The 72,089-nt window shown below is 42.8% G+C and overlaps 1 protein-coding gene across 1 annotated transcript; it reads left to right on the forward strand.

The window, feature by feature from the left end:
* Positions 1-18,521: 18,521 nt before the first annotated feature.
* Positions 18,522-46,649, forward strand: LOC311128729 (filamin A-interacting protein 1-like; the record flags this gene model as incomplete). The annotated part of the gene is made up of 4 exons (XM_084160974.1): positions 18,522-18,680; positions 19,154-19,339; positions 19,550-19,728; positions 43,556-46,649. The coding sequence occupies 4 exons, from the start codon at positions 18,522-18,524 to the stop codon at positions 46,332-46,334; spliced, it is 3,303 nt and encodes a 1,100-aa protein (XP_084017100.1). The 3' UTR covers positions 46,335-46,649.
* Positions 46,650-72,089: the final 25,440 nt, after the last annotated feature.

The raw sequence follows: 72,089 nt of genomic DNA on the forward strand, positions 1-72,089 counted from the left end.
TATGGTGTTCTTTGAATGCAACTCAGCATTCTTTGTCCTCCAAACACGACAAGTTGAGTTTCTACCAAAAAGTTCTATTTTGGTTTCATCTGACCATATGACATTCTCCCAATCCTCTTCTGGATCATCCAAATGCACTCTAGCAAACTTCAGACGGGCCTGGACATGTACTGGCTTAAGCAGGGGGACACGTCTGGCACTGCAGTATTTGAGTCCCTGGCGGCGTAGTGTGTTACTGATGGTAGGCTTTGTTACTTTGGTCCCACTCTCTGCATGTCATTCACTAGGTCCCCCGTGTGGTTCTGGGATTTTTGCTCACCGTTCTTGTGATCATTTTGACCCCACGGGGTGAGTTCTTGCGTGGAGCCCCAGATCGAGGGAGATTATCAGTGGTCTTGTATGTCTTCCATTTCCTAATAATTGCTCCCACAGTTGATTTCTTCAAACCAAGCTGCTTACCTATTGCAGATTCAGTCTTCCCAGCCTGGTGCAGGTCTACAATTTTGTTCCTGGTGTCCTTTGACAGCTCTTTGGTCTTGGCCATAGTGGAGTTTGGAGTGTGACTGTTTGAGGTTGTGGACAGGTGTCTTTTATACTGATAACAAGTTCAAACAGGTGTCATTAATACAGGTAACGAGTGGAGGACAGAGGAGCCTCTTAAAGAAGAAGTTACAGGTCTGTGAGAGCCAGAAATCTTGCTTGTTTGTAGGTGACCAAATACTTATTTTCCACCATAATTTGCAAATAAATTCATAAAAAATCCTACAATGTGATTTTCTGGATTTCTTTTCTCAATTTGTCTGTCATAGTTGACGTGTACCTATGATGAAAATTACAGGCCTCTCTCATCTTTTTAAGTGGGAGAACTTGCACAATTGGTGGCTGACTAAATACTTTTTTTCCCCACTGTATATATATATGCAATAATTAAAAAAAACATATGGGGGATTGGAAGTGATGCAGACAATTACATTGATGGAATTTACAATCTATCTGCAATAGTAAAGCTGATCTACCCCCTAAAAAAAACAAAAACAAAAACAGAAAAAAAACAATGAAAGGATATACTTACATGTCTACTATTCACACCCTTGCTTCATTCCAGCTAGTTAGATGTGCAACAACTGACTAACTATAGCTAGGAGCATATCTCTAGTCTAGCAATAGATACTGTTGTTTTGGCTGTATGGCATTATTGAATAAGATTACATTTACATTTTTACATTTTAGTCATTTAGCAGACGCTCTTATCCAGAGCGACTTACAGGAGCAATTAGGGTTAAGTGCCTTGCTCAAGGGCACATTTACGTCATTTAGCAGACGCTCTTATCCAGAGCGACTCACCAATTGGTGCGTTCACCCTATAGCCAGTGGGATAACCACTTTACAATTTTGGGGGTAGAAGGATTACTTTATCCTATCCCAGGTATTCCTTAAAGAGGTGGGGTTTCAAATGCCTCCGGAAGGTGGTGAGTGACTCCGCTGTCCTGGCGTCGTGAGGGAGCTTGTTCCACCATTGGGGTGCCAGAGCAGCGAACAGTTTTGACTGGGCTGAGCAGGAACTATGCTTCCGCAGAGGAAGGGGAGCCAGCAGGCCAGAGGTGGATGAACGCAATGCCCTCGTTTGGGTGTAGGGACTGATCAGAGCCCGAAGGTACAGAGGTGCCGTTCCCCTCACTGCTCCATAGGCAAGCACCATGGTCTTGTAGCGGATGCGAGCTTCAACTGGAAGCCAGTGGAGTGTGCGGAGGAGGGGGGTGACGTGAGAGAACTTGGGAAGGTTGAACACCAGACGGGCTGCGGCATTCTGGATGAGTTGTAGGGGTTTAATGGCACAGGCAGGGAGGCCAGCCAACAGCGAGTTGCAGTAGTCCAGACGGGAGATGACAAGTGCCTGGATTAGGACCTGTGCCGCTTCCTGTGTAAGGCAGGGTCGTACTCTCCGAATGTTGTAGAGCATGAACCTGCAGGAGCGGGTCACCGCCTTGATGTTGGCGGAGAACGACAGGGTGTTGTCCAGGGTCACGCCTAGGCTCTTCGCACTCTGGGAGGAGGACACAGCGGAGTTGTCAACCGTGATGGCGAGATCATGGAACGGGCAGTCCTTCCCCGGGAGGAAGAGCAGCTCCGTCTTGCCAGGGTTCAGCTTGAGGTGGTGATCCGTCATCCATACTGATATGTCTGCCAGACATGCAGAGATGCGATTCGCCACCTGGTTATCAGAAGGGGGAAAGGAGAAGATTAGTTGTGTATCGTCAGCGTAGCAATGATAGGAGAGGCCATGTGAGGATATGACAGAGCCAAGTGACTTGGTGTATAGGGAGAAAAGGAGAGGGCCTAGGACTGAGCCCTGGGGGACACCAGTGGTGAGAGCACGTGGTGCGGAGACGGCTTCTCGCCACGCCACTTGGTAGGAGCGACCGGTCAGGTAGGACGCAATCCAGGAGTGAGCCGCGCCGGAGATGCCCAGCTCGGAGAGGGTGGAGAGGAGGATCTGATGGTTCACAGTATCAAAGGCAGCAGACAGGTCTAGAAGGACAAGAGCAGAGGAGAGAGAGTTAGCTTTAGCAGTGCGGAGAGCCTCCGTGACACAGAGAAGAGCAGTCTCAGTTGAATGACCAGTCCTGAAACCTGACTGGTTTGGATCAAGAAGGTCATTCTGAGAGAGATAGCAAGAGAGTTGGCTAAAGACGGCACGCTCAATAGTTTTGGAAAGAAAAGAAAGAAGGGATACTGGTCTGTAGTTGTTGACATCAGTGGGATCGAGTGTTGGTTTCTTGAGAAGGGGAGCAACTCTCGCTCTCTTGAAGACGGAAGGGACATGGCCAGCGGTCAAGGATGAGTTGATCAGCGAGGTGAGGTAGGGGAGAAGGTCACCGGAGATGGTCTGGAGAAGAGAGGAGGGGATGGGGTCAAGCGGGCAGGTTGTTGGGCGGCCTGCAGTCACAAGTCGCAGGATTTTATCTGGAGAGAGAGGGGAGAAAGAAGTCAAAGCATAGGGTAGGGCAGTGTGAGTAGGACCAGCAGTGTCATTAGACTTAACAAACGAGGATCGAATGTCGTCAACCTTCTTTTCAAAGTGGTTGACGAAGTCATCCACAGAGAGAGAGGAGGGGGGGGCGGGGGGGGGAGGATTCAGGAGGGAGGAAAATGTGGCAAAGAGCTTCCTAGGGTTAGAGGCAGATGCTTGGAATTTAGAGTGGTAGAAAGTGGCCTTAGCAGCAGAAACAGATGAAGAAAATGTAGAGAGGAGGGAGTGAAAAGATGCCAGGTCGGCAGGGAGTTTAGTTTTCTTCCATTTCCGCTCCGCTGCCCGGAGCTCTGTTCTGTGAGCTCGCAATGAGTCATCAAGCCACGGAGCTGGAGGGGAGGACCGAGCCGGCCGGGAGGATAGGGGACACAGAGAGTCAAAGGATGCAGAAAGGGAGGAGAGGAGGGTTGAGGAGGCAGAATCAGGAGATTGGAGGGAGAAGGATTGAGCAGAGGGAAGAGATGATAGGATGGAAGAGGAGAGAGTAGTGGGAGAGAGAGAGCGAAGGTTGCGGCGGCGCATTACCATCTGTGTAGGGGCAGAGTGAGTAGTGTGGGAGGAGAGCGAGAGAGAAAAGGAAACAAAGTAGTGGTCGGAGACATGGAGGGGAGTTGCAGTGAGATTAGTAGAAGAGCAGCATCTAGTAAAGATGAGGTCAAGCGTATTGCCTGCCTTGTGAGTAGGGGGGGACGGTGAGAGGGTGAGGTCAAAGGAGGAGAGAAGTGGAAAGAAGGAGGCAGAGAGAAATGAGTCAAATGTGGACATAGGGAGGTTGAAATCCCCCAAAACTGTGAGGGGTGAGCCATCCTCAGGAAAGGAACTTATCAAGGCGTCAAGCTCATTGATGAACTCTCCAAGGGAACCTGGAGGGCGATAGATGACAAGGATATTAAGCTTAAATGGGCTAGTGACTGTGACAGCATGGAATTCAAATGAGGAGATAGACAGATGGGTTAGGGGAAAAATTGAGAATGTCCACTTGGGAGAGATGAGGATTCCTGTGCCACCACCCCTCTGACCAGATGCTCTCGGGGTATGCGAGAACACATGGTCAGATGAGGAGAGAGCAGTAGGAGTAGCAGTGTTTTCAGTGGTAATCCATGTTTCCGTCAGCGCCAGGAAGTCGAGGGACTGGAGATTAGCATAGGCTGGGATGAAGTCAGCTTTGTTGGCAGCAGAACGGCAGTTCCAGAGGCTGCCTGAGACCTGGAACTCCAGGTGTGGGGTGCGTGCAGGGACCACCAGGTTAGAGAGGCAGCAGCCACGCGGTGTGGGGCGTTTGTGTAGCCTGTGCGGAGAGGAGAGAACAGGGATAGGCAGAGGCATAGTTGACAGGCTGCAACAGATGGCTACAATAATGCAGAGGAGATCGGGATGAAATGAACTGAACATCAGGGAAAGGAGAGAGCAGGCCTCCCTCACCAAAAAAAATAAATAAATATATAACTCTCCCAACTTCCACCTCAGAAACTATAATTGTTTCACTGAACCACCCGAATAAAACTCTCCCAACATCCACTTTAGAAATTAGAATTGTTGTAAGCTACAGCAGACTGTTATCAGTAGCTGTAATTAAGTACAGCAGCTACCAACCACCTAACGTTAATGCCTCGGATGAGGTTAGAAAAACAGCTGAATGGTAGCAGCTAGCTGGCTCAATCACAGGTACTCTCAAGCATGAAATAACATTGGAAACAGCTAACCACAGTTGCTAAAAGTTACCGGTAGCTACCCTCTAGCTAGCTAGCTTTGTTGGTCCAGGTAGTGGGTAAGCTAGCCTCGTGCTTCGCCTGGGCTCCGCCGAATAAAAATCCTTACCTACAATAATTACCTACAATAATAACCTACAATAACTACCGGAGTAAGCTACCTATAATACCAAACTACAATACCTACCTACAATCTGAATACATGGTTTAAGCTTAACTCAACACCATATAAGAAGCCAAGCTTACCTTTCATAACGCAGCAATGATTAAACGTTGGGTAGCTAGCACAAAGATATTGTATTTAGCTACCACAGCCTGCTGGTAGTGTTGGCTAGCTAGCAATGGCTACTGTGTTGACTTTGTTTGAAAAACGGCGTCGCTGTGAGCGAATGTAGCTGGCTAAAAGGATATTGTTTTTAGTTGCTACCGTTGCTAATAGCAACTCGCCAGCTAATCCAGGAGGTGAGTTAGCGAGCTAGCTTCGTGCTACATCCGGCACCGCCGAATACAAAAGTAACCTACAATAACTACACAACAGCTACCCGCAACAGCCCACGATGCCTACCTATACTACTTAATAATATACAGCCCACGATGCCTACCTATAGTACCTAACTACAATCTAAATACATAGTTTAAGCCTTACTCGACAAAGCCCAAGCTATGTATAAAGCCAAACTGGCAGACTGCAATCAGTAGCCGAAATTAGGTACAGCAGCTACCGACCACCTAACGTTAATGATAATGAGGTTAGAAAAAACAGCTGAAGGTGGCAGCTAGCTGGCTCAATTACAGGTACTCTCTTAAGCGTGAAATAACATTGGAAACAGCTAACCACCGTTGCTAAAAGTTACCGGTAGCTACCCTCTAGCTAGCTAGCTTTGTTGGTCCAGGTAGTGGGTAAGCTAGCCTCGTGCTTCGCCTGGGCTCCGCCGAATAAAATCCTTACCTACAATAATTACCTACAATAATAACCTACAATAACTACCGGAGTAAGCTACCTATAATACCAAACTACAATACCTACCTACAATCTGAATACATGGTTTAAGCTTAACTCAACACCATATAAGAAGCCAAGCTTACCTTTCATAACGCAGCAATGATTAAACGTTGGGTAGCTAGCACAAAGATATTGTATTTAGCTACCACAGCCTGCTGGTAGTGTTGGCTAGCTAGCAATGGCTACTGTGTTGACTTTGTTTGAAAAACGGCGTCGCTGTGAGCGAATGTAGCTGGCTAAAAGGATATTGTTTTTAGTTGCTACCGTTGCTAATAGCAACTCGCCAGCTAATCCAGGAGGTGAGTTAGCGAGCTAGCTTCGTGCTACATCCGGCACCGCCGAATACAAAAGTAACCTACAATAACTACACAACAGCTACCCACAACAGCCCACGATGCCTACCTATACTACAACAGCCCACGATGCCTACCTAGATTACCCATGGTTAGTTAGGTAGCTAGCATATATCAGTCAGATAACTATTTACAGTAACAGCAGTTAATTAATAAGTCAATACACACTAAATCTTATGCAGAAATTGAGAAATATTACTTTATCTTGGCACAGTGGCACAATATGGGCAGCTATTAATTGATTAATTAATAGATAATAGATTCATAGATTCATAGAATGGAGTTAGAAGGGTGAACTCCTACTTTGAAAGGATAGGAAATGTTGGCTGTGCACTTAACCAATGACAGGAATTCCAAATTTAACCCGACCCACACGAAAATCGAAATAAGGTGTTTTTTTGGTTTTATATGCAAAAACGAAAAACAACTTACTTTTTATTTTTTCTATTTCTATTAAAAAAAGAACAAACAAGCCATTTTTACGTTCCCAATTGCTCCATTTTAACTCGGAAAACAAATGGTCAAAATGTACACAGACTGTAATCTTACCTCAGGAATCTTGACATAATGTTGTCCACAACATAGGCTAATTATCTTGACCGCTGCAACAACATAGACATCAAAATGTTTTGTCAATTGTCCAGATCAACATGAATTCCTGCACTTTGGCTGTTGTTCATCACGTGCAGTATCACACCAGCTCTTCATCACTTGACTGTCATTCAAAAAGTCCTTTCCTGAATCAGCTGATGTTGTGTGATAATTTCTCCACTTAACTAAACAGATAGACATCAAATGCGCATCAAACAACTAAATTATTATGCATAATTATTGAAGAACTCCGTTAATGACAGTATCGATTTTTGACAGTATCGATTTTTTTTTCTTGTTAAAGTTACTCTTTTAGTTATAAGCATTCGATTTTGCAATCCATACATTATTTTGGATATCTGTGCCCATGAAAACTGTTTTCACACCATAACATAGGGAGATGCAACATTTTATGATGTTACAGTACACTTCCGAGATCTCCATACAAAAAAAAGTCAGAGAGCAATATCTAGGAATTTTACAGGATCAAGTTCAATGTGTAATTCAATTGTTAAATGCTTAGTATATGATATAACGACAAACAGCAGTATCACAAATGTAAGGAAAGAAAGGTAGTGATTTATGTCACAACATTTTTGCCAAATCTGTGAAGACTCCAAGCATGAGAAAGGGTTTAAATATAGGTTTTGATTCAACTCATGAATTATATTGAATGTTTCTATGTCCCCCCTTTATATCTTAATGTATTGACGTGAAAAAAAGGCTAATTATTATGAATGACTTTGTAACAGCTCCAAACAATTGTCCACCACAAGAAATGCTCACTGGTACCCTAGTTTGTAGACAGACCCATAAAGCCTAACTCATCAACACAATTCCATCTTCCACTCTCCTGGCTTACTTGGATACTAGCAGGGGAACAACTTTCACTAGGGACAGGGGGGACATGTCCCCTCCAGTTTTATCATTGGAATGTGATAGAAAACAAGGCAATGGTGTGCTTTAAGACCATGCGGACGCCTCCGAGCGGTCGGGTAGGCTGTTTGGAGTGTTTATCCAACTGGATAAAAATAATAATAATAAATATATATATATATGTCCCCCCACTTCTGAAACCAAAGTTGCGCCCCTGGATACTAGTATGTCAGTAGCTTAGTACAGGGATAGTTATGAAGGCTAAAACTGACCACTATGATGTCCCCTCAGGCCCATTTTGACCAGATAGAGTTTTCTAATCTCTTCTTTCATTATAGTTAATGTTCATTTTGACCTTCCGGGTCAGCAAAATAACATGTTTCTGTGTTTCAGAAATTCTAGCCGACTTTTTAATCAATTTGAAGTGGTACAAAAATCTATACTTCATCCCAGGTCAAGTAGCAATGGCCTATTTTGCAGTCCGAGGATATATTGGTGATGTTGAGGCCTGCTGTTTCTTCCTCCTAAAACCACTATTGAACATGTGTTATTGTTAAATCAATACTGAATTTAGCCTCCTATAAGCACAAAGTTAACGACCACTTTAGTGTCTGAGTCAGTGGAAGAAGTCAGATTGATGAAATGTGTCAGGGGAGATGTTCTGCTCATAGAATGAGGTCAAGAAACATTTTCGGCCCCCTTTCCGTAGAAAGGGGTAACACATTTGTTGATTGTTTTCCTTTGATTTAATGGTAGTAATACATTTTATGGGGGGTTAGGAAATCAAGCAGTTTCAGGAAAGGGGAGGGAGCACAGGTTGCACACTGTGACATGGATCAACCACTAGCCTATGGTCTATTTAGATCTGTGGATGATAGAGTTCTCCAGTCACTGGTGTCACCACGGCAGAATACTAGGCTAAATACTGCCGCCTATTGGATTGACCAACATATCTCAGCTTTCACATGCTAAGCAGAGAGGTGGTAATGAACTCAAGCAAGCCTTTTCATTCAGGCAAGTGTCAAAACACTCCAATGATTTATACTGAATAAGACTCTTTTGAGTTTAGAGTATTGACATTTATTTTGGCAGCCGAGTGTGCACTATTCAGGGCCACTAAGCCAGCACATATAATTCTAAATAAAGTTGACCCTCTCTCTCCATTGTGGTAGTGTGTGTGTGCTTGCCCCGGGGAGTGATTCGCTAATGTCTACATTTCCTGATCCAAAGCCACAAGCATGTCATGCAAGACCACAGTGCACTCTGGGGGTTTACAGTATTATAGTATAGAAAGTGTTCCATTAGGATCGTAGAGAAACAGTCTATATATAAACACAGCAAAAACATACAGGCCAGTCTAGTTCCCCTTGTACATCACCTCATGTAAATCCCAGACAGTGATGGCGAAATTAAAACTGAACGTACATATAAAACACTCCAGCTATTTGACAATTACAACTATCATTATCAATAATTATTCTTTATTTGTTTTAAGGGATGAAGATAAAAGGCATGAAGCTGATGTCCCATTAAAGGCTTTATATCCATCAACCCTGAGTGACTGTACTGTACTTGACACAATGTTCTCTAAACAAAGACAGAGGTTAATATCCACAGGGACAAGAACATCACATTCTCTCCTCACCCCTTCCTTCTGTGCATGTGAGTGTGTGTGTTGTGTAACTGCCAATATGTCTTACTTAAATGAAAATAAAGTATGTGTGTGTGTGTGTGTGTGTGTGGACTGTCATTTCCCAGCTGGTTCTCTTCCCCTCTCTTGTGGTAACATCCAGAATGAGAAGCTTTGGGTTTTTCACAATGCAGTGGTACAGAGTCATTAAACCATTGACCTGTGATGTCAGAACGGTTGCATGTGAGATCCATGTGTCTATGAGGGCCAAAGCGCATCTTTAAACTTTCCCTCTCTCCCCCTGACAGGTAGTGTGTGTCTGATGTTTAGGATCACTCCATCCTCTCTCTATCAATCATCTCTGTAGCACTCTGAAGCAATGCCAGAAGAATGTAGGATCTGATGGCTGTGGATGGATGGCAAACACAGGTGTGTGTGTGTGTGCATGCGTGAATGTGATATGTGCAAATTGCAAACTTCACTCTACCTTGCAAGCATACTGTATCCATCTCACAGAAATACACATCAGTCTCACATGTGAGTGTGCAAACACACAGGCACAAAGACACACCAGTGGAATTTCAAATGCTTCCCCTTTCCAGAGATTGACCTTCTGCCAAGAGAGCTTAGTACAATCTTAATTTTGCAGGAGAGGACACACACACCATCTTATATCGTCGCTCCACATTTCATTACATCACACTGACATCCACATGGACTCTGCTTTTCTTTCCACACTTGAGTCCATCTTACGCTGTTGTGATTGACAGGCATACTCTACTTGGAAAAAGAGAGGTCTACAGTCGGAAAGAGTGATTTTAAGTATGTTTAAAGCCAAGAGACTGCATCCAGCCAAGAAAATAACCAGTAAAATTATTGGGAATCATAAAAATATATATTACCCACTGACAGGGCAGTTTTGCCAAAATAATAACAATAAATAAGGTACATTTCATTTGTATCAGTAATATTATTATGTGAGAACGGAGCACTAGCCATGCATGTGTGAAACTCCAGAGGCCAGAAGTGGGAACGCTCCAAAGACAAGAAACAGAGAGAGACAAACTACACAAATAACTGTTTCATAAGCGGTAAAAAGCCTTTAGTGTGTCTAACCATTGTATCAAATGATCAATCTTACAGTATTAGACTATTAAAACCTACAAAGCAAACCTCTTGTGCAAGGTGACTCATCACAATGGCAGCCAGCTTGTTAAGTCCCATGAATTGTGATTTTCTAGCATACAGTTTCAAAGGTAGGAGAAGGTTCACAACATTCACCATAGACATTTCCTGGACTGTATCCCAATAGCTCCATTTCCTAATAACTTTTCCTTCATGCACACTAATTTGAAAGAATTGGAGAGGTGATAGAAATATGGTGGAGAAGAGTAGACCTATCTGGTACTTTCAGCTATCAGTGGCGATGAAGGCAGGGTGACGAGGATGGCCAACCTAAATATTTAACACTTTCTGACAGTAGTTCAAACAAATGCCTCAGAAGATCGAAGGGAAGTGAAGTAGAAAAGGGGATATTTAAAAAGGTTTTTAATTCTCGGTTAGGCGTGTCATTAATAACAAACAGCCGTCACAGGTGCAATGTTCAATGTTAAATATTTTTTTTTACTTTATTGTTCATGACTTTTTCCTCTGGTGCCATACCATGAACAGGATACTATAAAACTTCATATCTGTGAAAACTACCTCACCCCCAAGATTCCATAAAACCCTGCTTCTCTGAGGGCCGCTGAATCCTAACTTGATGTCAGCTAACTTGAGTGAATGTGCATAGAGTATTAGAGATCCAACCTAAGACTCCCATGGATCCGAATAATAAACCACATTAACATAGGCATAAAAAGCTCCACTACATATCAACATATGACTTCATTAGGGTCACGAGGGTGCAGCTAATTCCTTTGCTTTGTTTTCCCATCAGAGCTGACTCAGTAGTCCACAGCGTATAAAGCAGCGCTGAGATTTGCTTGAGCCTTTGATCTCTGTGGTAATGGTTCGCTGTCTGAAACGTAACTCTGACTCATGTCACTAATATAACTGTTTTACAATCAGCAGAAAACCTCATTAAGATAAGTTCTTGGCCTCAGATTTAACAAGTCCTGATGTAATATATATTGTGCTAGACTTATGGCATAGAAACTCGGCCTAAATAATTGTACACCGACTTATTTTAAGTTAATAGCCTTCATGATTCATACAATTTCATGTGAACAAATCATACAGGATGAACATTTCCTAATCTGCATGACTGCAGCAAGTGTTTACTAAATATGCAAGAATTATTGTAATTCCCAAACTGTGGGTCCCCCCCCCCCCCCCCCCCTTTTATTTTAAAGGAACTCAGTCCAGCTTTAAACTTACTCTTGAAAGTTTTAATAGTAGAATGCACAAGGTGCAATTTCAAAATTGGGTAGTGCATCATCAGTTCCTCTTGTCATGTTAGTCATTGCATACCTTAGAGAGCTATTTATAACTTGTCAGAAATGACCAGATCAACGAGCCCATGTCAGCTAACATTTTTTCATTTAGGTTTTTTAGCACATAGATATTGTTGTATTTTTTTTGTCACTGAAATATCACATGAATACACATTATACATGGCAAAATGTATAGAATTGCACAATATTTGCTTTAAAACTGCCACATTTTCTTGCCACGCCATGACAAAATGTGTAGAATTGCAGGAAATAAGCTTTAAACCTGCAAAATTCTCTCCACCAACAAGAGGGGTGTGAACAGTTTGTGCCTATAGAAATAGACGTGGCGCAGGGGGGGGGGGTGCGGGATGCTTCCCAATGCTGGAAGGGGGGCCCAAGTTAAAATGTTTGGGAACCCCTTCTCTACTGCACAACTGTTCCAATATGTCTGGCACATTTACTAGCCCTCCATAGAAGCAGAAAGAGAGAGCGAGGAGAGAAAAAAAGTGAAGAACTCTCATGCTGAGAAAGAGGTAACTGAGTCATTTTCTAACAGAGGAGAGGTTAAAGGAAGGGGTGGTGATGACAGTTTCCCCCCCCCCCCCCCATTTCAAATCAAATCAAATCAAATTGTATTTGTCACATGCGCCAAATACAACAGGTGTAGACCTTACAGTGAAATGCTTACTTACAAGCCCTTAACCAACAATGCAGTAAAAAATAGATATGTAAAAAGAAAAAAGAAGATAAATAGAAAAATAACAAATAATTAAAGAGCAGCAGTAAAATAACAGTAGCGAGGCTATATACAGGGGGTACTGGTACTGAGTCAATGTGCGGGGTTACAGGTTGGTCGAGGTAATTGAGGTAATATGTACATGTTGGTAGAGGTAAAGTGACTATGCATAGATAATAAACAGAGAGTAGCAGCAGCGTAAAAGAGGGGGTGGGGGGGCAATTCAAATAGTCTGGGTAGCCATTTGATTAGCTGTTCATGAGTCTTATGGCTTGGGGGTAGAAGCTGTTAAGAAGCCTTTTGGACCTAGACTTGGCGTTCTGGTACCGCTTGCCGTGCAGTAGCAGAGAGAACAGTCTATGACTAGGGTGAATGGAGTCTTTGGCAATTTTTAGGGCCTTCCTCTGACACCGCCTATAGAGGTCCTGGATGGCAGGAAGCTTGGCCCCAGTGATGTACTGGGCCGTACTCACTACCCTCTGTAGTGTCTTGCGGTCGGAGGACGAGCAGTTGCCATACCAGGCAGTGATGCAACCAGTCAGGATGCTCTCGATGGTGCAGCTGTAGAACTTTTTGAGGATCTGAGGACCCATGCCAAATCATTTCAGTCTCCTAAGGGGGAATAGGCTTTGTCGTGCCCTCTTCACGACTGTCTTGGTGTGTTTGGACCATGATCGTTTGTTGGTGATGTGGACACCAAGGAACTTGAAGCTCTCAACCTGCTCCACTACAGCCCTGTCGATGAGAATGGGGGCGTGCTCGGTCCTCCTTTTCCTGTAGTCCATTTAGTGAGGAGTTGAGGAGAAAACTGGCAGAGGGAACCTGGGTGATCCTCATGAAACCAGTTTTAACCATGGCAGTAGCAAATTGAATTTAAAAAACATGATGTATCTGCAACAATTAACTATCATTCTGAAGACTAACATACCTACTTTAGTTTATGGCACAGTGTCTTATTCTAAATAAATAAATAATAAATAAATAAATAAATTCTCCCCAAATTCTCATTACCGAAATGCGTCCGGATTCTCTGATAATTTTATACAATTTTACTTTAGAAAAACCTAACCTATTTGAATAAAACACCAAATATGTTACTGTAATTTGTCCATAAATCATAAAAATTGTATACTAGTTGAATTTTATATTAAACTATAATATTTATTATGTAAAAACACTTTACCGTAACACTTTTTCAAGTTGCTTTAAAAACTCCAATAATTTTTTTAAATAACATTTTATTCACCCATGATGCATCATCTAGAGTAGTAGTCCTTAGTTCCTTTAATTTCTTCACTTATATGCCTTCAGAATGAGGATCTTATTCTGAAACACCCCCTTTATTACACTTGACCTTCTCATTACCGAAATGATGAAAAATATCAAATTGGGAATAACTTAGAGAACCATTACCTTACCAACATGGAGGCATAAATGGGCTTTAGTGATGTGATCAATTGTTTGCTGAGTTATTATGGCTGTCACCTATTACTTGCAGATTGAGCTAAGGCCTCATTAACGAAACACACATTTCTCATTACTGCATAATCTTTAGGTCCGTTTTGGTAATGAGAACCTTAATTTCGTTAATGACACTAAGCTAATACTAATGCGTAGTCAATGGGTGTGCTGTGCTGGTAACTTTAATTATTTACTAGCACTGCTTACACCTAATGTATAGATTTGGTAAAACATCAGTTATTTTATTAAGTAGGGGTTGTCAAGAAATATGGGTGTATAAACCCCATTTAATTTACTTAAAGCCACAATCTGGAGTTTGTGTTTCAGCAAGGAGCAACCCCGCCACCTAAACGAGGATATCACCCATTTTGACATGTGTACCTGTTTTAGCACTTAACTATACTGTTGTTTGATATCCCAATAAAGTTTTTGGTCCATATCCCACATATTTAGATACTCCATAGGCATATCATGTTATGCCATTTGCCCATATGATCTTATTCAATTTAGAAATAATCTAAAATACCTTAGAACCACACATATCCATGTCCTAATACAACAGTATTACTTGTAAAAAAAACGTTGGATTTTTGAAAATACATAATTACAGTACTTATACTTATGCTAAAATAATATTTTAGTATTTTAGTAAATTGCATTAAGATCAAATAAACAAACATTATCGACACGTGAAAAGTGAATCGTTATAACACCATAATCATGCATAACATTTTTTTTACATGCAACAGAAATGATGAATCCCAAAATACATTAGAAAACAATTATTTATATTGTTAAACATGGCTCTTTAAACTGAGTGTGTTAGCCAGCTAGTTAGCTAGAGTGGGCAATACACATACATGCTGACGTATCATAGCTCAGGCTACGGTTTCTCCTGTGATTGGTCAACAACGACGGCACCACTTCAGAAATAGAACAGATTGGATAAGAGCGTCTGCTAAATGACTTAAATGTAAATGTAATTTATATTTTCTCCACCTCGCTTGATCGGCCTTCACTTGCACAAGCAACGCCGACCGCTCTGCCTGGATAGAATTTCCCCCCGCCTAGGCTTCATTGAATATGAATGAGCCACCCTGCCCACCGCAAGCTGTCTGTCAGTGCCTTTGTTCAAGTAATTTGGGATTAACAAATGACATAGTTTGATGATTTATTGGGTTATTAAATCTCTAATAGAGCTCAGTATTTTTTAAATGGCAAACTATGCAACACTCATTACTAAATCTCTAATAGTGCTCAGTATTTTTTCAATGGCAAACTATGCAACATTCATTACCGAAACATGCATTCTCATCTCCGAAACCTACTTATCATTACCGTAATGCACCAATATTTAGGAAATATTAGGAAAAAGGAAATGTATACTTAAGTAATTTGGGCTTAATCTGATAGGGTGCCTTTTGTTCTCTATCTAAACGTGTACATAAAATAAACATGTATACACAAGTCATTGACAAAAACCAAGATTCAGAAAAGATTGTGTGTTGCAGTAATGAGAAATTACAAAAACATTGTAATAATTTACTTTAAAATATATTTGTTTTCAGTGTTATGTTGAACTGAGGCCTTTTCATTAGATGACAATGTAAAAAAATATATTAGAAATGGATTTGTTTGCAACTTTTCGGGACTTCGAAAACTGTTGCGGTAATGAGAATTTCTGCATTGGTAGTTGTGGAAATTGTGGTAAAGTGCATAATATCTGATCAATAAACATAATTATGAAATATATAAATACAGATTTTAGTGATCCAATAGGAATTATGGTGGATAATGTGTTGCTTTCTTTTGTGAAAAAGTTGTATGTCAAATGCCAGTTTCTTGAGAATCACCCACCTACCCAGTCACCCTCCCTAGGAAGAGACCACCGTAGGGCATAACCTTAATGACCGTGGCACCTAGCCACCTAACCTGAGTAGGAGGGAACCTTCATCTGAACCTAGGCCTCCCACAACAGGTGGATATTATCGGGCTATTGGGAGTGAATGGGTAGACACAGGTTGGACAAGTCAGGCCCTTTCTCAGCCTTTTATTAATGGTTTATTAAACATATATAAACCTCTTCATGGTTTATTAGCTTAATGGTTATATAACATGGTTCAGAATGTCAGTGAATAAATGTGCATTCATAGACTGAAGTCATTTTTATATTAATCAAGCTTTAAGATGGCATCTGGGTTAGAGGTGATATTTAATAAGAGGGCAGTGTGTGTGAGTGTATCACCATGTACAATATCTGAGGTATGTAATGGGTGGGTGGTGAAAGCATGTGTGTACACACTTGTGACCATGTTTTCATTTCGATGTGTTAATTATTTTGTATCCCGGGGCAGCTGGTGCCCTTCCGTGTAGACGGGGCAGACAGGCGAGACGCGGGCAGCTCTCTATGGTTAAGAAAATACCCCAAGGAGCCAATGGGCACATGGCGCTGCCAGTCTGTTTGCCAAGGGAAAGCCCTCAACTGGGTCTATGACCGGCGCTGACACTGGACATGTACTGGGCACTTACAATTAGGTGTGTGTTGTGTATGCGCAAATTAGTCTACATTTGTCTAAGAGATTAAGCCTATGTCCATAAGTGTGTAAGCATGAGTGCATATCTGTGAGTGTGTTCAGATGAGCACTTAGGCCTAGCTTAAGTGCTGTGTGTGCATGCAGACCTAAGTGTCTGTCATCATTAGGCATAGGTAACAGAGAAGTGCACGTAGTGGCTAGCAGGATGGACGGGACAAGAGAACATGAACTAGTCCAAAGGAAAACAAAGATCAAGTCAGTAGAACATATCAGCCAAAATAAACCCACAATATCATTTCTATTATCATACCCTGTAAAGGTGTTCAGCTCAAAACCTCAAAATATGTCTGCTCACAATGTAGGCATGAGTGGTGTGTGTGTGTGTGTGTGTGTAGACCTCAGCTGTGTGTGTCCTCCAAGATGGTACCTGTGTGTGTGTGTGTGTGTGTGTGTGTGTGTGTGTGTGTGTGTGTGTGTGTGTGTGTATGTGTGTGGGTTATGGGCTCACGTTTGCGGCTGTGAGTCGTAGGTTGGAATTCCTTGCTGTAATAATGGGACCTTATAAAAGGCCTCTGTGTTACTTTATCATTCCTTCCATCCCAGTAAACGAGTGGAGCGATGCAGGCCAGAAAGGAAAGGGAGTCCAGATTGGGCTACTGCTATCTGAGATCCTTGGGACATCTCTACCCTAAACGATAACCCTAACCCCTACCTTTACCCTAACTTTAAGCATAACCCTTACCTAACCCTAACCTTAACCTTAACCATAACCCTTACCTAACCCTAAACCTTTTACATTTCAATTTCAATGGGGTGATGTCAGAGTTGGGAAGTTTCAAAGATTCCATTTAGACTTTTCTGTCCAGATAGCGCCATCTGTCTTAGTAATTGATACGGAGAGGATAACAACTCAGATAGACAGACAGCTCTGACACACACACACAGACACACACGCACACGCACGCACGTACGCAGACACACACAACCACCTTTCCTATAACCTATAATCCACCTTTCCTATAAACCATTCGGTTTGTTCCTGCTGTACTAGCTGTGTTTCTCTTGTTTAGAAAGATGGGCTGTTTTGATGTCAACATCTAGCTGTAGCCTAAATCCTCACTCCCCCATTCTTGTGTTGGAACATCTGACTCATCTCTCACTGTTGTAGAACTCTGAAAACACTTGCCCTGTTTCTAGTGTATTTTTTTGTTTGTGTACATGCATGTGTGTTAGCAGGCCTATCTTGTGTGCATAATGCATACGTGTGCTTTCTGTGTATGTGCCCACTTACTGGCTAGGTTTGGGACACACACAGCTGTCCTGAATATAGTTTGAATGCTTTGGCTGGGTATTAAAACGATTCTCTCATAGATTGGGATGTGCAGAGATACTATTAGGCCTAGATATCCTACTTAATAGGATCTTCTGCGGTTGGACCAGCATTGTTTGCTGTTGCTGTAACCTGTCAGTGTTGAGAACACACACACTACACATAGACGCACACACACATGGTTAATCTCCTCATATGGTCAGTAATTAAGCCCTTGGTCTCTGGCACGCTCCTTATGCTTGCCAAGCTGTCAGCCAGACCTCCCAGTCATTTATGTGCTAATAGAGAAACTATGAGATGACCTAAGGGTGACTTAAGCAACATAAGCAAACATGCTAAAGCTATCTTTTTAGCCCTGGGCGGCTGGTTATGACAAGGTGCCTAACAGTTTACATTAGCTGTAATAGAGTCATCAAAGATATAACTGATACACACAAAGCACTTGTTCATTGATTGATGTGGGGGCGGCAGGTAGCTTAGTGGTTAAGAGCGTTGTGCCAGTAACCGAAAGGTCGCTGGTTCTAATCCCCAAGCCGACTAGGTGAAAAATCTGTCGATGTGCCCTTGAACAAGGCACTTAACCCTAATTGCTCCTGTAAGTTGCTCTGGATAAGAGCGTCTGCTAAATGACTAAAATGTAAAATGTAATTCAAACAAGAAATAGGCCTATTTGAGTGCTCAGCTTCAAATGATATCACCATCCATTGTCACTGCACTAACCTCCCTATTCTTCTCTGCCACTCTTGTACTACCTCTCCATGTCCATAAATATCTCCCTCGCTCTTCTTCCCAGGTGTATCCACAGATGCGTTCCCATAGCAACAGCCCCAACATGGCTGCCCGGAACAGCGACGGTTCACAGAACTCTGTGGCTCACCTCGACCCCCTCAAGGGCACCGTCCTGAGGGACAGCATGGGGGGAGAGAGGGGGAAAGACCTGTCCAGGGATGACCTTGTGTTCCTCCTCAGTATAATGGAGGGAGAGCTGCAGGTGAGGACAGGACAGAACAGATGTATTCTAGTACTTCTGGATCTAGGTTTATAGTAGATGTTTGATCCGCTGTGCTCTGTAAGATAACGAGATCAGGATGGTCGTACGGGGCTAGTAGCCTATAGCTTAGACTTGGCCATGTTCAAAACCACACTAGTGCCAAAGCCTTATATGCACAAATGCGAGTGTTACATTGCACATTGACGTCGTCAATAGGAGATTTTCTCCAAACTGAGTTGAGCCCAGCTGTAGACGAGCTGTAGAGGAGACAGAATGAATCAGACTCTAACAGAGGAGCCTATTGTGACTGTAACTAAAACCATGAGTAAAACCCTCCTAGACATGCCTCGCAGAGCGTGACACACACACAGCCTACACCGTAGCTGTATAGGAAAGACTTGGGAGTGCAATCTCTTTTTCATCTCTATCATTCTTCATCCCTCCTTTTTTATTATATCTGTCCATCCTACCAGGCCAGAGACGAGGTGATCGCAGTCCTGAAAGCAGAGAAGATGGATCTGGCTCTGGTGGAGGCTCAGTATGGCTTTGTTACCCCAGGAGAGGTGCTACGGGCCCTGCAAAGAGACTCACTCCAGGCCCAGGCTTCTGAGGCCCAGGAGGCCCCACAGCAGGATGTCTACGAGAAACCCATGGCTGAAGTAACAGGAGATAAACACTAAGATTGAAAACACAGCCACTGTCTCTATTAAAACCACCAGTCACACTTAGGCTTGTATAGGCTTTGAGGCATGGGTTTTGCAGTAGATAGCTAATGATAAACCATTGACCCATTGCCCGTTTCCAACAACGCAATTAGAGCCACGGAGTCTTCAGCCCTGTCTTCATGTCCCTTTCTCTCTCTGTGTTAGCTGGACCGGCTGGTGGAGACTGGAAAGCAGAGCTACAGGCGGATGCTGGAGCAGCTGCTGCAGGTGGAGTGCTCCCACAGTGGTGCCCTCTGCAGGCTGGAGGAGCAGGACCAGCAGCACCGTGCCCTCCTGCAGCGCAGCGACGACCTCACCTGTCTACTGGAGCAGGACCGCGAGAGGTCAGTGACACCCACTGACCGACCACAACAGGATTCGTGGTGGAAATGCCACCTAGGCTAAGAGTAGGGGCTCTACCATATTAGAGTAATCTATCCTATCAGATCAGAGGTCACATAGGGAAAGAGATCGGAGGGCAAAGGAGGTTATCTAAGGACATTGGAACCAGTCCATCTGTACCCTGTAATGTAATATAGTTTAAGGGCTGCAGATTCCTCTGTTGTAGCCAAGAGAGTAGTCTCTATAATGATTTCCATGGCTGAGTGAGTGTGTAGGGCCACTGTGACCACAATGTGTTCATATACGCAGCAGTGTAGTGCTGCTGACCTCAGGCCTGTACTCATAGCTACTGTCCTCACTTACGGACCATTACCCCTGCTCTCTCCTTAAACACTCTCAGTCCCTTAGAAACACACGTTAGCATGGACACATACACAAACAAACACACACTCGCATTTGCGAACATTTGACTTGCCAGTGCGAAACCAATATTTTATTGGTCGCTAGGTTGCCAGTGAAACAAACAGTAATTTGCAATTGATCAGAAATGTCCCTGTTTCGCTATTGGCTGCTGTGTGAGTGAGCCACTCCCTTGTGCACGGAGGAGGAGAGAGGTGCATTCTAATAAGCACAACAATATGACCGTTGCTCAAAATGCAATTGCGGGAAAAAAGGCAGTTTTCAAAGAAACTTCTGTTGTTCTAGTTACAGAGAGGATAGCCACGGCTTGCTGTGAGTATATTATATAATTTATTTCTCACCTCTCAATATTGAGTTCATAGCACTACTTTACAACTGGAGTGGGCTACACAGCACAGGAGGCTGCTGAGGGGAGAACGGCTCATAATAATTGCCGGAATGGAGCAAATGGAATGGCATCAAACACGTGGAAACCATGTGTTTGATTTATTTGATACCATTCCACCTATTCCGCTCCAGCCATTACCACGAGCCTGTTCTCCCCAATTAAGGTGCCACCAACCTCCTGTGCTACATAGTATATGGGTTTAATGAGTCCCGTGGAACGGAGTGCGCCATTTGTGGTGAATAGGCCTACATCAAGTAGCCTGTATAGGCCTAGCGCTGGAAAGTTTTTGTAGGACATTACATTTACTGATAGATTAATCAATTAGCCTACAATTAGCTATCTAGCAACATGCTCATATTTAAAGTTGCCAATCTAGCTAAGTGTTTTGAGTTCCCACTTCCTCAGGTGGTGAATAATATAGCCTCGGCCAATATGCACAAAGATGTCCAAAAATAAATCTGATAATTCTGGATCCTATTTCGACATCAAAATATCAATCATGCATTCCCTGGATATGTTAGATGAAGTAACTTATAGGGATGTGCATCTTTCCCTTTTAAGATGATTTGATACTTTTCTAGATACATGGGCTCCGATACGATACAGGACATTTTAGTTTGAAATCGATGCGATTCGGTTCGATGCGATACGATGCTGATGGAGCTCCTGAGCTGGATCTGTCTGATCTGACTTCAGTGTGTGTGTGTGTATGTGTGTTAGGGGTGTAACGGTTCACCAAACCCACAGTTCTATACCTATTGCGATTTTGGGGTCACGGTTCGGTTCGGGTACAGCGCAAAAATTAAATGCCATTCACAATGTTCAGCATTCACAACAGTTGTGAAGTCTTAAATGCCAGTCGGATGCTTTTAAGTGATTTGAACTTGTTGAGAAATGCTGATTGGCTAATGGCCAACAAGCTGTGTCAACCATAAACTAAAAGTACCTCTATCATGCTTCTAAACAAATTCTAGATTTCAAAAACCATATTAATAGATAGCGTTTTATAAATATTGTTTTGTTGTTGCATTTTACTGCCGAAAATGCTGTTTTAGGGGCCATTTCCTTAAAAGGTAACGTCAGAGGTCACCATGTGGGAGAAGTGGGTGCTCAGAATAATAGACAACTTCCCATTGGTAATTACCAGTTTGAGGGCCGTTCAAGTAGATTTTTCCCAGTTGTATGTGGTAAATTCCCACTTGGTTACGAACGCACCATGACACTACCTCCTTCAATGCCAGATGCGCACTTGTGACTCTCATATTTAACATCTACAAATACCTCCAAATGAGCTTCAACGCCATACAACACTGCTTCCGTAGCCTCCAACTGCTCTTAAACACTAGTAAAACTAAATGCATGCTCTTCAACCGATCGCTGCTTGCACCCGCCCACCCGACTAGAATCACTACTCTCGGCGGGTCTGACCTAGAGTATGTGGACAACTACAAATACCTAGGTGTCTGGTTAGACTGTAAACTCTCCTTCCAGACTCACATTAAGAATCTCCAATCTCCAAAGTTAAATCTAGAATCGGCTTCCTATTTCGCAACAAAGCCTCCTTCACTCATGCTGCCAAACATGCCCTCGTAAAACTGACTATCCTACCGATCCTTGACTTCGGCGATGTCATTTACAAAATAGCCTCCAACACTCTACTCAGCAAATTAGATGTAGTCTATCACAGTGCCATCCGTTTTGTCTCCAAAGCCCCATACACTACCCACCACTGTGACCTGTACGCTCTTGTTGGCTGGTCCTCACTACATGTTCGTCAAACCCACTGGCTCCAGGCCATCTATAAATCACTGCTAGGCAAATCCCCGCCTTATCTTAGCTCATTGGTCACCATAGCAGCACCCACCCGTAGTCTGCGCTCCAGCAGGTATATCTCACTGGTCATCCCCAAAGCCAACACCTCATTTGGCCGCCATTCCTTCCAGTTCTCTGCTGCCAATGACTGGAACGAATTGCAAAAATCTCTGAAGCTGGAGACTCTTATCTCCCTCACTAACTTTAAGCATCAGTTGTCAGAGCACCTTACCGATCACTGCACCTGTACACAGCCCATCTGAAATTAGCCCACCCAACTACTTCATCCCTATATTGTTATTTATTTTGCTCTTTTGCACCCCAGTATCTCTATTTGCACATCTATCACTCCAGTGTTAATACTAAATTGTAATTATTTTGCCCACTATGGCCTATTTATTGCCTTACCTCCATAACTTACTACATTTGCACACACTGTATATAGATTTCCTATTGTGTTATTGACTGTACGTTTTGTTTATTCCATGTGTAACTCTGTGTTTGTTGTTTTTATCGCACTGCTTTGCTTTATCTTGGCCAGGTTGCAGTTGTAAAGAGAACTTGTTCTCAACTGGCTTAACTGGTTAAATAAAGGTGAAATAAAAATATAAAAATATAAAATAAAGGGGAGGTGTCTGTAGCAGTGGCGGTCAGTGCCGTTTAAGATGAGGGAGGACACATTTTTTTCATGCGCATGGCCTTATTTCTATTACAGCATATCAGATGTCTCTCATTCATATTCCATTCACCCAGTTCAATGTAACATCGATAGGTTTAGGCTACTACATGATACTCAAAATGTCCCTATACCCATCATGAGGTTGCTACAATCTAGCCTATGAATGAAAGTTTCAAATGTAGGTGGACACAGGTCAAGAGACAAATTTGAGGTGACAAACAGTGACACATTGACATTCAGTACTGCCTTGCACACTCTTGTCTGCATCTATCTAATATAGGGTGTAATCATTGGTCCAACAGTTGCAAACAAGAGTTTCTGTTGGACACATTCAGGTATGTTTATCCCCGTTTTGTTCCGTTTGCTTCCGTTTAAGAAACATCTTTCAACAGAATCGGCGGAATGAATACACCCCTGATCACGCGTAAACACAGTTCACTTTCATGGCAGCCACGCCCTATGCGCTCTCCTTCTCTCACCTCTTCCCTTCACTTGTGGACTTCAATGCACAACACATCAGTTGTATGTGACCAGGTGAAAAAACATTTCCAAGCCAAACCGCTACACACAGCCTACATCGTTTTCACCATATTAGCTAAAGTAACGTCATAGTCAGCAGAGCTAATAGAACTAATGAGTTAGTAAACCGGCTACAATCATGCAATAATGTTACAGTCAGTCAGTAAGCAGTTACACCGGCGGGCCCCAGTGGCAATAAATTAGTAATACCAAAAGCTTACCTTGACTTGGAAGAGTTCCAGTGTTGTGTTGGAAAGTCATAGCCAGCTAGCTAACATAGCATCCCTCTGTTTGAGCAGGGTGTTTCAGTAGGCTAAACTAGCTAGCTGCATTTGCTAGCTATGTAAGTGAAACTGAAAGTGAAAAAAAATGACGAAATCGCTCTCTCTCTCTATTTCTGCTTCTCCACTTGGCCATGGTGGAGAGTTTGGAATCTGATTGATTGATTGCTTCTGTGGACAGGTGTCTTTTATACAGGTAACAAACTGAGATTAGGAGCACTCCCTTTAAGAGTGTGCTCCTAATCTCAGCTCGTTACCTGTATAAAAGACACCTGGGAGCGAGAAATCTTTCTGATTGAGAGGGGGTCAAATACTTATTTCCCTCATTAAAATGCAAATCAATTTATAACATTTTTGACATGCGTTTTTCTGGATTTTTTTGTTGTTATTCTGTCTCTCACTGTTCAAATAAACCTACCATTAAAATTATAGACTGATCATTTCTTTGTCAGTGGGCAAACGTACAAAATCAGCAGGGGATCAAATACTTTTTTCCCTCACTGTTTGTACTATGAAGGCACCTGAATTGAGCCATAAAGGAGACTAGGCATCTACCACCCCACTACCACTATCAGATTAGGGGGGCAATGAAGCCTATGTTTTTTGTCCCCCTCACTTTGGTTCTTAAATCACCAACACCCACTAATTAACTTGTCATTTTTGCAGATTAAGCGTTTGAGCTAGTAATGTATCAATATTTATTGTTTACAAATTACAGTTGAAGTCGAAAGTTTACATACACTTAGGTTGGAGTCATTAAAACTTGTTTTTCAACCACTCCACAAATTTCTTGTTAACAAACTATAGTTTTGGCAGAAGTAATTTTTCCAACAATTGTTTACAGACAGATTATTTCACTTATAATTCACTGTATCACAATTCCAGTGGGTTAGAAGTTTACATACAATAAGTTGACACAATTCCATGTCATGGCTTTAGAAGCTTCTGATAGGCTAATTGACATCATTTGAGTCAATTGGAGGTGTACCTGTGGATGTATTTCAAGGCCTACCTTCAAACTCAGTGCCTCTTTGCTTGACATCATGGGAAAATCAAAAGACATCAGCCAAGACAAAAAATTGTAGACCTCCACAAGTCTGGTTCATTCTTGGGAGCAATTTCCAAACGCCTGAAGGGACCACGTTCATCTGTACAAACAGTAGTACGCAAGTATAAACACCATGGGACCACGCAGCCGTCATACCACTCAGGAAGGAGACGTGTTCTGTCTCCTAGAGATGAACGTACTTTGGTGCGAAAAGTGGAAATCAATCCCAGAACAACAGCAAAGGACCTTGTGAAGATGCTGGAGGAAACAGGTACAAAAGTATCTATATCCACAATAAAACGAGTCCTATATCGACATAACCTGAAAGGCCGCTCAGCAATGAAGAAGCCACTGCTCCAAAACCGCCATAAAAAAGCCAGACTACGGTTTGCAACTGCACATGGGGACAAAGATCGTACTTTTTGGAGAATTGTCCTCTGGTCTGATGAAACAAAAATATAACTGTTTGGCCATAATGACCATTGTTATGTTTGGAGGAAAAAGGGGAAGGCTTGCAAGCCGAAGAACACCATCCCGACAGTGAAGCACGGGGGTGGCAGCATCATGCTGTGGGGGTGCTTTGCTGCAGGAGGGACAGGTGCACTTCACAAAATAGATAGTATCATGAGGAAAGAAAATTATGTGGATATATTGTAGCAACATCTCAAAACATCAGTCAGGAAGTTAAAGCTTGGTCGCAAATGGGTCTTCCAAATGAACAATGACCCCAAGCATACTGCCAAAGTTGTGACAAAATGGCTTAAGGACAACAAAGTCAAGGTATTGGAGTGGCCACCACAAAGCCCTGACCTCAATCCTATAGAAAATTTGTTGGCAGAACTGAAAAAGCGTGTGCGAGCAAGGAGGCCTACAAACCTGACTCAGTTACACCAGCTCTGTCAGGAGGAATGGGCCAAAATTCACCCAACTTATTGTGGGAAGCTTGTGGAAGGCTACCCGAAACGTTTGACACAAGTTAAACAATTTAAAGGCAATGCTACCAAATACTAATTGAGTGTATGTAAACTTCTGACCCACTGGGAATGTGTTGAAAGAAATAAAAGCTGAAATAAATCATTCTCTCTTCTATTATTCTGACATTTCACATTCTTAAAATAAAGTGGTGATCCTAACTGACCTAAAACAGGGAATTTGTACTAGGATTAAATGTCAGGAATTGTGAAAAACTGAGTTTAAATGTATTTGGCTAAGGTGTATGTAAACTTCTGACTTCAACTGTAGCTATGACATAGCCAATAAATATATAGCACCACTTTGGATTTCACCCCCATCTCAAAATCAAATGGTTTTGACCGTTTGGACGTTTTTACGGAGTGATCTTCTCTTCTCCTCTTGCTTCAGCTATGCAGTGTGCCTCGCAAAAGCTATTGCTGTCTTCGTTATGAAATTATCAACTTTATCCTGTATATCTAAAAATGACCATATCCACTGATTGTTTGAAGCAAAACTATTTCTGATGGTGAACCTGAACAACAAAATAAAACCTATTGTAAGCCCCATTCAGCAGGTATAGACAGATGAGAGTTGTGTCTCTGGTAGCTTACATTTATTCTGGTAAAACACAATTTTCATCAGCGCATAGATAACAATAACCTAGCAAATTACATAGGTTGTCACTAAACTAATAAACCAACATCATGCACGCCATTTTAGAATTTGAATGCTGAAGGTGCAAGATCAAGAACAGGCCTCCTACCTCGCTTTGGTCAGCGCGCGAAGCTTGCCTGGGGTTGTTCGGCATACAAAATGACTTGTAGATCAATGACTGTCAACACAGTTACATGCAGTTCAACACTGAAGGAGAAGACACATCAGTCGACACAAAAGATGAGAGGTACTGTATTTTTGGAAGGTAGAAAGAATTTAATATGAGAAATAAATAAATAGTGAACTGGCGATTTGTAATGTTTGAATCGATTTTCTGGCCAATGCATGCTACATTTGGATTGGGGTCAGGGGACTGATGCACTTGATATCATAAACATTTGAATGGGAACCTATGCGTATTGGTGAATTGTTACATCCCTAATAGCTTACTTTTTGAATCATAGGCTACCATCTCAGTTGTCTTATTTATCACTGGAAAAAAATGTCTACTGGCTATGGTTGATAGTCTACAAAAAGAAAGCTACAAAAAGAAATCTACCATTTGTCTTGTCTAGCCTACTGTAGAGATATTGAAACTGAATCTCTTTTGAAAAGCAGTCTGTCTTAAAGGGGCAACGTCTATTTTAAAATGTAAAAAGAATCATCTTAAAATGACAGGCCTAAAGAATAGAATAATGTCTTACATTGCTAAATTATATCATACAGTTTTTAATACATAATTAATTAATAACCAAATGTAGCCTATTACTAGCTGAATGTAGAGAGAAAGTATGCACCCCAATGCATTTATAAACTGCCAGTAAAAAAAAAAAAGGTTTTCGTTAGTGGGTAATAGCCGTTTTTTGGCCGATTAAAAATATTTAAAAGCTGATTAATAAAATTGCCATTGGCCAATTGTCCGGGGGAAGAAGAAATAATACCATTGAGAAATAATGCTTTTTAGCCTATTCATTGATGGAAATACCAGTCAATGGAAATACATTTGACTGGTCATACTTATCGGTCTATAGGACATTTGCATAATTTAGTAGAATGAAATTGGCTTGTGTTTACAGTACAGTCGTGGTCAAAAGTTTTGAGAATGACCCAAATATTAATTTTCACAAAGTCTGCTGCCTCAGTTTTTATGATGGCAATTTGCATATACTCCAGAATGTTATGAAGAGTGATCAGATTAATTGCAATTAATTGCAAAGTCCCTCTTTGCCATGAAAATGAACTTAATCCCCAAAAAACATTTCCACTGCATTTTAGCCCTGCCACAAAAGGACCAGCTGACATCATGTCAGTGATTCTCTCATTAACACAGGTGAGAGTGTTGACGAGGACAAGGCTGGAGATCACTCTGTCATGCTGATTGAGTTAGAATAACAGACTGGAAGCTTTAAAAGGAGGGTGGTGCTTGAAATCATTGTTCTTCCTCTGTTAACCATGATTACCTGCAAGGAAACACATGCCGTCATCATTCCTTTGCACAAAAAGGGCTTCACAGGCAAGGATATTGCTGCTAGTAAGATTGCACCTAAATCAACCATTTATCGGATCATCAAGAAACTCAAGGAGAGAGGTTCAATTGTTGTGAAGAAGGCGTCAGGGTGCCCAAGAAAGTCCAGCAAGCGCCAGGACCGTCTCCTAAAGTTGATTCAGCTGCGGGATCGGGGCACCACCAGTGCAGAGCTTGCTCAGGAATGGCAGCAGGCAGGTGTGAGTGCATCTGCACGCACAGTGAGGCGAAGACTTTTGGAGGATGGCCTGGTGTCAAGAAGGGCAGCGAGGAAGCTAATTCTCTCCAGGAAAAACATAAAGGACAGACTGATATTCTGCAAAAGGTACAGGGATTGGACTGCTGAGGACCATCAGTCCTGTGTCATGCCAACAGTAAAGCATCCTGAGACCATTCATGTTGCTTCTCAGCCAAGGGAGTGGGCTCACTCACAATTTTGTCTAAGAACACAGCCATGAATAAAGAATGGTACCAACACATCCTCCGAGAGCAACTTCTCCCAACCATCCAAGAACAGTTTGGTGACGAACAACGCCTTTTCCAGCATGATGGAGCGCCTTGCCATAAGGCAAAAGTGATAACGAAGTGGTTTGGGGAACAAAACATCAACATTTTTGGTCCATGGCCCCAGACCTTAATCCCATTGAGAACTTGTGGTCAATCCTCAAGAGGCGGGTGGACAAACAAAAACCCACAAATTCTGACAAACTCCAAGCATTGATTATGCAAGAATGGGCTACCATCAGTCGGGATGTGGCCCAGAAGTTAATTGACAGCATGCCAGGGTGGATTGCAGAGGTCTTGAAAAAGAAGGGTCAACACTGCAAATATTGACTCTTTGCATAAATGTAATGTAATTGTCAATAAAAGCCTTTGACACGTATGGAATGCTTGTAATTATACTTCAGTATACCATAGTAACATCTGACAAAAATATCTAAAAACACTGAAGCAGCAAACTTTGTGAAGACCAATGCTTGTGTCATTCTCAAAACTTTTGACCACGACTGTATATTCGTTATGTATCTTATTTATCACACGCGTACAGCATACAGATACAGAGCCTTTGAGTGGAAAATCTGTCAGAGAGCACGAGAGCTGCTGCTACAGCATCTCAAACAGCAGATGCATATGCTGCGTTCACATGCTAGTAGGAACTAGGAAACATACATTTTCTAACTGGTTGAACGCGGCACGTGTATAACTACAACCAGTTAGCAATTTGGAAATTTCGGAGTTCCGACTAGCACGTGAACATGCCAATAGGCAACGGAAGGCAGGCTTCATCAGCGCGTCACACACCACTTTGCAATGAGCTGGAGGCAGTATGCATTTTGAAAACATATACTTAATTGTTTGAAACCTGAACGTTTTAATACATATTATGAGGCATGTCTTACTTTGCTTCAAAGTAGCCTAGCCAAAATCAGATCATATCCGCGGAGGCCATTTTTTATATATCAACTTTCTTTCATTGTCCAGTAGCCAAAGGCACAATCCTAGTCATATTAGCAACCCATGCTAGTTGTTGCATATTAGATCTCCCCTCTTTCTACATTTCTAACGGATGCTTTCATCTCTGTCACCTGAAACCGCTTGCATGTGCTGTGCCCTTTTGACAACAGTGTTTTCCAGCTAATTGCATTATGAAACCAACATTTGTGTGTAGCCTACTGCCTTGTGCACATTGGTGCTATTATAATGTGAAGAATTAATAGTTTATCAAAATGTTAAGCAAAACGTTCTGATCTGTTGCATCAGACTCATTGCTTTTTAATGTTTTTTTAATGTAGCCTAGAACTACTGGTTGTATGAATTTGGGATCTATCGTCCTACAACTGTCCCAGAGTCTGTTTGGAAAAGGATATTTCTTTCTAGACAAGCTGACCAATAGAATAAGATACCTTTTCTACTATGTGGGATAGTAGATTGATGTAGGCTGGTGATTTTGCTGTTCGTTAGTTGTCTTGTTGGCTGGGGGAAAGTAAATGTGGACAGTTATTCTAACATCTTTAAAGTGCACATCAGAATTCGGTAAGAATTCGACTTGCATGTTCTGTTAATATATTAATTAACCCTGCGTTGAACCCTGAGTAAATCTATCCAAATCAATGTAAGAACACAAGGGCATGCTAATTTAAAAGATGGCTAGCCATTATTAGCCTGATTCTGTATGGAATGCAGGTACATTATGGGACATGGGTCAATTCATTATTGGTACGCAGTAGTAGAAAATTGGTGCGACCAAATCATGTGCTGGTGTAATCAACAGAAAAGGTTGGTAGCACCAATGCCACCAGTGGAAAAAGTTAGTCTAGAGTCCTGCACACACACATTTGTATGCCACCAAAGCTTTAGATGTGTGGGCTTTCAGGTTGGGACAGCAGCGATTACACAGAGAGGGATACTGTGGTTAAAGACGTGTTTCTGAGCAAAACCATATAGTGACAGCGGCTGTGTCCAAAGGACGATTTTGGGTCCAAATAAGTGACATTGTTATTAGATGTGGTGTGGGCTCTGGAGGTAGTTAGACTTATAACAGTGAATATCTATCTCGCTCACCCATTCATACAGCTTGTGATTCAGACCAATCAACATAAACCACACTTTGCGATACATCTAGGATGATGAATATAATGAGCAGTAGACACAGTCACTGTCACAGCCATGTTAGGCGATCTGTAGCCTAGCGTGCGACTTACTCATGCATTCCTGGCTAACCTCGATTTAGCACTGAGACAGGCAGGCACTACAGACATACAGACAAGACAGCCAGTACACCATGGCCAAGTCCTCTCACTGACATGCGAGCACACACATACACACAGCGAAGAGATTCTAGGTGAGGGTGAGATGAGGACAGGTAAGAGTGAAGGGTCTATGTTTTTCTCCCACTTCATCCTATCTCTCTCTCTCCCTCCTGTCTCACCCTCTTCTCAACAATAAATTGCATTGTGCCGGTGGACTGAGAACATTCTAGAAGAGTGAGATCAGTGTGCATACACACACACAGAACTCTAAGCCTCACAAGGCTTACATTTCATTTGCCATGTCTATCTTTGATATCAGACACACTCGTTCAATCAGACTGTTGTTCCTGCATTATTTATCCTCTACTTCTCTCCCTTTCTAAAAATACACACACACTCCTACACACACATTCCTTGGAGCCTGACGGAGACAGAAGGTTGGAGATGTGAGTCGGTGATAATGACCTCTAAAAACATTAGAGAAAGATAAAATGATCCATGCTATGACAAGAGACTACACATAGTAGTGCTAGAGAGGAAAAAGGAAATAGTGGAAGTAGGAGATGAGAGACTGAGCAGGGAACGTATCTCACGTTTAATCTGCCATTTATCTCTCTCTCTCTCTGTGTCATCACTCCATCCCATCTCCTGCGTAAAGAAGACAAGCGACTGAGTCAGGAACATATCTAAAGTTTATCAGCCCTTCCATCTCTCTATCCAGTTCTCATCCATCCTCCTCTCCTCTAAGTAAATAATATACAGTGCCTCAGTAAGGAATGTCTCCCACTCTTCTCCTCTTAATATCTATTTCTCAATCTCTCCATCCTTTCCTCCTTCTCTCAATCCACCCACTCGTGGTTTAAAGCCATCCACTTAATATCTGATCCCCCTTCCCTCCCTCTTTCCCCATCCTCTGGTAAATAAAAGAGATTGAGTAAGAGACTTGTTTGTGTGGAAGAGTTACAAGCTAGTGTGTATACAGAGATTTGCCTAGACGTTCTGCTGTGATCGTGAACTGTAGACTGTAGGCTATTAATTGCGTGAAGGATGATGTAATCATTGCGTGTTATAGTATGATTAGGCCATCATTGCGTGTTACAGCATGATTACACATGTCTATCAGAATGCAGTGATCTGACTGCTCAAACCCCAGACATCAGACCATGCTTTGAATCTATGTGAGTTTTCTATTCCCCGTCATTAGGTTGACAGGTCTTAAGTGTTAACTGCTCACACATGTTGTTGACGACACACACACATGTTCAATGCGCACACGCACACGTCTGTGTGCATTATCTTCTACTCACTCGCACGTCTTAAAATCTCGCCCCACAACAGCAACCTTCTCCAAACTCTTTCATGTTCTCTCAAACGCGTCCCAAAATTGACGGGATTGTTCAAATGATCTCATCAAAACCCTCTGAATGTAAGAGAGTCTTGTGGCATCATCACATAACAGATGGCCACTCCAAGCCAGTCCCCAAGGGTGAGGGAAAGAGAAGGAGAGAAGGAGACAGTCGCAGACAGAGAGAGGGAAAGACAGAGAGATAGGGATGGGGGGAAATAATTGATACAATTACATATCACGATATTACACTGAGTGTACAAAACATTTAGAACACCTTCCTAATATTGAGTTGCAACCCCCCCTCAGAACAGTCTCTATTCATCGGGGCATGGACTCTACAAGGTGTCGAAAGCGTTCCACAGGGATGCTGGCCCATGTTGACTCCAATGCTTCCCACAGTTGTGTCAAGTTGGCTGGATGTCCTTTGGGTGGTGGATCATTCTTGATACACACGGGAAACTGTTGAGCGTGAAAAACCCAGCAGTGTTGCGGTTCTTGACACAAACCGGTGCACCTGGCACCTACTACCATACCCCGTTCAAAGGCACTTACATCTTTTGTTTTGCCCATTCACCCTCTGAATACGTACACAATCCATGTCTCAATTGTCTTAAGGCTTAAAAATCCTTCTTTAACCAGTCTCCTACCCTTCATATACACTGATTGAAGTGGATTTAACAAGTGATATCAATAAGGGATCATAGCTTTCACCTGGATTCACCTGGTCAGTCTATGTCATGGAAAGATCAGGTGTTCATAATGTTTTGTACACTCAGTGTATCTATACAGTTGAGGTCCGAAATTATTGACACCCTTGTAAAGATAAGGAAAAATAACTGTATAAAATAAATAACTCAAATACTGAGCTGTATTGTATGCTAAATCTTTTGGGGAAATTATATTATTTGATACTAATACAATTGCTCAGAGAAAGAGATTTAATTTAACAAACATTATTGACACCCTATTTTCAAGAACTTTTAATACCTCACCTTGCGAGAATAATGAACCTGTTGGAGAACACATTGGGAGGGATCTTGGACCATACAGAATACTGAGTAAAGTTCATGATGCCGTTGACCTTAACAAGGGCCCCAGGACCAGTGGAAGCAATATAGCCCCATCACATCAAAGTTCCACCACCATATTTTACAGAAGGTATGGGGTTCTTTTCTGCGTGGCCAAACAGCTCTATTTTCACGTAATCCAACAAATGGAGTTTGCTAAACGGCATTTGCACTTGGATTGGAACCGGTGCTTTGGTCAGATTACATAAAAAGAGAGCTCTTTGGTGTCGAAATGAGAATCAGTATTTTAATTATTGCTTTCTAAACAAATTGTTCATTTTTAAACAAAATATCTTTCTCTGAGCAATTGTATTAGTGTAAAATAATATATTTTCCCAATTTTTTTGCGCATACAATATAGCTCAGTATTTGAATAATTAATGTTATACAGTAATATTTGCTAATCTTTATCAAGGGTGTCAATAAAATGTTTTAATTGGTCGTCCCGATGGACAGGACTGAGGACAGTGTAAATTTGGCCGAGTCGTCATGGAAACCAGCTGTTTCATCTGTCCTCCATGCTCACACATCAGTCCACTCAGCCAGTGATGTGTCAGGGCCATTAACAGGAGGATCTGGCACTGCAAACTCATTCAGAAGGTACAACTCTATTGTTACAGTATAAACTGATGGGTTCATTCAGAACTATTGGTTATTGATATAGCCAATAATTTCCAAATAGGCCTAAGTGAATCCATAGTCTGAACTGCTGGTCTCAAACGTTGGCTGAACTTTGCTATAGTGCCATTGAGAAGGGTCAGGGGAAAATAAGGGGATACCACAGCCCGAAGGATTACAGTTGCCTTGCACAGAGGACTCTGTTGAGAACAGGCTCTGGAGTCTGCCAAACTCCAAACACACAGCCCTAATTTACGCAATCGTTTTTTCCTCAGACAGATCAGTTATAAATCACAACTGAACTCCTCTGAGTAGTTTGGCTTGACATGAAACAATGGAGTCAGTTCTTTATAAAAGAGCAGACTAGAGGCGTTTAGGACAGCAGGGAGGCCCTGCTTGACTCAACACTGGCCATGATTTGATGGGGTAAAACCCCCGACACACATGCACACACTGCTGATTATGGCCTACCACTGACAGGGACATAAGAGATGTACACAATTTAATAAATAGTGAGCTCAAGCAGATAACTGCAACCAGCAACAGGATTGTTACAAACATCAGTTTCATAAAAGTCACAATTGTTGTTCAAAACCCATTCTGATCAATTGCCTGAGTTCTAGTATTATGTTGAATAGGGTGCACAACATGCAGCTACGGCAGTGTAGCAGTGTATGATAACTAGTGAACAGCAGCTCACTGTGCATCTCTGTTCTGCCTTCTTAATTACCCTGAGAGGGATGGAGTGCTGGCCAACTGGTGGACTCATCACCAACTGTGGTTCAAAGAAATCTCTACATCTCTAGAAATGATACCTCTCAAACAGTGGAGAGAAGGCAAAGCCGTAGAGAGGGAAAGAGAGAGGGAGAAAGAAGAGAGAGAGAGAGAGAGAGAGAGAGAGAGAGAGAGAGAGAGAGAGAGAGAGAGAGAGAGAGAGAGAGAGAGAGAGAGAGAGAGAGAGAGAGAGAGAGAGAGAGAGAGAGAGAGAGAGAGAAGAGAGAGAGAGAAGAGAAGAGGAAAGAGAAGAGAAAAGAGAGAGAGCTCTCCTCATATAACAGGCCTATTACATGGCAGTCATGTTTGAGGGCTTTCCTGGAAATGCCTTTGAGGGATCCAATCATCCATGTAATTGTGGACAGGAAATGAGGCAGCCAGCCCCTCCTTGAAGCGAAACAGGACCCCATGAACCCTGTGTTAGAGTTAGTGGTGTAGGTGTCACCATCTGCAAGGCTTCCATCACATAGCTTTCACCTATCCTTATGTCAGGGACGTATAGTAATTTGGTGCACAACATGCACCATTTCACACATGTACAAGTGTGTATTAATAAGCATGTGTGAATTGGAAATGTTTTTTTTTGCATATCCCAAATCCCCCTGAGACACCGTCGGAGGGTGGGATCACAGCCAGGGTCTGCCATTATCAACGATGACCATGGTGCAATTAGGGTTAAGTGCCTTGCTCAAAGGCGCATCAGCAGATTTTTCTGCTCAGGGTTTCAAACTAGTAACCTTTCAGTTACTGATCCAACGCTCTAACCGCTAGGCCATCTGCCACCCCATAGGCCTAAGCTACTTCAAGGGAGGAAGGAAGAATACATTCCTGAACTATTCCAGGATTGTGGATTGGGCTGGAATGATGACCACTGTCTGATACACATCCCATTCCTTCAGTTTCCAAATAATTGATTATACAGTATTCATAGGTAGTGAACAGGAGTTTTTCCCTGACCATGGGAACAGACCAGGTAAAACTCCAGACCGAGTTAAATGGATTTTAAAAAAGTGCTACCACACTTATGAATTGCACAACGTACAGTAGTTCCTGCCTTCATTGTAAACTACTACCTGAAAGCATCAGGGCTATTACAGTGTTGTTGCTGTTATTTGCTATTGGAATTGGAGCCACATGCTGCTAATCAGTTTGGTCCAGGTTTAATGGATGTCACATGAGCTGACTCCCTCCTGTGTCTGTCTGTCTGTGTGTGTGTGTGTGTGTGTGTGTGCGTGTGTTTGGCCAGAGCTTTAGTCCTATGCTGACTAATTCACATACATACATACACACACACACACTCACCAACACTCCCTTCTATAAATAGAAACGTTTCCAGAGTCTTTGGGCTGTTTTGGAAATGCTTGTGTGATGACGGCATGTCACAGGGGACATATTTCATCCTTAATTGGGGACTTGAGGCTTTTTCTCCAGCAAAAAGGAGGGAAAAACGTCTATTTCCTCCTCAGAGTGAATTGACCAGTGTTTAGCCACAATGCTGTTCCTCTAGAGAATCAGTTCCCAAGGGAAAGAGAGAGAGCCCCAAGTGCATATTTCTGTGTGACTGAATGAAGGGGGAAAGTGTGTGTGTGTGTGTGTGTGTGTGTGTGTGTGTGTGTGTGTGTGTGTGAGGGGGGGGGGGGGGGATCAGAGAATATCGACTGCCCCCTCTCGTTGAAACCATTAATTTCAAGGCCGACCGCGGTACTGCAGGCATTGTTTTCAGAAAACAGGATCCCCCATTATACTGAATGGGAATGGCAATCTTAGTGGTCAATCTTAGTGTAAATAAAACTTTTTTTTTTAAGACAATCATGTTACCAACAATGGTTTTGATTACACAAGGTGTATTTCCTTGAACCGATTAACAAACTTCCTTGGCTTCAAATGTGCTATTGAGTCTTCGTGAGAGAACAGCGCCGGAGAAGATGGCTGCCGTTTTACAGCCCTCTAACCAATTGTACTATTATGTGTGTTTTTCCGCGTTATTTGTAATTTATTTTGTACATAATGTTTCTGCCATCGTCTCTTATAACCAAAAAGAGCTTCTGGATATCAGGACAGCGATTACTCACCTCGTATTGGACGAAGATTTTTTCTTCAACGAGGCGGCCGCGAAGGATATCATACAGACACCCGACAAGGCCCAAATCCCCGTCATTCGCGTGAGGAAGAGACGGAGATATCGTGGACGTAGATCGGGGTGCCTTGTAAGGATCCGACGGCGAGCGAGTAAACTGCCTCTTCCATCAATCCTATTAGCCAACGTTCAATCATTTGAAAATAAAGTGGATGACTTAAGGTTACGGTTATCCTACCAACGGGACATTAAAAACTGTAATATCTTATGTTTCACCGAGTCGTGGCTGAACGACGACAATGATAACATTCAGCTAGCAGGCTATACGCTACATCGACAGGACAGAACGGCTGACTACGGTAAGACAAGGGGTGGTGGTCTGTGTATATTTGTAAACAACAGCTGGTGCACAAAATCAAATACTAAGGAAGTCTCGAGGTTTTGCTCGCCTGAGGTAGAGTATCTTATGATAAGCTGTAGACCACACTATTTACCAAGAGAGTTTTCATCTATATTTTTCATAGCTGTCTATTTACCACCACAAACCAATGCTGGCATTAAGATTGCACTGAATGAGTTGTACAAGGCCATTAATCAACAGGAAAACGCTCATCCAGATGCAGCGCTCCTAGTGGCCGGGGACTTTAATGCAGGGAAACTTAAATCCGCTCTACCTAATTTCTACCAGCATGTTAAATGTGCAACCAGAGGAAAAAAAACTCTAGACCACCTTTACTCCACACACAGAGACGCATACAAAGCTCTCCCTCGCCCTCCATTTGGCAAATCTGACCATAACTCTATCCTCCTGATTCCTGCTTATAAGCAAAAACTAAAGCAGGAAGCACCAGTGACTCGGTTAATAAAAAAGTGGTCAGATGACGCAGATGCTAAGCTACAGGACTGTTTTGCTAGCACAGACTGGAACATGTTCCGGGATTCTTCAGACAGCATTGAGGAATACACCACATCAGTCACTGGCTTCATCAATAAGTGCATCGATGATGTCGTCCCCACAGTGACCGTACGTACATACCCCAACCAGAAGCCATGGATTACAGGAAACATCCGCACTGAGCTAAAGGGTAGAGCTGCCGCTTTCAAGGAACGGGACTCTAACCCGGACGCTTATAAGAAATCCCGCTATGACCTCCGACGAACCATCAAACAGGCAAAGAGTCAATACAGGACTAAGATTGAATCGTACTACACTGGCTCTGACGCTCGTCGGATGTGGCAGGGCTTGAAAACTATTACAGACTACAAAGGGAAGCACAGCTGCGAGCTGCCCAGTGACACAAGCCTACCAGACGAGCTAAACCACTTCTATGCTCGCTTCGAGGCAAGCAACACTGAAGCATGCATGAGAGCACCAGCTGTTCCGGATGACTATGTGATCACGCTCTCCGTAGCCGATGTGAGTAAGACTTTTAAGCAGGTCAACATTCACAAGGCCGCAGGGCCAGAAGGATTACCAGGACGTGTACTCCGAGCATGTGCTGACCAACTGGCAAGTGTCTTCACTGACATTTTCAACATGTCCCTGACTGAGTCTGTAATACCAACATGTTTCAAGCAGACCACCATAGTCCCCGTGCCCAAGGACTCTAAGATAACCTGCCTAAATGACTACCGACCCGTAGCACTGACGTCTGTAGCCATGAAGTGCTTTGAAAGGCTGGTCATGGCTCACATCAACAGCATTATCCCAGAAACCCTAGACCCACTCCAATTTGCATACCACCCCAACAGATCCACAGATGATGCAATCTCTATTGCACTCCACACTGCCCTTTCCCACCTGGACAAGAGGAACACCTACGTGAGAATGCTATTCATTGACTACAGCTCAGCATTCAACACCATAGTGCCCTCTAAGCTCATCACTAAGCTAAGGATCCTGGGACTAAACACCTCCCTCTGCAACTGGATCCTGGACTTCCTGACGGGCCGCCCCCAGGTGGTAAGGGTAGGTAACAACACATCTGCCACACTGATCCTCAACACGGGGGCCCCTCAGGGGTGCGTGCTCAGTCCCCTCCTGTACTCTCTGTTCACCCATGACTGCATGGCCAGGCACGACTCCAACACCATCATTAAGTTTGCCGACGACACAACAGTGGTAGGCCTGATCACCGACAACGATGAGACAGCCTACAGGGAGGAGGTCAGAGATCTGGCCGTGTGGTGCCAGGACAACAACCTCTCCCTCAACGTGACCAAGACAAAGGAGATGATTGTGGACTACAGGAAAAAAAAGAGGACTGAGCACGCCCCCATTCTCATCGACGGGGCTGTAGTGGAACAGGTTGAGAGCTTCAAGTTCCTTGGTGTCCACATCACCAACGAACTATCATGGTCCAAACACACCAAGACAGTCGTGAAGAGGGCACGACAAAGCCTATTCCCCCTCAGGAGACTGAAAAGATTTGGCATGGGTCCTCAGATCCTCAAAAAATTCTACAGCTGCACCATCGAGAGCATCCTGACTGGTTGCATCACCGCCTGGTATGGCAACTGCTTGGCCTCCGACCGCAAGGCACTACAGAGGGTAGTGCGTACGGCCCAGTACATCACTGGGGCCAAGCTTCCTGCCATCCAGGACCTCTATACCAGGCGGTGTCAGAGGAAGGCCCTCAAAATTGTCAAAGACTCCAGCCACCCTAGTCATAGACTGTTCTCTCTGCTACCGCACGGCAAGCGGTACCGGAGTGCCAAGTCTAGGTCCAAAAGACTTCTCAACAGCTTCTACCCCCAAGCCATAAGACTCCTGAACAGCTAATCATGGCTACCCGGACTATTTGCACTGCAAACTATTTTCACCCATCCTTTTTACGCTGCTGCTACTCTGCTAATTATTTATGCATAGTCACTTTAACTCTACCCACATGTACATATTACCTCAACTACCTCAACTAGCCGGTGCCCCCGCACATTGACTCTGCAACGGTACCCCCCTGTATATATAGCCTCCCTACTGTCACTTTATTTTACTTCTGCTCTTTTTTTTCTCAACACTTTTTTTGTTGTTGTTTTATTTGTACTATTATTATTTTTTTTGTTTAAAATAAATGCACTGTTGGTTAAGGGCTGTAAGTAAGCATTTCACTGTAATGTCTGCACCTGTTGTATTCGGCGCATGTGACCAATAACATTTGATTTGATTTGATTTGAATGCTGTCACGTGATTGATGGCTTTTTCCATTCATATACAGTCATTGGTGTAGATGAGTGCGTGTCAAACAGGTGTGTGTTTGTGTGTGTCCCTTGTTTTATGGGGTCAAAAAATTGCATAAACACAGTGAATATAATCTAGCCCTACCTGTTCGGGTAACTTGGTTAAACTTCCACCCGGGGTAAAATGCCCCCTGCCTGTGCTTCTCACAGAAAACACTTAATGTCACCATTTTCCCCCTAACACTTTCCCTGGTTGCCACTACTTTTGCTCAAATAAAAATGTAATCTGTCTCATCACAATTTAAGTCACTCCCAAAAAATGTTTAAGTAGGGTGGCGTTTTACCCCAAGTTACTCTACAATTGACCTGTGTTACATTTAGCCCCACTCTCCCCTATGCACTCACAGCACATGGCTAAGGTGCATAAAGATGGAGGAATTCAGATATGACATCTTCGTTTGAGCACTAGCCACAGACTTTTTAAACTACGGCGTGCGACACGGTTCAATGTACCTATAAATCAGATCAATCTACTTTTTAGAATTTGCCGCCGTCTTTGAGATTGGGATCATGTATACTGTGCTAATGCCAATACAAAAAAATAGTAATGGAGAGCACTGTACAATACGGTGAACTTAGCAAAGGAGCCGTTTGTGGTAAGTACATGGGGGCCGCCATCTTTATGCACACGCTTCACCATGCTGCTGCTAAATACTCTGGGTTTAAAGTGGTGTAGTTCGAGCATTTAGAAGTTGAGAAATAAATAAAGTAGGAATGGAAAGCTGGGATCCCCCCCTTTTTAACAAAGGCACTGTATATGTAAGCGTATGCGTATGTGAACACATGTATATGTGTTTGAGAGAGCCTACAAGTGTGTGTGTGTGTGTTTGTGTGTGTGTGTGTGTGTGCCTCGGCCAGTGTTCCTGAGGGGAAAGCATTTCGGTGCACCTATAGAACACCCTATATGGATTACACCTCAATGCATCTGTCCCATGTACCAGAAATAGAGAGGGAAAAGAGAGTGATAGAGCATACCGCTACACATGTGGATGTGATTGCAGACCTATGATGATGTCATCCTTCAGTCAGGTTATCAGGCCCCAGGCACGGGGGCTAGCACAAACATGTGGCTCCACACAACACACACACACACATACACACACACACACACACACACACACACACCAGTCTCTGTACTGTACACTAATGTGAGTGTTGCCAAGTAACTTGTTAGAACTGAGATTGAGTGTGAGGTCCCTCTTCTCTCTTTCGATCTCTCTCTGAGTACACTCTCTTCCTCTGTCCTTCCCATCAGCCTCTCTGGCATGGCTGCAACATGACCTCATCTGGAATAGGCTTAAATCCAGTACACACACACACACACATACACACGAGCACGCATGCACACACACACATATGCATGCATGCACACACTAAGATATGTTTGCACACAGAGTAGCAAACATGACAAACAAATTGTTCATGATGCTTACATGTACATGTACATGTACACGCACTCACACACGGTAGAGGCTGTACATCACAGAGCCCCTTATAAGGTACTGTTGATGATGTAATGGGCTCTAGGGCTGTACTGTCTGGCTGGGGGTGTGTGGAGAACACTTCTCATAATGTTGGTTTTCTGCCTGGAATGTCCACATTACTGGGAACTACGGGAAGGAGAGGTGGGAGAGCGGAGAGGGAATAGGATTTGATCTGAGACTTTACGGACATACAGATCAGGTAGGAACTAACCCAAATGAACTCAGAACATGCTACAGTATAGTCCCTTTGAGTAAAACATATTTTTTTTGGGTGGGGGGGGGGGGACAAAAGAAAAAGGGACATATGTGATCATGTCTCAATGTAATCAAGGTATACAATTATTGTTATTTTCAAATACTCTTATTGGGCTTAGTTGTGGTCAATTTACAGTGTACAAATTATTATAATTATGTTCCGGCCCCCCGACCATCCGCTCCGACAAAAATCGGCCCGTGGTTGAATCTAGTTGCCTTACCCTATAATACAGGGATGGATTTAGGTTTGTTGTTCTTATTAGCCTACACATAACTTAGAGTTATGATACAAAATAATGATAACGTGCTAAATTATGCTTACAGTATTTGGCTTCACTTTCCTACAAACACTCAACTTAACATTCCGCCCATACATTGATTTGGATAACTTACCTCAACAACTTATCAGATAAGTCTAGAAAAACGAAATACACCCAACAGTTAGCCTAACATCTAAAAGCAATTCTCAGTCTAAAGAGAAGGTAGCCTATTACACGAATAATAATAAGGCAGCTAAACCATTATAAAATATTCCTCTTAATTGCTATTGCTCTAAATTATAGGCTACATTAGCCTAAATATTCACACACAAACACAAAATGTTGAATATGGTCACTATCACAAATCACATTTACGGGTAGAGAGATGAGCTAATCCCAAACTCCATTTAGATTTCCCAGCTGCGCTCCCGGCATTGATTTTCCAGCATTCTGAACCATGTGGATTATAAATCAGTTGGGAATTTTCAGTGAGAAGATTTAAAATGTATCAAGTGAAATAGAAATATAACAACACGGAATTCTCAGTTTGTCAATGAAGAAATACTGTAAACGTGTACAATGTAGGCTAAACTTTGTGATCTGTTTGTCTAGCTGCTGTAGATTTCTGTAGTTAGGCTGTATTTTGGGCCTGTATGTGTATGTGTGTGTGTGTGTGTGTGTACACGTGTGTACACGTGTGTGTGTGTGCATGAGAGAAAATCCCCATTGAGTACTGACAGTCATCCAGCTCATTAGCATTTCGGTATTGTAGTAAAACGTAAGACATGCCAAGAAAATGCTCATAAAAACAACCCCATAAATATTTACAGAGAAAATAAACTACTAAATTGCATTGCAAATTAATAAAAAGTAATAAAGCTCCATGCAAGAGCTTACATCATTGAGGGTTTCTGAAGTTTTCTGTAATTCCGCACGCTAGCCCTGCCCTATACTAACCCAGGCGTCCGTCACTGTAAATATGTTCTTGCCTTAATGGGAAAAAATGTGTTACAACACAAAACAATGAATATCAAATAAATGTCAAAATAATGTGAACAAACATTAGCTATGTGTTTGCTAACGTCAGTATGTGTGTTTGTTTTTGTGTGTGTATTTATGTATGTGTATATGTATAATGTTTGTGTGTATTCAAACACATGTTTATGTTGGTGTGTATGGTGAAATTAATTAACCAACTGCTCCTTGCCAAGGCACCGTCTGTGATGCCTGTCAAAACATCCTCGCAAACGTCAGCAGGACAGGGATGTGGAGACTGGAGGGAAATGAGAAGGGCAACACACACACACACACACGGGTCGGGTGAAGGAACAGAGATTGTTCCTAGAGAGAGCACAGAGGGCCAGGGAACAGGGAGGAAATGATGTCTCCGTCATGGACATGGTACATTTCCTGTCTGAACATTCGCTCACCAGCTCAGCAGTGTACTGTAGTAGACAGAGGAAAGGGAGTGTGGGGGAACTTCCACACACTGGATAACATTGCAATCAGATGAAAGACAAATACAGGCAGCTATTTCATGTCTGCATTTGATTGAAGTTAAAGGCTCGTAAACCTTGAACAGAAGTCAAGTTGTAGACTTTTAAATATGTTACATCACTAAGTTAAACCACACCTTTCTCTTTGAATCACATCCTTTTGTTTGTCTCCCTCTTCTACAGGCTGAAATTACTGCTCATCCAGGAGAAAGCCTACCGGGAAAGAAAGGAGGAGGAGAGCAAGAGAGAGGTCTCTGCTTTAAAGGAAGAGCTGACTAAACTCAAGTCTTTTGCATTGTTGGTTGTTGATGAGCAGCAGCACCTGACGAATCAGCTTTCACAGCAGAGCAAACGCGTCCAGAAACTGACAGAAATCGCTGACCACGCCCAACAGGAGCTAAACTCCACCCATTCCAGGACAAAAGAGGAGGAGCTTAAAGCACTTCGTCTGGAGGCGGAGCTACACAAACAAGCTTCCCACTTCCGCCTCAACCAGGAAGCCATGATGGCCAAACTGGCCAATGAGGACACCCAGAACCGACAGCTGCGTCAACGGTTGGCTGCCCTCAGTCGAAAGCTGGACGAGCTGGAGGGGACCAGGGGCGCCTTCCAGAGGGCCGAGGACGAACTGCAGGAGCTTAGGGACAGGCTCGGCCACGGGAGAGAAGGGTGCGCAACAACCCCTGGCTTGCTCTCAGAGGTGGAACAGCTGAGGAGGAGGGTGGTGGAGATGGAAGGAAAGGACGAGGAGCTGATCCGAATGGGGGACCAATGCCGGGACCTGGACCGCAAACTTGGGAGGGAGACCAGCCAGAGCCGCAGCCTGAAGGCCGAGGTGGACAAGCTGAACGGCCGGATCAGCGAGCTGGACAGACTGGAGGAGGCTCTGGCGAAAGGCAGGCAGGAGTGCAGCGCTCTGAAGGGCAGCCTGGAGAAGGAGAGGGCCAGCACCAAGCAGCTGTCTGGAGAGCTGGATACCCTCAGGGTGCGGGTAAGGGAACTGGAAGCCATCGAGGTCCAGCTGGAAAGATCTGAGGGGGCGTTGAGACAGGACTTTGCCAAGCTGAGAACACTCACAGTGGTACTGGTTGAAGAGAGGAAGAACATGGCTGAGCGACTCAGGCAGACAGAGGAGAAACTCCAGGAGAAGAAGGATGGGAAACTCCAGGCTGAGAGTGACAGCGTGTCAACAGCCACAGAGAAACCCATCGAGGAGAGCCGCAAGGCACTGAGGTCTAAAGCAGAGCTGGAGGACAGGATTCAGAGTGTGGTGAAAGAGCGGGACGCGCTGCGAGTGAGGCTGAGGGCAGAGGAGGATAGAGGTGGGGATCTGCAAAGCAAAGTTAGCGCCATGAAAAAAAGGATTCTGATACTGGAGGTCAAAAAGGGGGAGTTATGTAAAGAAGTGAAGTGCCCCCTGCTGGACAACACTAACCACGGCTACCAACAGGAAGACAACAAAGTCAAAGAACTCACCCAGGAGGTAGATAGACTGAGGCGGAGACTCACGCAGAAGGGAGTGATGGAGGGAGAGCTGATGAAGGCAGAGGAGGACTTTGAGTCCTTGGAGAGGAGGTGCTCCAAGGAGCAGGAGAGAGCAAGGGCTCTGGGAGAGGAGCTGGAGGAGTCCCGGAGGGAGCTCTCCAAGTACCAGCTGGCAGAGAAGAAGGAGAACAACCAGGAGCACCTCCTCCTCAGGCGACTCCAGGAGGAGCAGGTCAAGTCTGTCCTCCTCAAAAGGGAGGTGGAGGCTCTCAAGGAGAAGGTCCAGAGGCTGATGGGGACAGAGGAGTCAATCTGTCGGGTGCAGATGGACAGCTCCACCCTGCAGAAGAGGCTGACCCAGCAGGAGGTCAGGAACAGGGAGCTGGCCAGGGAGATGGAGGGACTGACCCATGAGCTTGAGAGGTACCGCCGATTCAGCAAGAGCCTCCGGCCCGGCATGACTGGCCGATGCTTCTCAGACCTCCACCTGTCTACCAAAGAGGTGCAGACGGAGCCCGCAGACACCCTGCCACCTGACTACAGGAGCTTGAGTCCGCTGGCGCTCAGCGGTAAACTGTATGAGGAGATTGATGTAGAGGACCCAAATCAAAATGAGGATCGTGTCATCAACAAGTGCAACTCATCTCCGCTGAACAACATTGAAAGCTTGACCCACCAAAACAATCATGTGAGGCGATTCAGCATACCTTCACCCAACGGAAACGACAATCACCATCCCATTAAGGGCAAAGTGTTGAACGGTAACTTTTTCCAGAAAGGAGATGTGATGCTTGCACACACCCCAGGGAAGCCCTTACACATCAAGGTAACGCCAGACCATGGGCTCAACATGGCCATGCTGGAGATTAGTAGCCCCACCTCTGACAATGCCTTATCCTATACCAGCACCGCCGTCATCCCCACCAGCGGAGCCCCACCAAAACAGAGAATCACCATCATCCCAAATGCTGCCATCTCCCCAGTGGCCAGAACAAAGAGCCCAGACAGAGCCCTCTCCCCTCTCACCATGACACCCGTCTCAGTCATGTCCCCAGATTCCTCCAGGTCAGTGTCACCTGACCACACTGGCTCTCCCATCCAGATGCTAACAGTCAGCTCTGGATCGCTTGAATCCGCTAAGGTCATAGGTCAAGCCGTGTTCCGGGTGAGCCCAGAGAGGCAGAACGGCTGGCAGCTACAGAGGTCCAACAGCACTGGTCCCAGCGTCATCACCACAGAGGACAACAAGATCCACATCCACCTTGGGAGCCCCTACATCCAGTCTATTAATGGTATAACCCAGAGCCAGTCTGGTGGCCCATGCCACACCCCCGGGTGGGAGCCAAGGACACCAGTACTGACCAATGGCTGCCACGTCAAAGGCAACAGCAAGATTACCAGTAGCATCACCATAGCCCCTGCCAACACCCCCGTCTCACGACCCTCACACATTACAGTAAGTGGCCCTTATGATTGAAACGCCCACCCCCATCCAGCCCCTAGTGACCTAGATTATTTTACCCAATCCTGAGTCCCTTTCACCACAAAACCAACAGAGAATCAGCTCAAACCAGCCTATGTCTGAACGGCCACATCTTAATAATAACAAGTGTGTGATTCCATCAGTGTGTGCATGAAAAAGCACTTATCAAACACATATCTAATCCTGTCTGGACTTGGTCTGCACTCACTGTATATGCTCACCTAAATGCATTTGACTACTATTTACATATATAGCCTTTCATACTTTACTATAATGTGTGCGTTACATTTTTAAGCATTAAAAACAATTTGGTTTATTTTGTTGTTCCCGTGTTGTCCATTTACTAAAGGGTATAAATTCCTGATGAATATTTTGACTATCATTCTAAAATAGCATGTGTTTTATATTAACCTAGCTTACTTACATGTTTTTTGATTGGGCTATATTTTCTCTGTTGGTCTAATCTCATTCACTGTAAAAGAAAAACAATCTAACTTTTAACTGGTTGAAAATAGCTGGAAGTTCGATATTTTTTAAATGCACTAATTTTTTATACTTACTGAGACCTTAACACAGATGATTTGACCATGAACTGGAGGTTTATAATAGAGATTAATGGGACAGACAAGAAGCAGCAAATTCCAACATGTGTGTACTTGGATCAGTGAGATTCACAGGCTGATATCACCATTCCATCTCTACCACACCATAACCTCAGCATGAGCATATGCCTGTACTCTCTGTAGGCCTGTGTGTGTATGTGTGTGTGTGTGTGTGGGTGGGTCCCCACAAGGATAGTGAAACAAGGAAAATTCCCCATGAAGACATAGGCTATTTTAACTTTGGGGTTAGGGTTAGGGTTACAATTAGGGTTAGGTTAAGGGTAAGTGGTTAGCGGTTAAGTTTAGGGTTAGGAGTTAGATTTTAGGGTTTGGGTTAAGGTTAGGATTATGGTAAGGGTTAGGGGTTAGGGTAAAAAGGATTTTGAATGGAAATTAATTTTAGAAGAAGAACAAAACGTGTGTGTGTGTAAACTCAGCTCAGATCAAAAGCACCAAGTAGTAGAACGAAGAGAAGGGGGGAAGCACTTTAGAGAACTGAGTGTACTCAGTGATGTTAGGTCTACTCTTTATAGGAGAACATTTCCTCAAACGAGATCCATTTCAAGGATCAGTGTTCCAATGTGAAAGTCAGTGGCCTAATTTGGGCAAGCAATTCAACCACAAAACAGAAGTGCAAACAAACATATAGCATAAGCCGAGGTAGTCAAAGATAATATACAGTAGATCAGGTAAACTGCCAGTCTCTCTTTTTATAAGCACACACACACACACACAAAGTTGTGACTGAGACAGACACAGAGCATACCATACGCTACAAAAGGAACTCCAGCTATATTTTTTACTTTCCTGTTTTAACTTTTCCTGTTGAAAAACAATATCCCAAGTATAAATACAGCAAGGGTAAAAAATATGTTTTGAGCAAAATAGTGTTTCTTAGACAACTGCAAACTTCAGTGTAAACCATTTAAGGAGTTGGTCTGATGTGATGTCATCGGCCTCCCCTCTTGCTTGTGAGGTGAAAAGGAAACTGGAGTAAGTCTTTAAAGCGGCACTCCAGCCTCCTTTTCACCCTTATTTAACACCTGATTTACTTAACAAAAGGCACATCTCAATAGGTGGTCCAGGTAAGTCATGAAATGGTACAAGTGGGAGGGGTGGGCCTTTCCTCTTTTGTTCTCTATTGGTCCTCTATTGTTCCTCAAGCAAGGTGGAGGCCGATGACATCACGACTTCCCATCAGACCAACTCCTTGATCGCCCCACTCCTTGAAGTTTGCAGTTGTGTCTAAAAACACTATTTTGCTCAAAACATATTTTCATACCCTTTAGTGTGTGTACCATATTTATACTTGGGATATCAATTTTCAACAGGACAAGTTCAAAAATCACTGGAGGACCTCTTTAAGCTTCAAAGAATAGACTTCAGTAGTTCCGCCATCTGAACAGTGAAACAGACTCACAATGCAGTATCCTGTACCTATGGTGACAAGCTGAATCCCATCATGATTGCACACCAGAGAAGGGAGATGTAAGGGAAGAAGGTTGGCTGGAAGCCACCAGGAGCAGACAGACAGACCATGACAAACATGGAGTGTTTTCTGTGCAGATGACATCACTTGGCGAGGCTGTGTCCAAGGGAACCATCTGACAACAGTTTGGACAGATTTTTGCGTGACAGAAGCCTCATGGGAGTGTGACGGCCACAAAAACTCACACACAACGCACTCACACTTCTCTCTCTATCCCTGCAGAGTCGTTCCATGTCATTTCAGCAAGCCATGACACCCACCATCTCAGATTGTTCTGAAATCGTTTCTGTAGTTAGAAATAGATATGATTAGAATTCCTGCATGTTTTTTTTTTTTTTTTTTTTTTACTGTATTTTCAAATTAAGCTAATTGATTGCACCCAAATTGGCCCTTTACATTTTTAGGATTCACATAATATTCACTAAATATAGTACCGAACATCAGATTTGGACCAAACTTCTTCCTACCATTGAGTAAGACATAGGGAATCCAATAACATTGTCAAAAGCCATCCACAGACCCCCCACACTCCATGCCAATCCCACCTCAACAATCAGTATACAGTATAAGCATTCTTCTGACAAGTAGTATGGAGCTGCGGCTTGGTGTATTGCTTCTTTATCCTATGTTATGTATTCCCTGTGAATCTGGTGATGTTTTCTTGACCTGTTCAGAGAAATTAGCCATTGAAGTCGTTTGCAATAAATTAGTGTGAAAGTAAGAGGTTTTGCCCACTAGATGCCATTGTTGCTGCTACTGCCACTCTCTTTCAACCATTTTGCTAGTCTCTTAAATGGATCACAACATTTTCTTTGCAACTTTGGGTAGAAAAACAATAGCTTTTGCTCATGATGAAAATAAATTGTGGTCATCCTCACAAGTCAAGCCAGTCCTCCATGAAAGCAATTCAGTTTGTCCTTCTCTTAGGCTTAATCTGTGTCCAGGAAACGGCCCTCTGTGTGTGGTTTATTCCCTTCAAAAAAGGTATGGATTAGTTAGACCATTCCTGGTGAAGAAGCAAACATTTTGGCTACAGCAGTTCTAATGGTATAAACTTGATCTCCACTATAAACAGCATCTAGACATTATCTCTCATTTCTTTTATACTAACATTTAGTTTTCAGCAGCGGAGATTTGTATAAACCTTGCTGTCTGTCTCTCCGACATTTGCAACATTGTTTCAATATTCAAATTCGACCTCCACCTGTCCCATAGTAATGAATGTGTAGGGCTCGGGAGTCGGGAAGAGACAGACAGGCAGGCAGCGATTCTCAGCCAGTCAAAATCATGAATCAGCTGGCATAATTTTTATGGATATATACAAAGAATAGGTCAAATTGAAAAAAGGTAAAATGAAGCGAAGTGCAGCTTTACAGCTTCAGTGTTTGAAGTGATTGTGTTAGCTGTGTTGTTGGCTAGCTCCTCTGAACAACAGTGTCCTGACGAGAGAGCACATTTTCTATGCAAGGCAAAATTGCGCTTCATTAGCTCATTGTTATGGATCTATCCAAATAAATGTCACTAGAAAACAACTTAAACAAATGGAAATGCAGCTACTGTTGTTATTCTTTTTGACGTTTGACGTGACTGTAAGTTAGCCGTAGTTGGCTAGCTAGCAAGCAAGGGATAAGAACGTTGCCAGCCAGTATGGCAATGGAACATTTAGAATGAACGACTGGGTTGCGTCCATAGATACAGAACAAAAAGACTGAACGACTGGTTCGCGTCTCTGGCAACCGAACCAATAGAACAAATGACCAGCCGGCTTGGGTAGCAACCTTAGATTTGTGTCAGGACTATATCTTGTTGAAGGATGAAATAGTATGAATAAATGAATCAAAATAACGTTTTTAATGAAAATCATTATTTTAATAGGTTGGTAGCCCTCGAAGCCGGTGTTTGGAGGATATATTGGCACGCCCATGCCAATATATCCTCCAAACATCGGCTTTTCAGGCATTATCATTTAATTAAGAACTGCCATAGACCCAGTTGGTATTAGATAGAACGTCTAGACCCTGCCCACCTGTGGGGAAAACAACCATTGGTTACTTAGGTTAACGCAATTATCTTGTTGTCTGCTTGTTTTAGTCAATTACAAACTACATTTAAGAAAAGTACAACATGTCTAAAGATTACATTTCAACATTACCTGCTCCATGGTGTTCTCACTAAAACCGTAATATTGTAGGGCTTCCCTAATGCCCTTTTTCATGATGATGCTAGCAGCCACTTGAGTGAGTGATTGCTAGATAGCTACCGACTGGAACATTAAGGTAGCCAAGACCAACAACACAAACAAACGGACTATACAGCTACAAATATTGAGTGGAGTCACAAACAGACTGTACTAAACAAGTTAAATGTCTTACGTGATGAAATGTTTTCCACACACATAGCTACGTGTAGCCTACTTGGACACCGCGTCACCCCATTTCCCACTCTCCCACACTGAATAGTCTGAAGCCACAGGGCTCTTCTCGCAGGCATCATTTCCCTACATGGGAGCATTGCGAACTGTAGGTCAGGATTTTTGACCTGGCTAACAACACAGCAGCTTTCCTGCATGTTTTGTTACTTCTGTATAACAAAAAAATCAACAACGAAGTTGCCTCTTTTACAATGGGGGTCAATAGGAAATAATGTTGGTTTTCCCCAATCTGTAGGCGTGGTCGATGGGAATGTCTTATTAGTACGTGAATGTCGACTCTGACTATTACATCAATTGAAAACACATGGTCATCGAGGAGAATAATTATTCTGATAAAGGAAAAGTGATTAATTAAATAAAAAAATAGAGGCATACAAAGACAAAACATGTGGTACAGTGTGGAAATGATAACAAATGAGTGAAGTAAATGCAGAAATGTGTGAAAATGCTGAAAAACTGTTTTGGTTGAAGTTCGATTGAACAGTATAAAACAATCAGAATAGAGAATACCGCCCGCCCTTCATCCACACAATATATAACATTTCATGACCCTAAACCCGCCCGCGCCACGGACATAGTTTCATCAGCTGTTGTACAATATGATATAAAACACATGAAAAATATATATTTTAAAATACCATATAAGTATCATTAGCTTTTAAAACAATTCAATCTGTTTTCTTTTAACATTTTGGACCAGATTGAGGCTCTCTCTCCACTAGCTTACCTATTGTTCCTGCAGTGAGGAAGATTCCCCATATTCAACAAATGTTTTCATAAGTTATCTGCAGATAATCGCCCAAAAGACTACCAGTATGCAAATTAGGGCGCCAAATGAGTCACTCACTTTAACGTCACTGTCTGGCAAGTCCTGATGGACTTCATATCGAAAATACAAATGAGATCTTTGGTTTACTTGTCCCGTTGCGATACCATGGACAAATAACTATGTTATATGATTTATGAATGGCAATGATATACACTGAGTGTACAAAACATTAAGAACACCTTCCTAATATTGAGTTGAGATCGACTTTATTCAGTCAGTTCGACACCTTTTATAAACTAGTCAAGCTTGCTGTTTGCCAATCAAAGCACAGTAAATAGCCTATGCGCCACTCCGTGGCTGAATATGAAACACGCCAGGGTCCAATGGGCATTGGCCAGAAATCTACTGTCCCGAACAGAATTTCAACTGCCCGAACATGGTGTAGTTCTTAAATGCATTGGGGTCATGCAGGGCCAATAGGTTGGCATGCTTTCTATCTGTATTCAGCTACATTTGGTTATTATGATATGTATTAAAAAGCAATGTAATATAATTTAGTTATGCAAGTCATTACTCTATTCTTTAGAACTGCATTGTTATTTGCATTAATTTTTGTTTCTAAAGTATGTTATTTTGAGATTTGAAAATAGGACGCTGCCCCTTTAAGACAAATGTTCCAAAATAGATATCCTATATTGACATGGCTACAATAGGCTAGCCAAGACGAATGCTTTTATAGCTTTCTTTTTTCAGACTATCAACAGTAGCTAGCATATTCCTAGTATGTTCACTATCGAAGGTTTACTTTTGTAAATCACTTTCCCTAAAATAACTTAGCTCAGAGGGTAGATTTATGGTTGCTTCTTTTTGCTCTGGACAGTTTGCGTGTGCTGTGTGAAGGCATCAACTCATGTACAGTCGTGGTCAAAAGTTTTGAGAATGACACAAGTATTGGTCTTCACAAAGTTTGCTGCTTCAGTGTTATGAGATATTTTTGTCAGATGTTACTATGGTATACTGAAGTATAATTACAAGCATTCCATAAGTGTCAAATGCTTTTATTGACAATTACATTAAGTTTATGCAAAGAGTCAATATTTGCAGTGTTGACCCTTCTTTTTCAAGACCTCTGCCATCCGCCCTGGCATGCTGTCAATTAACTTCTGGGCCACATCCTGACTGATGGCAGCCCATTCTTGCATAATCAATGCTTGGAGTTTGTCAGAATTTGTGGGGTTTTGTTTGTCCACCCGCCTCTTGAGGATCGACCACAAGTTCTCAATGGGATTAAGGTCTGGGGAGTTTCCTGGCCATGGACCCAAAATGTCGATGTTTTGTTCCCCGAGCCACTTAGTTCTCACTTTTGCCTTATGGCAAGGTGCTCCATCATGCTGGAAAAGGCATTGGTCGTCACCAAACTGTTCTTGGATGGTTGGGAGAAGTTGCTCTTGGAGGATGTGTTGGTACCATTCTTTATTCATGGCTGTGTTCTTAGGCAAAATTGTGAGTGAGCCCACTCCCTTGGCTGAGAAGCAACCCCACACATGAATGGTCTCAGGATGCTTTACTGTTGGCATGACACAGGACTGATGGTAGCGCTCACCTTGTCTTCTCCGGACAAGGTGTTTTCCGGATGCCCCAAACAATCGGAAAGGGGATTCATCAGAGAAAAGGACTATACCCCAGTCCTCAGCAGTCCAATCCCTGTACCTTTTGCAGAATATCAGTCTGTCCCTGATGTTTTTTCTGGAGAGAAGTGGCTTCTTTGCTGCCCTTCTTGACACCAGGCCATCCTCCAAAAGTCTACGCCTCACTGTGCGTGCAGATGCACTCACACCTGCCTGCTGCCATTCCTGAGCAAGCTCTGCACTGGTGGTGCCCCGATCCCACAGCTGAATCAACTTTAGGAGACGGTCCTGGGGCTTGCTGGACTTTCTTGGGTGCCCTGACGCCTTCTTCACAACAATTGAACCTCTCTCCTTGAAGTTCTTGATGATCCGATAAATGGTTGATTTAGGTGCAATCTTACTAGCAGCAATATCCTTGCCTGTGAAGCCCTTTTTGTGCAAAGCAATGATGACGGCACGAGTTTCCTTGCAGGTAACCATGGTTAACAGAGGAAGAACAATGATTTCAAGCACCACCCTCCTTTTAAAGCTTCCAGTCTGTTATTCTAACTCCATCAGCATGACAGCGTGATCTCCAGCCTTGTCCTCGTCAACACTCTCACCTGTGTTAAGGAGAGAATCACTGACATGATGGCAGCTGGTCCTTTTGTGGCAGGGCTGAAATGCAGTGGAAATGTTTTGGGGGGATTAAGTTCATTTTCATGGCACAGAGGGACTTTGCAATTAATTGCAATTCATCTGATTTACATTTTTAAATTTTTTTTAGTCATTTAGCAGACGCTCTTATCCAGAGCGACTTACAGTTAGTGAGTGCATACTTTCTTTTTTTTTCTTCATACTGGCCCCCCCTGGGTATATGCAAATTGCCATCATCAAAACTGAGGCAGCAGACTTTGTGAAAATTAGTATTTGTGTCATTCTCATAACTTGACCACGACTGTACTGCTCGAGTGCTCGAGAAGTTGTGACTCGCGGGATCGTGGTGGTGCTTGAATGAACGGCCAATCATAGCTCAAATACAAATAGCATCACATTTACGAGTGTATTCTTCAATGGTTTTCAATGGTAGACTGCGACAGAGCAGGTAAATGTTGAACTTGAATGTAAAAAATACACTGAATAGTGACTGACGAGATCCACTGGCCTGACATGTTTTTACTGGCCCTGGGCCAGCAGGCCATTGTTAATGTCGGACCCTGCACATGAAAGAAAATAAATGAATGTCCCAGAAAACAATAGGCTAAGTGGATTTTGACTCATTGTTACCACATTATATTACATTTGTGTCATTTAGCAGACGCTCTTATCCAGAGCGACTTAGTAGCAATTAGGGTTAAGCGCCTTGCTCAAGGGCACATTGACAGTTGTTTCCCCTAGTCGGCTCTGGTTTTGGCCAGCAACCTTTCTGTTATTGGCCCAATGCTCTCAACCGCTAGGCTACCTGCCGCCCCAAATTCACTCACATTAATGGAACGTGCAAATTCATGCTCTCTCCCTCCATGTAAAGAAATCTAACTGCAACCACAGCATACACAACACACACACCAGGGTTGCCAGGGCTAGCACAAATGTCTAGTGCAATGACCACACAAAAACCTCCCAAGGGCCTGAAAACTAGTCAATTTGCCACATTTATACAGTAAACCCTTTTTCCATAACGTTCTCGAGTCAATTAAGAAGGAATATCGATGTAACTTGTAAGGACATTGGAAGCAAAATGTGGTTTTCATCAAAATAATAATTATTGCAAACTATGACATGAAGTACAAAACAAATTTGAATATGTTGCAAGAGAAAATATAATTCTCCCTTATTAAACTGCCCAGATCATTTTCCATCAATGGATGTTGATTTAACTCGTTTGACTGCTATGATTAAGCAATAAGGCACGAGGGGGTATGGTATATGGCCAATATACCACAGTTAAGGGCTGTTCTTACGCATGATGCAACACGGAGTGCCTGGATATAGTCGTTAGCTGTGGTATATTGGCCATATACCACAAACCCCCGGGGTGCCTTTTTGCTATTATAAACTGGTTACCAACGTAATTAGAACTGTAAAAAAATATACATATCATACCCATGGTATAAGATATAGCACAGCTTTCAGCCAATCAGCATTCAGGGCTCGAACCCAGTTTATAATTGTAAATAAATCCATTTTGCGCATGTGCCTAACTATAGATAAATCCGACAGGAGAGTTTGAGTGATGCAAATTGGACAGAGGGATCTCGAAATCTCTGAGTAGGAAACAGTTGGACCAACTTTAAAAAACGAATGTTATTTTCTGGCAATTTTGTCGTTATTATGTGCCAAATGTGAAGACTACAAATAGGTATAAATGGCCCATTTGGGTAAAGTCTGGGTTTATGATTGTAAATAAACTTTGCCATGGTTTGCTTCGATAGATGAAGGTAGCCTATAGCCCCTTATTTCAGAAAATCTACAGTAGCCTAGGCAAGATGTAGGCAAGATGTAAACTGATCGATTTAGCAGCTTGCTTAGTTCAAATTAACAGACTAATTTATTCAACGTGAATAGCTTGGCGATTTCAAGGTAAGTGCTTGTGTTTCCCAATAGCCTGCTGGAATAGGCTACTGAGGATGGGGTCGTAATTTCAATTACATAATTAAATATTAATATGCTTGTCAACAACAGACAGTTTTTTGTATTCGTTTTTTACCTGTAGTCTAATCTGGTTGACTGTTACCGTCAGTCTAATACTTTCTAACAATTGATCAGCAATTGTGATAGAGCTTTGATAACTTCCAATTTATTTAACTAAACATGGCCATTAAGAATTGCATAATAACACAAGGCTACAACAACATTACATTGAAGTTATAGGCTATTTATTAAATCCGTTTGCCAGCTCCAGGTAGGCTACACAAGTGGCACGAATTGATTTGCAATGACTCCAGTGATATAGGCCTAGTCATTTCAACATATTTATTGTATCAAATGGTAGCCTACAGTAGCCTACAATGGCATATAAATTAATAGGATACTTCATGGCCAACAGATGCAAATGTATAATTCTCCACGTCAGTTTCATTAAGGACTTTTCCCCATAACATAAGCACGCTAGGGAGTTCCATAACTTCCACTTCAAATTTCCACTCGCCTAGCCCCCGAGACCCAAGAACTCAGCATGCGTAAAACACTTCGCTTTATAACGTTTTCCATAAACAAAGTCGACATTAGAATGGAGTTTAAACCAATGCGCTCTAGTGTGCCCAAAGTCAATTTCCAGTACATTGTCGCCGTTATTTCTTGATGCGCATCAGTTCTAGCATGTTGGGAAAAGGGTTGGAAAAAAACAGGTGTCTTCATAATGTCAAGTTAAATAGCCTACCTACAACTGGTAAAAAGTTGTCATGACGTGCACGCGTGCTGCTCTGTCTCCTCGGACTAAGCTGCCTGTTGAAGTACTCTCTCAACACACACACACACACACCCCTCTCCCCACCACTCACTCACTAACTCAGCAACAGCCTGGTCACTGCGGAATAGTCAGCAGCAGCAGGTCACAGTGATATATGTAAGAGAAATGTCATGGCGGCCGCGGTGCAACTTAGAAGTAGCCCAACAACCCGCGACCAATACATTTTCACCCGCGAAGTCGTGTTCAAAGTCGCCCAATATCAGGAAAACAGCGGACATGGCAACCCTGACACGCACACCCAAGTACGGAGAAGCGAGACAGACAGCACTGTCAAACCAGTGGTGTTTCCCTGTCATCGCTCACTTTGTGGCTGACAGGCGCCTGTCTTCCTATCAATAGATAGGAAGTGTAGCTCAGTTGGTAGAGCATGGCGATTGCCAGGGTTGTGGGTTCGATTCCCACGGGGGACCAGTATGAAAAAATGTATGCACTCACTAACTGTAAGTCGCTCTGGATAAGAGCGTCTGCTAAATGACTAAAATGTAAATAGATCGATAGATCATGCATATCGTTTATTCTAGCCGGAGAGGGCCCGGCAGACTTTTTCTGACTAGGGAATTGAAAAGTAGCCTCATTAATTTAAGTGAAAAACGTATCCGGCTGAAAATGAGTTTGTAATCGGCTTTATAGCCGACAGCCAGCGCTTGTGGAAAACACTGGAAAGATTATACCTTTTTTTCTGTATTTTCATTCAGTGCAGAAAGCAAGTCTTCCCCCCTACAACAACATGACCATGACTGTGTGTGTGTGTGTGCTTGTGTTACTATGCTCGTTGGTACCGGAAATCCCCAAAAGTCCCCACAAGGATGGTAAAACAAGCAGAATTATCCCTTGTGGGGACATTTTCCACGTACCCACGAGGACAAAGGCTATTTTAAATTTAGGGGTTAGGTTTAGGGTTTAGGATTAGGTTTAGGGAAAATAGGATTTCAATGGAAATCTATTTTAGGTCCCCACAAGGATAGTAAAACATATGCTGTGTGTGTGTGTGTGTGTGTGTGTGTGTGTGTGTGTGTGTGTGTGTGTGTGTGTGTGTGTGTGAGTGAGTGTGTGTGTACCTGGCAGGGTTGGGGTGAAATCTGAATTTCAGAATTTAATTCAATTCAAACAATGAATTTCATTTGAATTGGCCACATCCCACAGGAATCAGAATTTTTAATTCAAACCTATTCAAATCAATTCAACTGAGAGGTGAAACATGAAAGTCTCATTCATTTGACAAATCTTTAAGGATATGTCAGTTATTAATGCAAAGAATACACATACCATTTCAAATATTATTTTTTATTATAACTCAGATGTCAAACAGTATTTTTCTTTGTCATGAGATGTTAGATCTTTCCCTTCCATACTGCAGTGTTTGATCTAATGCATTCTGGGAAACACATTTTTTTTAAATATTTAAAAACATAAAGGGAATTATGAATTATTATAGACAACATGATCTTAGAATATTCCCAGACCATTGTAATTAGAAAAAAAAATGTTTTGGAGAATGAGTTCTAAAAATGAAATGTTTCAATCTTTTGCTGCATGGTATTGGTAACCACCATACATTATATAAAAAATAAACATTACTATGGTGATGTGTAGATTATATAAGCCATTTGAATTTCATTGAATTTCTTTCAATTAAATTGTACTACCTTTAATTCAAATTCAATTCAAATTCTGCTTCCTGTGGGGTGTGGCCAATTCAAATTCAATAAATGAATTGGCATTAAAGAGCAATTTGCAACTCAATTCATAATTGACCCCAACACTGGTACCTGGTCAGGAAATAATCCTGGCCCTAATAATAACTTTCGGTGACCACCTCTGTGACATGTTTCTACTTTCTCCATTTGGGTTCCTCTGGAGGCGTTTCGGAAGCCCGGACCCACTAGGATCCCTAAACCCAAAGGCTACGGCATGCCCAGAGGGACAAACAGCTATATTAACACTGGACAGAGAAGGACAGCTGCCGGTCACGTGTACTTTGGGAGAAACACTGTGAATGGTCAGACTGCGTCCAACAGGAGAAACGCTCCAACCACATTCATTCAGAACATTGCAGAAATGTAATAACTAGAGCTGTGACACAATTCCCTATTTTACTGACTGGGTAAAGAACAAATTGCAGGTGCTATAATATTGAAACCATCTGCTTGCACTAGTGACGTGTAAATCAATAAATAATTTATTTTTATGCCATTGTGTGCAATAGTTTGTCTATCTCTCAATTTTCTGGTCTATTGAAATGTTCCAATCCTTCTTACAAGTTGTCTAGTAGGACTGGGAATTGCCAAGGACCTCCCGATACGATATTATCATGATATTTAGGTGCCGATAAGATATGTATTGCGATTCTCACGATTCTATATTGTGATTCGATACTGTGATTTTATTGTGATTCGATGTTCCAAACATATTGCTCACCATATGTCTGCTGTAGAAGGAAAATAAAGAGCCATGAGAACAAGTTTTATCAGTCATGGAAAAAAAGTGCTGAAAACAAATTGGCTCCCTATTTAAAAAGAAGATGGAGAACAAGCTATGAAGGAAAAGTACTGGAGTTTTGGTGAATGTACAGCCAACTAGCGTAAAAATAATATTGCGATATTGTCAAAATGATACGATACATCTTTAAAAATTATATCCCGATGTAACTGTATTGTTTTTTCCCCCATCACTATTGTCTAGGTCAGGGGTAGGCTACACTGTTCTTGGAGTGTTGTAGGCACTGCAGGATTTTGTTCCAACTAGGCACCACACCAGGGGTGAGTTCAGTTTTCTTGAACGTTTGCTACGTTGCGAAAAGGTTTGTACTGCAAAACACGTTTTCCCAAAATGTTCTTGTTCTTGTACGTTCTTGAACAAACTTTGAGATACATTTGCTCTGTTCGGTGGGTGCATACCCCTGGTCTAGGTAGATGTATGAGAAAACTATCCAGATGTTCAACATACTCAGGAGTGTCAAACTCATTCCATGGAAGACCTAATGTCTGCAGGTTTTTGGTTTTTCCTTTCAAGTAAGTCCTAGACAACCAGGTGTGGGGAGTTCCTTACTAATTAGTGACCTTAATTCATCAATCAAGTACAAGGGAGCAAAAATCCCCAGACACTCGGCCCTCCGTGAAATGAGTTTGAGACCTATGATCATACTCGACAAGTACAGTATGTTCCATCCCATTTACTGCATCACCCTCTAGTGGTCAACTTCCAAATGACATATGATTTAATAGTACAATCACAGACTTTGGTACAGTCCTGTAGTCAGGGCTAAAATTAAAGGTCCACTATGCAGAAATCGCTCCACCATTTCCTGGTTGCTAAAATTCGAATAGTTCGCCTAATTTCAGTTTATGTGACAAAACAAGCATAGAGAATGTAGAGAATCATTGTATCATCTAAACCGATGTGAAATATATTTTCAATAACCAAACATAATGTATTTTCAGCTGTTTGAAGCTCGTGTACAAAACTGAAAGTCAAAGACACAAAAACAAAACTTAAGAACAGGAAGCATAGACATAGCTCACATAGAACAGATATACCGCTTCTTAGACATTCTTTCAATGAGAATGACAGATCTATAACTCACATTTCTGTGTGAATTTGGTTAGGTCACCCAAAAAGTTACATATTGCAGCTTTAACCTTTTAGTCCACCAGCCACTATGGCAGGTAGATGCAAAAAATATCTAATAATATAAAAACACACATAAAACGGATGGCTATGCTTTGTAATGTTTCTAAAAAAATGTTTTTGTGAACTGAGTCTTTTAACCAAAGTATCAGATGAGACAAAATGTTCAGCTGCCCCTTTAAGGGCTGGAGGTTACCATGGTAAAGGGGCCACTCGAGTGGTGTGACATGTGGCTGTGTGTGTGTGAGATTTGGGATGTGACTAGTAGTAGACAGCGTCTACATCATCTTTTCGCTATCAGTTGCAGCAGCAGAATCAAACTTGTCTACATCATCTTTTCGCTATCAGTTGCAGCAGCAGAATCAAACTGACATTGAAAAACAACCGAGTTTATTAAGAAAACATTGTAAATTACCAAGAAACATGACATTTGTCAACAGTTTGTAAGCGGAAGTGTTACTGGGACACGATGGCAACTAGATAGAAGTAGAACTATATAGAACTAACCCATACACTAATGAAGACAGCAAAATACCCATATTGAGTACCACAGTATGAGTCACAATACCCATAAAACCTAACGGTAAACCCCGGGAAATGGTTCCAATTGTTTAATCACCATTCCTTTTTCCGTCTGGGATTTTAGAACTACTTCATATAAGGTCTGTGTTTCGTGTAGGCTTACCCTGGCGTGACGTTTTGATAACCGCGCAAATCTCTCTCAGACAAGGTAACTTTTATAAATATATTTGCCTGTAATTACCACCCCCCCCCCCCACCCCCCACAACAAAGAGCTAATTAGCCGCTAATGTGGCTATCATACAGAACTACACATCTTGTCGCAAGCTTTAACGTCATCTCTCAAGGCACATTTCTCCATGCAAACTGATCAACAAGTAGCATGTAACCTAGCAAGTAGATATTATAGCCTTTTTAGTTTCTCGTGTAAATAATTGATATTGTGTATTTCTCGTGTGTATTCTTATTTAGCATTTTTCAAATTTCCTAGCTAACTACCATAGCATTTTTAAATTACTATAATTATTTTAATTACCCTGGCCTTTGTATCAAACTAGCTAACCTTAGGTCTCTTCGTCGATCAGAAGCAAGGATGGTTCTGTGCTATGTACCGGATTGTAACCACTACTCTGATAAGCACATGTGCATTTTATCGTTTTTCGACATCTGTAATTGAAAGGCATCGCTGGTAAGCCCTGTTTGCTAGCTGCTAACAAGCTATTTTGGTTAGGTCAAAGATCTATGGTTAGCTAGGTGCTTATGAAAATTAGCTAGATAACCACTGACTGTAGTTATGTATACAACGCATGTTACCTTCCTTACAAGTAAAAATAAAACCAGCATAGGCTAGTATAATGACTGTTGTGACCTTTTTATTGAGAAGTCTTTAGTGAGCTAGCCAGCTAGTTAACGTTAGCTCACCGTTTGTGTAGTCATACTTTTTCACGTGGTGACATGCTAGCTAGCATTATCCCACCAGGGAAGGAATATTTAGCTAACGTTAGCTAGTTAACGTTAACTCATCGTTTGTGTAGTCAGACTTGCTAGCTAAAATTAATCTGGCAACACGGTAAGGATAGTTGGTTAGCTAGCATGTCATAACTTTGAAAAGGTGAGCTAATGTTAACTACATTACATTACCAAAAGTATGTGGACACCTGCTTGTCGAACATCTCATTCTAAAATCATGGGCATTAATATGGAGTTGGTGTCCCCTTTGCTGCTTTAACAGCATCCACTCTTCTGGGAAGGCTTTCCACTAGATGTTCCAACATTGCTGCGGGACTTGCTTCCATTCAGCTACAAGAGCATTAGTGAGGTCGGGCACTGATGTTGGGCGATTAGGTCTGGCTCGCAGTCGACGTTCCAATTCATCCCAAAGGTCTTCGATGGGGTTAAGGTCAGGGCTCTGTGCATGCCAGTCATGTTCTTCCACACTGATCTCGACAAACCATATTTGTATGGACCTCGCTTTGTGCACAGGGGCATTGTCATGCTGAAACAGGAAAGGGCCTTCCCCAAACTGTTGCCATAACGTTGGAAGCACAGAATTGTCTAGAATGTCAATGTAAGCTGTAGCGTTAAGATTTCCATTCACTGGAACTAAGGGGCCTAGCCCAAACCATGAAAAACAGCCCCAGACCATTATTCCTCCTCCACCAAACTGTACAGTTGACAGAATTGGGGCAGGTAGCGTTCTCCTGGCATCCGCCAAACCCAGATTCATTTGTTGGACTGACAGATGGTGAAGCGTGATTCATCACTCCAGAGAACGCGTTTCCACTGCTCCAGAATCCAATGGCGGAGACCTTTACACCACTCCAGCCGACACTTGGCATTGCGCATGGTGATCTTAGGCTTGTGTGCCGCTGTTCGGCCATGGAAACCCATTTCATGAAGCTCCCTATGAACAGTTCTTGTGCTGAAATTGCTTCCAGAGGCAGTTTGGAACTCGGTAGTGAGTGTTGCAACCGAGAACAGAGGGTTTTTACGAGCTAGGCGCTTCAGCACTCGGCGGTCCCGTTCTGTGAGCTTGTGTGGCCTACCGCTTCGCGGCTGAGCCGTTGTTGCGCCTAGACGTTTCCACTTCACAATAACAGCACTTACAGTTGACCGGAGCAGCTTTGGCAGGGCAGAAATTTGACTAACTGATTTGTTGGAAAGGTGGCATCCTATGACGGTGCCACGTTGAAAGTCACTGAGCTCTTCAGTAAGGCCATTCTACTGCCAATGTTTGTCTATGGAGATTTGTGCTCGATGTTATGCACCTGTCAGCAACGGGTGTGGCTGAAATAGCCAAACCCACTAATTTGAAGGGGTGTCCACATACTTTTGTATATACAGTGCATTCGGAAAGTATTCAGACCCCTTCCCTTTTTCCACATTTTGTTATGTTACAGCCTTATTCTAAAATTGATTAAATAAGAAATTATCTTCATCAATCTACCCACAATACCCCATAATGACAAAGATAAAAACTTTTTTTTTGAAGAAAAAAATAAGATTTTTTTCCTTATTTACGTACAGTACCAGTCTAAAGTTTGGACACACCTACTCATTCAAGGGTTTTTCTTTATTTTTACTATTTTCTACATTATAAAATAACATTTAAGACATCAAAACTATGAAAGAACACATATGGAATCATGTAGTAAACAAAAAAGTGTTAAACAAATAAAAAATATTTGATATGTTACATTCTTCAAAGTAGCCACCCTTTGCCTTGACGATAGCTTTTCACACTTTTGGCATTCTCTCAACCAGCTTCATAAGGAATGCTTTTCCAGCAGTCTTGAAGGAGTTCCCAAATATGCTGAGCACTTGTTGGCTGCTTTTCTTTCACTCTGAGGTCCAACTCATCCCAAACCATCTCAATTGGGTTGAGGTCGGGTGATTGTGGAGGCCAGGTCATCTGATTCAGCACTCCACCACTCTCCTTCTTGGTCAAATAGCCCTTTCACAGCCTTGAGGTGTGTTTTGGGTCATTATCCTGTTTAAAAACAAATGATAGTCCCAGTAAGCGCAAACCAGATGGGATGGCGTATCGCTGCAGAATGCTGTGGTAGCCATGCTGGAATGCCTTGAATTCGAAACAAATCACTGACAGTGTCACCAGCAAAGCACCCCCACACCATCACACCTCCTCCTCCATGCTTCACGTTGGGAACCACACATGCAGAGATCATCCGTTCACCTACTCTGCGTTTCATAAAGACACAGCGGTTGGAACCAAAAATATCAAATTTGGACTCATCAGACCAAAGCACAGATTTCCTCTGGTCTAATGTCCATTGCTCGTGTTTCTTTGCCCAAGCAAGTCTCTTCTTCTTATTGGTGTCCATTAGTAGTTGTTTCTTTGCAGCAATTCGAGGCACACCTGTTAATTGAAATGCATTCCAGGTGACTTCCTCATGAAGCTGGTTGAGAGAATGCCAATAGTGTGCAAAACTGTCATCAAGGCAAAGGGTGGCTATTTTGAAGAATCTCAAATATAACATGTATCTTGATTTGTTTAACACTTTTTTGGTTACTACATGCTTCCATATGTGTTATTTCATAGTTTAGATGTTTTTACTATTATTCTACAATGTAGAACATAGTAAAAATAAAGAAAAACCCTGGAACGAGTAAGTGTGTCCAAACTTTTGACTGGTACTGAAAGTATTCAGACCCTTTGCTATGAGACTCAAAATTGAACTCAGGTGCATCCTGTTTCCATTGATCATCCTTGAGATGTTTCTACAACTTGATTGGAGTCCACCTGTGGTAAACGCAATTGATTGGACATGATTTCGAAAGGCACACACCTGTCTATATAAGGTCCCACAGTTGACAGTGCATGTCAGAGCAAAAACCAAGCCATGAACTCGAAGGAATTGTCCATAGTGCGCAGAGACAGGATTGTGTCGAGGCACAGATCTGGGGAAGGGTACCAAAACAAGTCTGCAGCATTGAAGGTCCCCAAGAACACATTGGCCTCCATCATTCTTAAATGGAAGAAGTTTGGAACCACCAAGACTCTTCCTAGAGCTGGCCACCCGGCCAAAATGAGCAATCGGGGGAGAAGGGCCTTGGTCAGGGAGTTGACCAAGAATCCGATGGTCATTCTGACAGAGCTCCAGAGTTCCTCTGTGGAGATGGGAGAACCTTCCAGAAGGACAACCATCTCTGCAGCACTCCACCAATCAGGCCTTTATGGTAGCATTGCCAGATTGAAGCCACTCCTCAGTAAAAGGCACATGACAGCTCACTCTGAGTTTGCCAAAAGGCACCAAAAGGACTCGCAGACCATGAGAAACATAATTCTCTGGTCTGATAAAACCAAGATTGAACTCTTTGGCCTGAATGCCAAGCGTCACGTCTGGAGGAAACCTGGCACAATCCCTACGGTGAAGCATGGTGGTGGCAGCATCATGCTGTGGGGATGTTTTTCAGCGGCAGGGACTGGGAGACTAGTCAGGATCGAGGGAAAGATGAACGGAGCAAAGTACAGAGAGATCCTTGATGAAAACCTGCTCCAGAGCGCTCAGGACCTCAGACTGGGGTGAAGGTTCACCTTCCAACAGGACAATGACCCTAAGCACACAGCCAAGACAACACAGGAGTTGCTTCGGGACAAGTCTCTGAATGTCCTTGAGTGGCCTAGCCAGAGCCCAGACTTGAACCCGAACGAGCATCTCTGGAGAGACCTGAAAATAGCTGTGCAGCGACGCTCCCCATTCAACCTGACAGAGCTTGAGAGGATCTGCAGAGAAGAATGGGAGAAACTCCCCAAATACAGGTGTATCAAGCTTGTAGCATCATACCCAAGAAGACTCAAGGCTGTAATCGCTGCCAAAGGTGCTTCAACAAAGTACTGACTAAAGGGTCTGAATACTCACGTAAATGTCATATTTCTGTTTTATTTTTGTTATAAATGTACAAGAATTTCTAAAAACCTGTTTTTGCTTTGTCATTATGGGTTATTATGTGTAGATTGATGAGGGGTGAATGCACTGTATAGCTATCTAAACATTGCCTGGTGGGCTTGCTACCCTTACAAAAATAGATTGCATTTAGAGTGCAGTATGCTGCGTCCAAAATAACACTGTTGTATTTTTTTACTGCAGTAAGTTTGCAGTGTAACTGCAGTTCATTTATTATTATTTTACCTTTATTTAACTAGGCAAGTCAGTTAAGAACAAATTATTATTTATAATGACGGCCTACACCGGCCAAATCCGGACGATGCTGGGCCAATTGTGCACCGCCCTATGGGACTCCCAATCACGGCCGGTTGTGATACAGCCTGGAATCGAACCAGGGGGTCTGTAGTGACGCCTCAAGCGCTGAGATGCAGTGCCTTAGACCGCTGTGCCACTCGGGAGCCCAATATGTAGTACACTTCAGTTTTTCTGCATTTACTGCGTCCAAAATACCTGTCGACTGCAGTTACTGCACTTTTACTTCAGTTTCAAAACTGCAGCCTTTTTTGTAAGGGTAGTTAGGCACCTTAGTTATGTACTTAGCTACATTAGCTAACGTTGGCTAGCTAACTCATAAAGGACTTGTGGGCTCAATGTTTTCCCCATACAAAATACAGAAATGGTTTTGTTCCACGAGTGCATCTGTTGTGACCTTTTTATTTTAAAAGTCTTTACTGAGCTAACCAGTTAGTTAACATTAGCTCATGATTTGTGTAGTCATACATTTTCATGTGGTGACATGCTAGCTAGCGTTAGCCCACCAGGGAAGGGATATTTAGCTAGCTAGTTAACGTTAACTCACCATTCATGTAGTCAGACTTGCTAGCTAACGTTAGGCCAGCACCATGCAAGGATAGTTGGTTAGCTAGCATGCCACCATTTAGAAAAGTCTGACTACACGAACGCTGAGCTAATGTTAACTAACTAGCTAGCTAAATATTGCCTGGTGGGCTATCTAGTTAGGCATCTTAGTTGGCTAGTTAGCTACATTAGCTAACGTTGGCTAGCTAGCTCACAAAGGACTTGTGGGCTCAATGTATCCCACATACAAAACACAGAAATGGTTTTGTTCCACGAGTGCATCTGTTGAACATGACTAATCAAGTTACCTGAGATGTCAGTTAAATGCCAGCAGGGATGGAAATTAAGCTAGCCCGAGGCTAGTACTTTTTAGACTGGACTAGTAGACAATATGCCAAACTAGCCTGACACAGCAGTGAAATTCTGCATTTACAAACATCGCATGCCACAGATTTAGGACCTGAATGTAGAAATCGTGGTCTGCTGGCCAGTGACAAAATCCTTATGTTACATCCCTGCATGTCAGTCCCTTTCAGATGATCCCCTTATCACTGTTGGTCCTCCTCAGTGACCTCACAGCTGAGGGTTTTAACTTTCCACTTGATAATTAGAATCAGAAGTACAGTCATATAGCTCATCGCAATACTTCACCTCTTCCTGGCAAATAGTACCCTAGACTGTCCTGATCATCTAGTTGAGCATTCCAGATAATTCCTCCATTCCAGCAGAAATGCCCCATCAACATAGTATTGGAACAGTCTATTTTACCATTACTATAGTCAAGTCTGTGAGTTATGGTATTTTAATATAGATGTTCCTATTTTAGTAATCAATGTAGTTAGCTAGTAAAAGTTACTTTTTTTCTTCCTCCTTTCTGATGGGCGGACCGGAAACCCAGTGACAACACTCAGGTCTGTAGCTGCCATTTTCCGGTTGGAAAGAGAAATGGCCCTGTATTTACAATTCAGTCATTTAGCAGATGCTCTTATCCAGAGAGACTTACAGTTAGTGAATGCATACATGTATTATTTTTTTGTAAAAAAAATTCATACTGGCCCCCCATGGGAAACGAACCCACATCCCTGCCGGCCAAACCCTCCCCTACCTTGGACCAATTGTGCGCCGCCCATGGGTCTCCCAGTCGCGGCCGGCTGCGACAGAGCCTGGACCCGAACCAGGATCTCTAGTGGCACAGCTAGCACTGCGATGCAGTGCCTTAGACCACTGTGCCACTCGGGAGTGAGATTATTTACCAGAAATAACCAGAAAATGTTCTGCGTTAATTAAAAGGTAGGCTAGGCTATCTTATTGAGAGAGAGAATGTATTTCTGTTTAATGATTTTATGGGGATCTGCAGCTTGAGCCATACTCTATTCTATTCTATAATTTTCTATTCTATTCTATTGGGTTCTAATTGGTTCGTTCTTTTTTGTTCTATTCCGTTCATTTTCTGTTCTGTTCTTTATTCCACTCTATTCTATTCTATTTAATCTAGACTGTGTTGTACAATCTACAGTGCCCTCCGTATTTATTGGGATTAGTGAAGCATGTTTTTATTATTTTGGCTGTATACTCCAAAAGTTTGGATTTGAAATCAAACAATGACCATGAGGTTAAAGTGCAGACTTTCAGCTTTCATTTTAGGGTAATTTCCTGGATATTGGGTGACACATTTAGAACTTTTTGTACATAGTCCCGCCATTTTAGGGGACCAAAAGTATTGGGACTAGGGCTGTGGCGTTCATGAAATGCTGTCAGCCGGTAAATTTCAAGATAATAACTGGTCGGTCTCACGGTAAAAAAATACACCACAACACTACAGAAAGAGAGACCTAAGACAACAACATAGCATGGCAGCAACGCATGACAACACAGCATGGTAGCAACACAACATGACAACAATGTGGTAGCAATACAACATGGCAGCAGCACAACATGGGAGCAGCACAAAACAAGGATCAAACATTTTTGGGCACAGACAACAGCACAAAGGGCAAGAAGGTAGAGACAACAATACATCACGTGAAGCAGCCACAACTGTCAGTAAGAATCTCCATGATTGAGTCTTTGAATGAAGAGATGGAGATAAACTGTCCAGTTTGAGTGTTTTTTGCAGCTTGTTCCAGTCGCTAACTGCAGCCAACTGAAAAGAGGAGCGACCCAGGGATGTGTGTGCTTTGGGGACCTTTAACAGAATGTGACTGGCAGAACAGGTGTTGTATGTGGAGGATGAGGGCTGCCGTAGGTATCTCAGATAGGGGGGAGTGAGGTTTAAGAGGGATTTATAAATAAGCATCAACCAGTGGGTCTTGCGACGGGTATACAGAGATGACCAGTTTACAGAGGATTATAGAGTGCAGTGATGTGTCATATAAGGAGCATTGGTGGCAAATCTGATGGCTGAATGGTAAAGAACATCTAGCCGCTCGAGAGCACCCTTACCTTCCAATCTATAAATTACGTCTCCGTAATCTAGCATGGGTAGGATGTTCATCTGAATCTGGGTTAGTTTGGCAGCTGGGGTGAAAGAGGAGTGATTACGATAGAAGAAAACAAGTCTATATTTAACCTTAGCCTGCAGCTTTGAAATGTGCTGAGAGAAGGACAGTGTACCGTCTAGCCATACTCCCAAGTACTTGTATAAGGTGACTACCTCAAGCTCTAAACCCTCAGAGGTAGTAATCACACCGATGGGGAGAGGGGAATTCTTCTTACCAAACCACATGACCTTTGTTTTGGAAGTGTTCAGAACAAGGTTAAGGGCAGAGAGAGCTTGTTGGACACTAAGAAAGCTTTGTTGTAGAGTGTTTAACACAAAATCCGGGGAGGGGCCAGCTGAGTTTAAGACGGTATCATCTGCATATAAATGGATAAGAGAGCTTCCTACTGCCTGAGCTATGTTGTTGATGTAAATTGAGAATAGAACATGGGTTCTAGGATCGAGCCTTGGGGTACTCTCTTGGTGACAGGCAGCGGCTGAGACAGCAGATGTTCTGACTTTATACACTGCACTCTTTGAGAGAGGTAGTTAGTAAACCAGGCCAAAGACCCATCAGAGACACCAATACTCCTTAGCCGGCCCACAAGAATGGAATGGTCTACCGTATCAAACGCTTTGGCAAAGTCAATAAAAATAGCAGCACAACATTGCTTAGAATCAAGGGCAATGGTGACATCATTTAGGACCTTTAAGGTTGCAGTGACACATCCAGATTGCATACCAGAGAGAATACTATAGACATCAAGATAGCTAGTCAGTTGATTGTTGACAGGTTTTTCCAACACTTTTGATAAACAGGGCAAAATAGAAATTGGCCTATAACAGTTAGGATCAGCTTGATCTCCCCCTTTAAATAAAGGACGTACCGTGGCTGCCTTCCATTCAATGGGAACCTCCCCAGAGAGGAGAGACAGGTTAAAAAGGTCAGAGATAGGCTTGGCGATGATAGGGGCAGCAACCTTAAAGAAGAAATGGTCAAGTTTAAGGAGCTCCTTTAGCACCTCGGACTCAGTGACAGCCTGCAGGGAGAAACTTTGTAGCAGGTGCAGGGGAAAAAGAGGGAGGAGCATCGGGGCTAGTCGCATTAGAAGGGGTGGGAGATGAGGAAATGTTGGATGGGCATGGAGGCATGGCTGAGTCAAATAGGAATCCTGACTTAATGAAGTGGTGATTAAAGAGCTCAGCCATGTGCTCTTTGTCAGTAACAACCACATCATCAACATTAAGGGACATGGGCAGCTGTGAGGAGGAGGGTTTATTCTCCAGGTCTTTAACCGTTTTCCAGAACTTCTTGGGGTTAGACCCACAGAGTGAGAACTGCGCCCTAAAGTACCTAACTTTGGCTTTCTGGATAGCCTGAGTGCACTTATTTCTTATTTGCGTGAACGAGAGCCAGTCAGCCTTAGTATGCGTGTGCCGAGCCTTTCTCCAAATGGAATTCTTGAGGTGAAGTAACTCCAGATCACGGTCAAACCAGGGGCTGAACCTGTTTTTAATTCTCATTTTCTTTATGGGGGCATGTTTGTTAACAATACCACTGAAAATATGAAAAAAGAAGGTCCAAGCGTCTTCGACAGAGAGGATCAAGCTGATTCTATACCAATTTACAGAGGCCAGGTCATGAAGTAAGGCTTGCTCATTAAAGGTATTTAGCAAGCGTCTATGTAAATCAGGACAGGTCATTTCACTGAGCAGCCATTACGAACAGAGGCTGTAAAACAGTGATCACTAAGGTCATTACAGAAAACACCAGACCTATCAGGATTATTTGTGAGGATAACATCAAGGAGAGTAGCCTTTTCTGGGTGTTTGGAGTCATACCTTGTAGGATTGGTAATAATCTGAGAAATATTTAGGGAGTCCCATTGCTTTAGGACTTGGTCAGGTTGTTTAAGCATGTCCCAGTTTAGGTCACCTAGCAGGACAAATTCAGACTTTGTGTAAGGGGCCAGGAGAGAGCTTAGGGCATTTAGGATACAGGCCGGTGCTGATGGTGGACGATAACGCCCAGCAACAGTCAACAAAGAGCTATTTGAAAGTTTAATGCTTAAAACCAGCAAATCAAATTGTTTGGGGACAGACTTGGTGGAGACAACTGAGCACTGAAGGTGTTCCTTGGTAAAGATTGCCACTCCACCACCTTTGGAAGATCTGTCTTGCCAAAAAAGGTCATAACCAGAAAGGTTAACATCAGTGTTCAAAACACTCTTTCTTAACCACGTCTCTGTAATGACCAACACATCTGGATTGGAGCTGTGAACCCATGCTTTCAATTGATCAATTTTAGGTAATAAGCTTCTAGTGTTAACGTGCAGAAAACCCAGGCTTTTATGAGAACAGAAATCAGTGAAGCAGATATCAGAGCACAAGTCAGAATTGGGGCTAGAACAGTAGACGGGCCAGGGTGTGCATGCACATTTCCAGATATCATCAGCAGTAATACAATCAGGGCACGGCAGAGGACAGGGAGAGCGCTGCAGTGTTGATTTATGACATTTGAATGTGCATTAGATGGCAACAAGATCATATTGTACAGCAATTTCATCAGTTAACATGAGTACAAAGCCGGCGAGAGGTGGTTAGAATCGGATGGGAGGCCAAGAGTCCGTGTAGCCAATAGAGAGTCAGAGTCCGAGTGTGGGAACAAACATAGTCTGTCCCACCGTTGGGTAAACAAGCAAGTTCATAGTCAACAAATCACGCAGGAGTCATGAGGCAAATAGCATAAAACACAAGAAAAATATATAACAACTTGGGGCTAGCCATTGTAAGCTCAGAGTCACTCGCCCCAACAGTGTGTGTGTGCTGGAGGCGAGTGAAAGCTCGGGAGAGAGGGGGGAGTGTGGCGGGGGTACCTGTACCAGACAGGGGGAGACAGGCCAGGGCAGATGGTGAACAGATTGCCAGGTGGAATCCAAGCAACAGTGCAGCAGGCAACAGGAGTAGGTGTCACACCCACTTGGGATAAGC

Source organism: Coregonus lavaretus (assembly GCF_964263955.1).
Source record: "Coregonus lavaretus genome assembly, chromosome: 5".
Classification (NCBI taxonomy): domain Eukaryota; kingdom Metazoa; phylum Chordata; class Actinopteri; order Salmoniformes; family Salmonidae; genus Coregonus; species Coregonus lavaretus.